Genomic DNA, 72,089 nt, shown 5'->3' on the forward strand with positions numbered 1-72,089 from the left:
TCTTGGTTATGAATGTAAATCAGAGAAAAAGGAAGGGAGGAGAGGGAGAGAAAAAGAGAATGATAGAGATCAAAAGATGGGAAGAGAGAGAAAGGAATATCATGCCTCTCCCTCCTTAGAGAAACACGTAACCCAACTCTTTTGAATCCAAACCCAGATCCACATGGCCGATAATAATAGAGGTGGCGACAGTGGTGCTCCACCAGACGAAGAGAAGAACAATGGAGCCAGTGGTGGTGGTGATGATGCGCCACCTGAGGAGGAGGAGAAGAAGAAGACGATTGTTGATCCAGACCTGTTGATCTGCTTGCTTCAGCCTTTTCCTGCCCATTCTGATCCTGAATACATCGAAATTTGTCACCTTCTCCTCTCACGCAAGGCCCAACCCTGCATTCATCGCCGCAGAGTACGCTTTTGTTTCTCCTTCTTCATTGAACACTTTACATAGATAAGCCACTAGTGGTGAGAGGGGTTGCCAACGGACGGTGCAACTGGGCTGGGTGGGTGGGTGGGTGGGTGGGGGAGGAGGAAGGGGGAGGGAGGGGGCTAGGTGAGGCCGGGCAGGGGAGGGGGTTGGCTTCTTTTTTTGTTTTTTGTTTTTTGTTTTTTGTTTTCAATTTTTTTCAATTTTATTATTTTATATAATTTTAAGGGTTTTGTAGATTTTTTTATTAATTTATGTACATGTGGCTATTTTTAAAAGACAAATCAATATTTAGTGGTGGGTCCACGTGTGCCACGTCAGCACCACGTAGGCAATTAACGGTCCTCCTAATGGTTAAAGTAACAGAGGTACTAAGTTAACGAGGTATTGAAGTTGATGTACCTGAAATGAAAGTTTTTGAACATGAGGTACCAAGTTGATAAGTGATGCATAGTTGAGGTATATATATGTAATTAACCCATGAAAAATACAATGATAATTTCAATCCACTTTCAAAAAGGGTGCCGCTATTTAGACTCGACTTTTTTATTTCCATTCCCAGCACTTTAATAAAAATATAATTTTTCAATTCTACCCTAATATAAATTGACCTTCAAAGACTTTAAAATTTAATTCAAATTAAATTAAATGAACTTAAACCTATATCCAACATCAATTCTCCACTCACATCGCATCTCAACTCTCTGGCAAAACTCTAAACACACTATAACACTCTTCATATTGATGCAAACAAGTTTAATATTGACAAATGAATGGTTAAATTGTGGTTTGGGAGTCTTTAAATGAAGCATGCTTATCATTCCTTTGAGTTTTATTAGACTAAATTTTTATTTTGCAAAAACTGAAATCGCAACATGTTTGGCACACTAGAGCCGAACATGTTATGAGTCATTTGGTAATAAAGTACCGAACATAGTATTGTCCATTCTGCCATAAACTACCGAACACCTCTAAAAAATTTAGAAAAAAAAGGTGTTCAGTGGTTGCCAACCGAACATCCTTTTAATCGTTCGGTTATGTGCCGCTGAACATCCTTCTACCCGCTTGGTTGTTCGTCGCCGAAAATCCTTATTTTCTTTCCGTTAATTAGTGCCGAACAAATTCCAAAAAAAAAAAAAAATCAAAACTCTCCCTTTTGTGTTCAAGTTCAACATTAAACAACTAGGATTCAAACTATTGCAGTCCAAAAATAAAAAATTTCATGTAGAGAGCAATGGGTGGTGGGTGGTGCGGTATTGGCATTGAGTGTTGGGGTGATGGTGATAGTGATGGTGTTGGGTGTGTTGTTGGGTAACACAGAGAATGCACATTAAGCTATTTATTTGTGTGGACACTTCATCTTTGGCTAACACAAAGCCTACACTTCTTCTCCTTTTATATTTTAAAATCTTCTGGTCTTTTTCAGTAGTCTTGGAGGCATGGAGCTTAGGACCAAATCCTTTCTTAACCACTCTCATTGAACACACAGCTTTATCTGCAGGAGGCTCATAATTAGTTTCAAAACTTAATATGGAATCGATCAGTTAGCGCAGCACCCATTGATGTTTCCCCCTCTGCTCCGTTGAAAAAATGCTCAATAACTCCTTCATGACTTTCCAGCACTCCTAAAACCTTATTTTCATCTTCTGATGACTCCTCAAGTTCCTTCTTTTCAGAATCAGTTGAGACCAAAGAAATTTCATTTTCTAGAATAACAGCCATGTTAGGATTGTTAAACTCTTCCCCAAAATTTAGAGTATCGATCCAAAGATCTATGATTAAAAATCATTTTATTCAACTCATTTGAACCTTCATCTACAAAAAAATTAATTCCCTCGATTCCCTCCAATTGTTCTGGACCCTTAGTCATGTCTGCATCTTCAATTACACGGGCTTTTCGAGTTTCCCCACAACTTTCTAGTTCCCAGTTAGCAACTTCCCCTTCTGCTCCTTCTTCTCTTTCGTTACAATCAAGATCTGTATCAGAAGCAAGAAGATTAGAGTTCTTAAGCTTCTCCAACACCAGTTCTCCTTGCTTGCACAACTGGGCTCCAAAATTCTCTGGTTTAAAAACAGTAAATTTGTCAACTAGATCTTTCCTGCCACCAAATCTTGAGAGGAAATTTGATTTAGCTAACTTTGGCCAAGTTACTTCAAATCCTTTCAACCCACTTCTAGAAGCTGATCCAGAATTAGAGGTCATTTCAAAAAGGGCTTCCACTTTATTAATAATAACTTCTTACTGGACTCTCATCTCTTTCAAAACTGACCTATTAGCTTTTCCTTAAAGAGTTGGGGCCAAATCCAATTTAGGCTCACTCACACCTCCAATTTACTTTTCCATAAAACCTACTTGCTCTTTAGGATTCTGCCTTAACTTTTCATTAATATCTCTCCCAACACCTTTCTAGGAAGTTATCTCCAGCTGCCTTTCCCATTGCAAGAGGCTAATTAATTTTTGAGAGCTACACCTCGTCTTCTATCAAAAGCCCCAATATTTCGTCTAGGAAATTGTCCCATAATAATTGCTTATGCGGTTCCTCTTTCCCAACTCCCCCACCACTCCGTGTCACAACAATTGATCCATCTTCTAGGAATGTTCGCTGGTAAGTAGTGGCCTTTTCACCTTTCAAGAGATCTTCAACAATATCATTAATATCCCCATGTTTTTCTCTATTATCAATGCTTACATTTGTCCCGCCTTCGTAAGACTGTTCAGTTCCCAAAGCTGTCTCTTTGCTTCAAAGACTATTCATCTTTTTCTGTCATTTCTTTCTACCACGTGTAAACCCCTGATTGTTTCTTTCAGACTGACGAGCCTTCTCACCTTCCCCCGCCTGACTCTTTACCGGATTAGCTTCTGTATGAATCTTCTGAAGATTCCGGCCGCCATCTACGGTGGTCTTCGTACAACTGAGACTAGTCGGATTTTGATGCTAAGAACTCCAAATTCTCCTGCCAGTTTAATGAATTCAGGCAAAAAATCATTATTAACCTCTTTCACTCTGATTCTTACTTCAAACAAGTTCTCAAAGTTCAACGTTATGCGATCAATCTGGATTAAGCCACCACATGTATTCCCAATTAACGTGAAAACATGCTCCGTCCACAGGTTTAGTGGTAACCCTTCCACTGCAATCCACCCTTCATAAATTACAACCTGTTATTGATAAATATAATTGCAATTCTGATTCCATTTTGAAAGAATCACACTCGTCTCACCTTCAAAGGAAATCTTCCCTAACTCTACTGTCTTTCTCACCTCCACTTCCGTATGGCAAGCAAATAACGCTCTATTAATTTGGAAATGATTAAGTCAAATTTGGAATTCCAACACCTCCGAGATAGATTTCTCAACCAAAGACCATGTTAGATGAACCTCATGTCTTTCGCATACGACCATACGCTCCCATGTAGTATTTTCTCTCTTGAGATACTCCGTTTCTTTCGACTTTCCTCTGTGGTTCCAATAACTGCCACCCATCACCTTGAAATCTATGTTCAGTGATTCTAAATTTCTTGATACCATCTCTTTGTAAGTAACCTGTGGATTTACCCTTGAAACAGCCTTTTCCAAAGACTTGCTAATTTGCAAAAATTCTGTCTTCTTTTGTTTCTAGTACATAAAAGACTATAAGCTTACCTCCAATTTTCTCCAGCCCACTACACCTTGGCCTTTTGGAAGAATAATACTTCTCACCACACCCTTCGCACCACACTCATAAAGCCTCAGGAAAGACCCATGTTTTTTGCTATACCTCTCCAACAACAGCTGATAATGAGGACCTCTATAAGTTTTGAAAAGCTCATTTTCCTGTTCCTTTCGAGCTTCCCTTACTTGATCGATAATCCACGCAGCACCCCCTAACCCAACACCAATTTGATAACTTTTTAACCGGTTTCTTTCTGTGATCAAAATGATCTCACCCCTTGAATTCATGTCAAACTCGATGAAAAAACTTTTGAATTCTATCCTAAAGGCTCTTGAGGCAAGTTTAAGACTCACCTCTCTCTGTTCTCTCTCTCTCTCTCTCTCTCTCTCTCTCTCTCTTAACTTCTCTCTTCTATCTCTTCTATCCTAAAACCTATAAGAGCATCTCCAGTCATTTTCCCAAATCTAACTTTTTTTCATAAACTATCTTCAAATTGAAGAAAAATATAAGGAAATGACTGGAAATGCTCTTATAGGTTTTGGACCTTGCCCAAAATCCTAAGCGATGTACGATTGATCGGTCCATAATATAAATTTTTGTAAAAGTTTTGTTTGACGGATTAATTGACATCCTTTTACTTATTATTCCACACCATTTAAACTACGCAATAGAATCGGACTCGATGTCATTGTCATTCAATGGCATGGTTATTATTAGAAAATGGTCGAATAAACACAACAACATTTTAAACTTTTTGTACGATCTTCCATCAACTTGATATATGAAACAAAATTTATAATAATAATTAAATATATACATTTTGTGCACATCGAATATGATGAGTGTATAGATTCACATCTTATCCACCAGTTGGATTGGCTCTCTTAGTCACACAAATATCTTATCTCTAAACAGTCCACGCAAGTTTGAAGGTGAACAAAAGAGAGTTAGACAAAACCTAAATGCTCGTTCAGTTATGAAATGCTTATTGAATGCCAAGAACACTATTATGACTACACCATATGGTCAGTCCTATTTATAGTGGCTTGGTCACTTTAATCCTTGTTGGAGTAGGGGTGGCTGACTGACCATGAGCGGAGCCCATTTAATTTTAGGCTCCAACTACATTTTAATTAAAATACAGTTGCCACCGTGGAAATTCATAGCAAAACTATAATTTGCAACAAATGTCATTCGTTACAACAAGGGTCGCATATACTAAGTCACAATTTTTTTATATGACGTGTCATGTTGTTAGTGGCAAACTTGCGATGAATTGTACAGCGCAACCCAATGCTAAGAATTTTGGCATTGTAATTTGTGTTATATATTTTGAAAAAATTGATTTTAACTAATTTTTAAACATTTGCATATTAATGCAACAATCAATTTGTTGCAAATTCATAAATTTAAATTATTAATTAATTTAAATTACTTAATATTCAAAAATTGGCATAATGATGAAATAATGAATTGGGTTCAAACTCATCTTAATCAATTTAATTCTTTTAATTAATCAAAGGGTGACCTTGTGCATTGGTTAGGATCAAATGGACGGTGCAGTGACCCGCCAATAGGCCCAAAAGGTTTTAGGCCTTTAGGTAAATTGTGAGCCTAATATATTTGGAATAGGGTTGGTCCGACCCATCCAACCCTTAGGGCTAAAGTGGCCCATGGTTGAGTAAGGCATGGGTCCTTATTTCCTAGGGTAGGATAATGCATAAATTTATACTCGAGTTATTAACTATCCAGACGAGATCTTATAGAAAAATCCTATATGTCAATCATATGCAATAAGTTTTTCATACGTAAAAGATTTTCGTATAAAATCTCGTCCTAATAAGCTTATTATATAAATTAAGATTCCCGTATAGGATCCCGTTAGGACAATATATAGATAGCTTTGGTATGGATGCGAGAATCCTTACCCCACGTGTAATGTAACCTGACAGGACGATTAAGAGTGCTCCATGTTCCTACCTCTAGACGGTAACACGTCACAAGTGCTTAACCGAGCGAGCACAAGTTCCCCTTTCCTTCTCCACAAAACCTCATCGTTTTGTTTCTCTTCCTTTTTCCTTCTTAAAAGCAAAATTTTCAGTTTTTTCGGTCCTTCTCTTTCCTAGGGTTTGGATTCGATGGCGAAGAAGAGAAAGTCGGACGCCACGCGCCTGGATGAGGTGGATCGGACCATGTACACCACTTTCTGTAGTGCCGCAAACTCTCTGTCGCAGCTTTATACCCAAGCCATGAACCACCAGCGCCTCTCTTTCCAATCCGGTGAACGTCACGCGCTGGTTCACCTCTCTCTCTCTCTCTCATATACTTCCTTTTCAAGCTTTTGGTTTCATCTGATCATTAATATATGTGTATTTATCTATTTGTATATGAATTATGAATACATGGTACGATCTGTTTGGTTGTTGGGGAGATGGAAAACAAAACCTCCAGATTGCACAAACAGTAAACTCACTTGAGTATTAGAATTTCTTATTTGATTCCAATACTTTCTCTTATGAATATGGCACATAATCAGCTCGATAGTTTGATACCCTCGAAAAGATTGTATTTACACTAATGTGATATGTCTTTCATAAAGAATTTTACTTAGTTTCACATGTAATCTTATAAAGAATGCTACTTTCCTAGGAACTGTGTGAGAAAAAAACCGGCTTTGTGAAATTTAGGATTTTCTTGAATAATCTGACTCATTTAGTATATTAATAGATTTTAATGGCCTTGGCCACCACTATCAGGCAACAAAACTAAGAGGTTAACTGCTTGACCCTTGGCTCAGGGGATTTAGAAATTTACTCTCTTACATAAATTAAGTCACTTGAGTATTTGAATTTCTTATTTGGGGCAGCGGTGGTGAAATTTTTTAAAAAGCTCTACACTGGCAAGGGTCAGACGAGCCCAGGAATACAAAGCTCGGATTGGATAAGTAGAGGTAGAGCTGCTTGGCTGGAAGGGCCCTTTGAGGAGGAAGAAGTGGAGCTGGTTGATATTTTTATTGCAACAAATAAGTTCCCCATGCTGGAAATTTTTTTCTTTTGCTGTGTTTAACACTGCTGGGATTATCTTGAGAGTTTTTGAGTTCTTTATGGGAGTGGTGAATGCAATAGAAATTGCAACATTTATCTGCTGAATCACCCGAAAGCTGGAATGTTTGAAGTTAAGCAATTGCCCACCCATCAGTTTGGTTTCTGCAGTCCCAAAAAAAAAAAAAAAAAAAACCATCAGTTTGGTTTCCAGTTTGTATAAGGTTTTATCAAAATTTCTCTCTCTTAGATTATGGAGGTTTTTGGTGATACAATTAGTTATTGTTAAGAGGCAGGAAAATTTTAAATGAGTGTTGACCGCTGGTGGCCAATGAGGTGATGGAGTATAAATTGTTTAGGAAAGAGGGGTTGGTCTTTATGATTGACCTTGAAAAGGCCTATGATCGAGTTTGAGTTGGGGGGTGGGGTGGGGTGGGGTGGGGTTTCTAGATTCTGTCTTGGTGCCAAAAGGGGATGGAGGACCTCGATGATGGGATGCTTGTCTCTGGTGAAGTTTTAGGTTACGATTAATGGAAAGCCAATGGTATGTCCATTTCCTAGCATTGCGAAGCGGGCATTTCCTAGGATAGTGTAACAGCCATTTTGTAGGATCTATTGTTTCATATGGTTTTTTTGGTGGGTTGTCACAGACTCAGCACCTTTGTAAGTTTTGTTTTTAATTATGTGGTGATGTTTGCCGTTCCGGTGTGTGTTGCTTAGGGTCTGTGGAGCTTGTTCTTTCAAGGAGTTATTCTTAGAGTGTGCAAATTTTAGATGCAGCGTTGGTGGTCAATGAGGTACTGGAGTGTAGATTGTTGAGGAAAAAAGGGTTGGTTTCATGATTGACTTTTAAAAGGCCTATGACCAATTGGGGTTTTAGGAGGTGAAAGAGTTTGGAGGAGGATTGAAGACCTGGATGAGAGAATGCTTGTCTTTAGTGAAATTTTCAGTTATGAATTATGATTAATTGAAAGCCAATGGTATGACCATTTCCTAGGATCTATTGTTTCATATGGTTGTTTGGTAGTTTGTCAGCACCTTAGCAAGTTCTGTTTTTTAGTTTTGTGGTGAGGTTTACTGTTCTGGTGGGTGTTGCATAGGGTCTATTGATCTTTGTTCGTTGTTGGGTTGCTGGTTGGGAGCTCTTTTGTAATGTTTCTTGTGCTGGCTTTGTTTAGGCTATCTTAGGCAGCCTTTTTGGAGATTTTAGTTTAGATACTGTTGACTCACTCTTCTATTTTAATTTTTATCATCATTTCTTGTAGGGAAATTAAAAATGCATTATCAAAATTAAAGGGATATCAAGTTAAGTCCCGTAAATTTGTATGCTAATTGAGCATTTAAAATGTCTCCATGTCCTCTGACTACATGCTTTCTGTTTTGTTTTTGTTTTCCCTTTGTTTCCTAGCACCTTTTGGTTTGGGAGGGATGGACAGAGGGTGAGAGGACGATTGATGGATTTATATCTCACTTTCAACATCATTAGCTAGAACTACTAAGATTTTTATTTATTTTTTTTATTTGGTACTTTGGTAGAATTTAAGAGCAATTATGATCTGGAAGTCGATCCGGGGCAAGTGTTTGGATCTATTATGACATAGCCGTGAGATGTTTAACGGACCCTTTGAATTGATGCAAATCTATTTATTGGGATTGTCTTTCATTCTAGGGATTAATGATTCCCATTTTGTAGCTCATTATTTGTTTATAGAGATCCTGGCATACACTCATATTCTAAAAGAATCACCTGCAGCTGTTGTTATAGAAAATCTTTGGCTTTTTTGTGCTCCTATTGTTATCTACTTATTGGAATAAAAGTTAGTTCCTGCTGTAATTTCTTGCTTTGGCAATATAGAGAAATGTATTTTCACCTCCAAAATTGTTGTAGTCTGCAAATTGTACGTTGCTGTTGGGATGGCGTCCCTGAGTATGGTAGTCCTGGGTTATTTTCCGTCATTCTTGGAATATTTGTTCTGAACTCTGAATTGAAATGAAGTGTAGAATGTACTTTCATATGACACTTCTGTAGCTGAAGAGTTGGTTTCGATTGTAACTCTGTTTTTTTTGTGTGTTTTCTGTATACTCCACCTTTTCTTAGTGTTAATTTGTACTTAAAAAAAAAAACATTTAAAGGAAGTATCATATGTCCTGACTGATTTGTCATGCCTGAGATGTGATTCTTCTCTTCATGCAATACTTCAAACAATTTATTTTGGATAGTTGCACAGACTTTTTTAGGTTGTTCTCATTCTCTGGGAGTTAATACTTTACGAATGTTCAATATAGATAGGATCTAAATGTTACTGATTTTCAATTCATCTGAAGTATTTATTTGGAACATTTTTCTTGTTGATGTTTCTATTGTGCTTCATTTTCTTTTCTTCCGTTTTAATTTTTCCCCCTTTCTGCAGGAGAAGCTTTATCAGTGGATTTTGAGACAGCAAGAGGAAGGGTCAAGGATGACAACAGTTGATATAGTTGCTTACTTGCAGGTTCTTTTTTTTTTTTTTTTTTTTTTTTTTTTTTTTCTACTTTTAAGTCACTTCGTTGATTATTTTAGTTATTGACAGTGGTGAGATCAACATTGCTTTGTTTTGGTTTAAGGAGTTTTGGAATTTTGCTACCGTAGTAGGTTTAGTGGTGGCGGGTTGAGACTGGAGAGGGAACTGTTGTTGAGTTGGGGTAGTGGGTTTGATGATGATATCAGTAATTAGTCTTAGCTTGGCTAGTTCAGCATATAGACAAAAAGTCGCATCACTGTTGTCCATCTGGCTTTATAGACAGCATCCAGGCTGAGGTTTACATTGACTCGGTTTTAAAAATCAGCCTAGTCGATTTAAACATTTAATATGCTCAATTGAATAAATTGGAAGTACTTGATGAAATTACAAAATTTTACGAGGTTTAAGGAGCAAGATAGTACTTTTAAGCCTAGAGAAAACCCCACCTCTGATGTCCTATGAAATGGTTTTCAGACAAAATGACTTGCATTTTTTAGCTCCTTTTACTAGGTAAGTTTGTATTTGTGAGCTCCATTATCCTGGGCTCTTCTGAACGCAGAGCATGGGGTATAAAATGATTCAGTTTTCATTGGAATATAAACTGACCTTTGATTGTTTCTCCATCTCTGTAGAATGAGCTTGAATATGGAACTGATGAGCCTCCAATGTCCCCGAGGCTCCCCTTTCAACATCAGCACTCGCAGGCTGCAGCGCACTCAGCTAATTTAGGACCTCCTATTTCTTCTAATCAGTTTATGCCGGGCACTATTGGGCAGGGAGTTCGCTCAGGGCATGTAGATCACCAGGTTAAGAACTCTGTCTTTTCAAATGCTCTCTCTAGCCCTGTTCGTCGGAGTCTTCAGTCCTATCAGTTAGCAGCACAGGGTGGTCAGCTTTCAAACAATTTCATGTCATCTGGAAATGGGGCTCGAAATAATGAGACCAGTTGTCCTCAAAATCAAAACAGGGATGCCAATTCCTCTCTCTCGAATGACTCCATGGACATGCATGCAGATAGTCCTGGCCATGAATATCCTTACTGAAAAACTTATCGAAGGAAAATGAAAGAGAGAGAGAGGGGAAGAATTTCCATTGATGGATTTTATGTGTGGGCAGAAATAAGAAGTGCTGAAATTTGTAGATAATCTGAACAAAGTTCATCTTTAGATTATTAATTATGTTTTGTGCTTCAACTATGCTTGTTAAGTTGGGGCCAAAATGAAAAGGAATTTAAAAAAAAAAAATGTAATTGTAAGACATGAATTCCAATTAAGTTTTATGGATGCTTCGTCTTTTTAAAAGAAATTAATACAGCTTATATCAAAAATACTTTTTCTTAATTGGACTATTTCTCAATCTCCCAGCTTGTCAAAGCTGCTCACTGTGTTTGTAATCGTACTTCTTGCCCCCTAGTAAATCTCAAAAGTTTGGGGTCTATATGTTATTCTTTCATGACATTGTTTTTACTTATGGTATTTATAGTATTTATAGTTGAAACAAGGGAGAAAATTTTTGAAATGCAATGAAGAGTTTAGTTTCACACAGTTCCTAAATAATCATATCTTTCACAAAGGCTTTTTGGCACATTTGCCCCTTGTAATTATAATTTTGTACTTGGATCTTAGTGTTTTAGAATGAAAATTCCATTTTGGCGTGCTCTTAAATATTTGAAAGTTCATTTGGTCTTAAATTGAAACAATTGTAGCCCCTTGTAATTATAATTTTGTACTTGGATCTTAGAAATATAAAAGCGAGTGTCTGCTCTAGAGAACTATATAAATATAGTTCTCTAGGGCACTTTAAAACTATAGAAAATTAGGACTAAATACTATCAATAGTTTTTCAGCAAAGCAGCAAGACACTAATTTTTATTTTTTTTTTAGTTTAGGTACTAACCTAGAGTAAAATATTTTGGATTATGTCACAAATCAGTTTGTTATACAGTTGTGACTGTTTCAAATTCATAAAAAATTCAAAATTTACAAGGGTTTAATGCTTTTGATTTAGGTTTGAGAGATGAAGTCCTATAACTCAAAGACTAAACATTAAAGTTTAAGCCTTGTAAATATTGAAAAAATAACAAATCAATAAAAAAGTTATGACTATTATACAGTCACAGCTCGATATAACCATGTTTTTTAAAGTTAGTTTCTAAAATGAAATTTAGTATCTAAAGTTTTGGTAGTTAAAATGAAAAAATATTGTAATTTGGTACCTAAAGTCAACAGACCTTTAAAACTAACTGGTTAACAAGTGAATATGAAGCTGCCAATGACGAGCACACAGTCTCCCTTACTTGGAGTAGTTCATAAGTTCAAATTTTATGAACGACAAATACAATTGATTAGTAAATAAAAGAATTAATACAAAGATAACCACTTTTTTTGGTCTACCATATAATTAATCTTATAATTTGAATCGTCTATTTTTTAGACTCTATATTAAAGATCATCATTATAAAAAATTAACCAAATTAAAAAAGTATTTAACTATAATTGTGAATAAATAAAATCATATAAATATAAATAGTTGTTATTATCAAATAGCTAATTAAATGTCTTTCAAAATTGGAGATTTTTTGTGTGTGTATATCTATGAAGGAAACTCGCATGCCAAAAGACTGTGCTACAAGAAAGCCCACGTGCCTGAAAGACTAGTTTAAACCTACCTCAAAGGTTGTAGAGGTTATATCCCACCACCCTTTTTTTTTCAAAATTTCTTAGTAAGTTTAACTAGTGCCTAATTTTAAACACCCTACTCACCAAAAAAATTTGTCTAAACCCTCACCCATCTATAAACTCTTTCAAAATCCCCTAAAACTTATAATCCTAAATTACCCTTCTGACACATGCTGACGCATGCTGACGTCACTGTAACTGTATTTTGGTGAAACTGTTTTTTTTTTTTTTTTTTTTTTGAATTGAAGTTTTTGCTAAAACTCAATATTTCACTAAAACTAAAATCAAACACTGAAATTGAATTTCATTACACTAAAACTGAATTTCAAAAATTCAGTTACACTGAAACTGAATTTCAAAAATTCAATTACACTGAAACTGAATTTCAGAAATTCAGTTACACTAAATTGAAGAATTCAGTTATGAATTCACTTACTGAAACTGAATTAAGTGATAAAACAATTACACCTCGACTAAAATGCAATTACACCTTAATTAAAAAACAATTACACCTTTACTAAAACAATTACACTTCACTAAAACAGTTACACCTTTACTGAATTCCGTTTCACTAAAATGAACACAGCAACCTTATCAAAAAAAAACCAACAATACAACAAGTCATTGAGATGAGAGGAGTAGCCAACAATACAACGTCGTCCGATCACCTCACGCGTGACGAGTACACGACAGTCGCCACTGCCTCGATCTGTTTCTACCTGCAAATTTGATTCATCATATTTCAGAACCATAATTTCATTCAAAGTTCATTTAAAACTCATGTTTCACGAACTGAAACTGTTTCAAGAACTGAAACTGTTTCACGAACTGAAATTGTTTAATAAATAAATTAAGTAAATTTGTATATACTTATAAATCAATTAAAAAACCCACATTTCTATCTGATTAACATAATTAAGCTAGAACTGAATTTGGGGTGAAACTGAATTTCACAAATTGATTTATAAGTATATACAAATTTACTTAATTTATTGATTAAACAGTTTCACGAACTGAAACTGTTTAATTTCAAGAATTTCACAAATTGATTCACAAAATCTATTTCGCAAACTGTACATTTCAAAAATGTTTGTGAATCAATTTCACAATCAGATTTCACAACATTTCACAAATAGTTTACAAACATACTTACAAATCAGTTCACAAATATACTTATAAATCAGATTCACAAGAATTTCAATCTCATTATCTAAATCAAAGAATTGATTTAACAAACATAAAGAACTCAGAGAGATGAGCATTTTCATACCAAAATCTTAACCATGGGTGGTCGGAGCCGCCGAATTCCGAGAGTGGCAGCAGCGGAGGTTGGGGTTTTCAAATTAGGGCTTTTGAAATTCGAGGCAATTGAACACAAATTTGTATACCAGTAGAGAAAGAATGTCGAGGGGAGAAGAATGGGACCGGAACCACTTCAATCCGCCGTCGGAATCGCCGGCAATGGCGGCGGTAAGTCTCGGACCTTCTCGGAGTCGATTCGCCGTCCACGGTGGTCAGTTGGAGAATCGGAGACCACCATCACACTCACCACGTCGAGAGAAAGCTTCTGGAAGTGAAGAGCAGCTGCGACGTCGCCGGAATCGCGAAGTCACCGCCGGAGATGACGATCGGACTTCGGGCTGCATTTGGTTTTCTGTGGATTTTATGGGAAAGAAAAGGCCATGAATAGATAGAAGAGGAAGAGGCGAGAAGAACCCAACCGGTCCGACACCTCGTCGCCGCCGGAATTGACGGATCGCCGGCGAGAGAGCTCAGATCTGCTTAGACCTGATCTGGCGTCGACGTTTAGTTTCACGGCACGTGGAGGGCATAGGGAGGAAGAGGAAGGAAAGGCGAGTGTGATGAGACCGGTCTCGCCGGCAACCGTCGCCAGACGGCGGCGCACGCGCCGGCGACAGCAGCGGGGAGAGAGAGACGCAGAGGGGAGAGAGCAACAGATAGGAGAGACCGAGAGAGAGAGAGAGAGAGAGAGAGAGAGAGTATTAGTTGGCTGAAAATGAAAATAAAACAAAAGGGGTAAAACTGGAAAATTAAAATATGGGGAGTCAAAGTTGACTGGGTATTAGTTGACTAGGGGGTTTAGGAAAATATTAAGTGTAAGGTTGGGGGTTATAAGAGAGTTAGATTTTGGGTGAAGGTTATGAGAGATTTTATCACTAACTATGCGGTTTATAATTATTAACATTAAGTTTAACTGATAGCTCATCCCCACCCTATCCAATCCTCCCCTAGTCGACCCCTAGGCCCTAGCCCTCACCCTCTCCCACCCAAGCTAGCCAGCCTACAAGGCTAGGCCATCCCTGGTCTTACGTAACTTTGAATTCATACACCCTGACTATATATACACCTGACAAAGATGGTGCACTAAAAAATTAAGTTCGTTTTGCATAAAAGGAATATTCATACTTGGTTCATTAATTGTGTCGGATGTGAGACTGCTTTTCACGTTGTTTAACCTTTTTTTTTTTTTTTTTTTTGCTTTTTCTTTTTTGAATAAGAGCAAAGACAATATCAGTTATTCTTTTTCCTTGTCAGCACTCAGCGATCAGTAGCATAAATAATATAAATGAACTTTGATCTAAAACAAATACATAAAATAAATAAACCCCTCGTCTAATGTATAAGCTTTTGATAAATAAAAATAAATAAATAAAGTGCTGTTCACCCTTATGTAGAGCAAGTACATTAGAAAGAGAAAATAACAAAAGACATAATTTCATAGTATGATTATATATATTTTTTTTTCCCTAATATGAATGTTAATAATAGGACACAAGAATATCTCATTCTTAATAAAAATAAAAAAGCAAAAAAAGAAGAATCAGAAGAAAGAATACCACCACCACCACACTACTATAATTATGGGTCACATTATGATAATTCATAAAGCCACAAAGTGCATAAAATTTCAAAAGTCGATTGCAAATTGTAAAGGAACTCTCTTACTTTAGAGTCACCTAAAGATGCTACATATATAATAGAAAAAGAAAAGGGAATAGCGTGATATGAGATAACAATGTCTAAAATAATGAAGCCCCTAGATCTGATTTGTGGCACTAAATGGCACGTAGAGACAGGTTGTGTTTCTAATAAGCAAGTTTAAAGAAAAAGGGTTTCTTAAACCAAAAACAAAGGGATCAGTCAATTAGTCAATATTGGAGAGTAGAAAGAATGAGATGAAGTTGAAAATCATTTTGAAGAGCTAGAGTCAATGAAATTGTCATTTATTAGGCAAAATCCCAATTTCCCATTTGAAAAAGAGGACATAATGAGGCACCAATTAATGGACCCAAAGAAAAGAATCTTTCATAATACACATATTATGCCAAAACAATGTGGAAAGTTCCAATGGCCAAAAAAAAAAAGTGGAAAGTTCAACTTGGACATCATAATGCAAAATTGGAGCTTTCGCCAAACCCGTTTTTATCGCCACATGAACAATAGTGAAAGGAACATGAAAAGGACCTTTTTGGCGCAAACATAGAAAGAAAATGACACTCATGTGCACCATCATAAACACATCGAAAACCTATGGGTTTCCAAGTAATCAAATACACAATGATTGAATTAGGATTAAATTCGAACCCCACAATATTCGATCATATAATTTGATAGAAGAGTGTTAACGGCAACAATGATCGAATTAGGATTAAATTCGAACCCCACAATATTCATATAATTTGATAGAAGAGTGTTAATGGTCCTTATGTTAATTCCAAATTTTAAGATCTAATAAATGTGACAATATCTCATATATTTTCAGTAATACTATCCATCCCACAAGTAAAAATATTCAAATATATTCTTTTTCTGAGTAATACTATTTGTACACACTTATCTGATTACATTAGGTGACTACCTTATGTGGTAGCTGATTTGATCATGTCATGTCAATTAATAAAATGAGTTGATATGAATTTTAAGTTTTAATTATTTGCATATATACTTATATATGTCATTAATTACATAGTATCACCACATCAATTGCCACATAAGGTGGTTAAATAAGTGTGTACAAATAGCATTACTTTTTTATATAAAAAAAAAATTTATAAATAGTGATCTAAATTAAAATTTATAGCTAATATTCAAACAAAAATGATTATATCTTCACCATAGAGTAATGCTATTTGTACATACTTAGAACCATAGTGATCTAAAAAGTAATGAAAATTCAGCTGACAATAGAACTATGTATTCAATGATTGGAATCGTCCATTTTTTAGAGCCCTTATTAAGAATTGTCTCTGTAAAAAAATTAGCCAAATTTGTATTTGTTTGATCATCTAAATTGTGTAGACAAATAATAAAATTGAAACGATGTTGACAGTAATACACTGGCTAAACAATTTTCAATTTGACTAATTTTTTGTAAAAATAATCTTTAAATAATGCCTTAAATATGGACCGTTATAATCATTAGAATTCAATTATGGGTAAATAGATGAGCGGGTAAACATTATTGAATATTTAAATTAACAAAAAATTTATAGTTAATATTTAAGTTTACTTGTGAGCATTCGAACGCCTTTATTATAAGCATTTGAACACACTTATAATTGTTAGGCAGAAGCAATTATATTAGTGAATGACAATTATAATCATTTTTTTTTACACTTTTTATTTTTTATATAAGTATAAATTGTAATCGACTAAAAGTTACAAGGCCAATGTTCGTACTCTCGAGTGTGAAGTGAGGGAATGCTATGCTTGACGCAAACTCTTAAAAGTTGATCGTTTTCGATTATTTTTAGCAGGTAGTCTATCTATAGATTTTTTTTATTAATTCACTATCATCTTTAAATCATTAAATTTACCTGATAAGATTACAGGAATTAAAAACCTACCTAAAATCTTGTACACATAAAATAATAAATAAATAAATAACAGAGTGTATGAGATTTCTTTGTTACCCAAAACGATGCCATTAATATTCCCTTTCTCCTCAGATCACGGAATGTGCACAAAACAAAGCACTCTTCCCTACTGGCTACTACTCTAAAGACTAAAGTCTAAACCCAATTAAAAAACAATTAAAAAATAAGAAAAACGTAGAGGTAGGGAGAGTTGGGGTTCACTTTCTCACAGTCTACGTCTCAGTCTCTGTCTTTAATGGCGAGGAGGACGGCCTTCTTCAATCTCACAAACGCCATTGAATCCTTGGCCTTCTCTCAAACTCCTCTTCTTAACTGCGCGATTCCCGAGGCCTTCTCCAAACCTCCTTCCTCCCTCAGGTTCGTGCTTTCAGCTTTCAGCTTCGCACTTCTTCTTTTCCATTTCTGCGGAAAACGTTTTCCCGGGAAATTTAACTCACAAAAGAACGAAGATGAATTCTCTGAAACTTGTTTCCCGGAAATTCTACTCCGTCGAAACAATTGGATTGCTGCTTGACTTCCATTGACTGTCATCGGTTTTTTTTTTTTTCAAATTTTTGTATTTTATTTTTTTCTGAAACCTTCGATCGATCTGTTTGGGGGTAGTGATAATGCTGCTTCAATTGTGAAATTTCTTCTCCCTTTTGCTTTTGTGTTGTACTGTAGTTCTTGTATTCTCTTTGTTTGTAGTGGAATTCATGGATTTGAAAATCTATGTTTCATTTTTTTGAATTATCTTAGAGTAGAAATTCAAATCAGGGATCAATTAGGCAGTTTTAGTGGCTGTGTGGTTAATTTGAATTACTTAAATGGGAAACTGCTGATTTAAGTTTGTTGTTTGTCAAGAGATGCTGAAAAGTTTTGATGGGTTTCCTTCAAATCTGACCATGTGGGTGGGAGATTTGTTAAGAGTTTGTCCCACAGATTTGTCATTTTTCATTTAATTTGTTACCTGTTCAATATACATTGGTAAATAAGCTAGTTATAATCTTGTATAGTATTTCTAAGAGAGCAGTGTCTGTTCTGGGATTTATTTACATGCAAAGAGAATGCTTCATATTGATTTCTTTTGTTTTGTGCATAATTAACATATTGTCTTTTACAGATAGAACTATTGGTATATGATATTCGTGCATATTGCTTTATGAAGAGTGAGCAGTGAAGAATCTGGGGATCAATTAGAAGCTATTGGTTAAAAATGTCTTCAGCAGGCAAAGCTGATAGGAAGGCGACTCTTGATGCTGCCTCATGGCTGTTCAATGTTGTCACATCTGTCGGAATAATCATTGTCAATAAATCATTGATGGCCACATATGGTTTCAGTTTCGGTGTGTTTCTGTTGACATATTTTATCCACTGAATTAAATTCTTAATTTGCATTTCCTATCTAATAAGTTCCGTGATTATTTTCTTCCCCTTGCTTTATTTTTATAAGATCTATCAATTTTCTAGGATTGTATTCCTTAGAATCATATTTAAATGGGGTAAACAAAGTATTTATTTTATAATAATATTTGAAATGTTCTCAATTTATCACCTGAGTTAGTTAAATCTAAGAATGTCAAATAAATATTTGAGTAGCAGTTTGTAGACATAGCTTATGAAATGCACTAAAAAAATGGAGGTTTGAATTGTTGGACCACATCGCGAGTTGGGCCCTAACAATACGATCCCTTACTTTTCTCAGAAAGAGGGATCCCTCTCAAGAAGTGGACTATATCTGTATTTATCTTAGTAATGGAAACATGAATTTTGAAAGAGTTCATTGCATAACTCGAATTGAAACTAAACTCGCATAATCAATCTTAGTAAGGATCTATTAACCCTTAAATATCTTTGAATATATTCTTAAACATAAATATGTTCTCAATGTACCACGGACACCACACAACTGACACAGTGAAAGGACAAATCTAAAAATGGAGGACATAAACATGGCATGGGCAGGACAATATGTAATTATATATTTTTATAAGATATCTGTAGAATTTTAATTCTACCTGATGATTTAGGTTCAAATAGTTATCTCTCTCTAATGGAGATCTTCCAATTCATTGTACACTTGTGGTCTTTGCCTTGTAATGGAGATCTTACTCCAATTTGTTGTAATCTCTAGATCCCCTTGTTCCTCCCAATAGCAAGATCAAAATGTAGGGATGATGAGCAAACAATTCAGCTTTCTAAATAAGATAGATTGCTGACAACAATATTATAAGATTTGGACTATTCTAATTTAAATTTATTAATAGTGTGAAAAGTTTTCTCTAAGTGGGGAGTTATGAGATGTGAAGAGTTGCGCTATTACTTAAGTTTCTGAATATGTAATTACGATCAAACCATTTTATTTTAAGTTTCATTATATTATAGTTGTAAGGGCCAAAACAATGGCCTGTCTTTATCATAGTAGCTATTTTGTGTACTTGTTCCCAAATTAGAAAAAAGCTTTGAATCATACTTTGGGAATATTTTTTCTTTTTGGTTGAAGGAAAAATTACCAAGTCTGCAATAATTCTGGATGGAAATAAAATATTATATAATGTGGACACTTGTCCGAGGTGTATTGTTGATGTGTAATAGACATGGCCACATTCTAGAAGTGTCTGTGCTTCATAGTGTAATATAGTGCTGCTTCAAAAGAAACAGAAAATTTCATTTTGTAGAAAATGTTCCTGAAGATGTTCATCCACCTTGACATTTTGCTCTATATAATGCAGCTACAACATTAACGGGTCTGCATTTTGCCACAACAACCTTACTGACAGTTATCCTTAAGTGGCTGGGATATATCCAGCCCTCTCAGCTTCCATTTTCTGAGCTTTTGAAGTTTGTTTTATTTGCAAATTTCTCCATAGTTGGAATGAATGTGAGTTTAATGTGGAACTCTGTGGGATTCTATCAGGTAAGTGTTCGCAAACTAGTGAATGCTTACTCTCTTTTGGTGATATAGTTTTCATAAATTAAACATTCTTTTGCTTTCAAATTTTATTGTCAGATTGCAAAGCTGACTATGATCCCAGTATCATGTTTTCTAGAAGTTGTCTTGGACAAAGTGCGATACTCAAGGGACACAAAGCTTAGCATATCGTTGGTTCTCCTTGGTGTTGCAGTTTGTACTGTTACTGATGTGAGTGTCAATGCCAAGGGTTTTATAGCTGCGTTAGTGGCAGTTTGGAGCACTGCCCTACAACAGTATGTAAGTAAATCTTAACTGAATTGACGATCTTCTATAGATAGCACCAGGATGAAATGGGTTAGGGGCAGCTAAGTGAGTCCTGGCCTCCTGGGCCTGGATGGATCCAGTTTCAACATCATTGGTGTTTCCATTATTTTTATCTGTTATATTGATATGTATGCAGTTAATAAATGTTCAAATTGTTTAACCAACCATAATATAATAGCCATCCTTTCTAAATGGGCTGGGCTGGGAGATATTGATTATCAGGATCAGTTTGTGTTTATGTAATCTCCTAATGAAAGATTGGATTGGCTCATTTTGGTTCACTCCAAGCCCCACCTTCTCATTTCTGATTTTATTTATCCCTTGTGTTGCCTGACATTGTTCAATATCTATGTATATGCAGTATGTACACTTTCTTCAACGGAAGTATTCACTTGGATCTTTCAACTTATTGGGGCATACTGCACCAGTACAAGCTGCATCTTTGCTGATAGTGGGCCCCTTTCTGGACTACTGGTTGACAAATAAAACAGTTTACGCTTATGACTATCATTGGATGTCTGTGGTAAGTTTTGTATGATAATTGTATTATTCATAGATGGTTTGGTATGGTTTATTTTTCTATTGAGCAAGCATGCCTTCACATCGGGTCCATTACTTCACGATTCGTTTAGCCTTTACATGTGCATGTGATATGTGAATCATATCCTTCCCATTTTCATGCTTAGTTGCATGTGCTCCTAAACTTACACCAATGTTTTTTTTTTTTTTGTGACTGCATCTCTTGATATGTTCTCAATTGTCAATATCATAGTTAACACCACCCCTTGAAAATAGTGTTGTTCTTATCAGGTTGGCCATTAGCTTTTTGATATTCCATGACAAGTTTGCACCTCCAGGATATTTAAATGATTCTATCTTGCTAGATGCTTGATTGCTTAAATTCATGATGTTGCCTTTTGATGGTATCAAGCACTAAATGCATTTGATAGTAACTTCATGATAGTTTCTCTTCTATTCAATCAGAGTAGCCCTAGTCTGGTGAACCTGAAATTTTTCTTGACAGATTCCATTAGAAATTTATGGTGTCAAATCAATTAGTTTTGGCAATATAATTATTATTTGTTAGGAAAAGAAACAATCTTTCCGTCGCAATATTGTGTCACCTAGAAAGGGAGCCAATATCGGTGCACAAAACTCTTCACCACTTCAAGCCACCGATAGTGCATAAATCATTTATTGGTTTTGTTTCACAATCTTGATCAAAACCTTTTGATGCTTAAACTTCAACAATAGGAGTTTGTTTCTCCTATGCAATAACAATGTGCAGTGTGCAACATCTCTCATTTCTCTGTTGTTCATGTTGTCTTCATCGTTTGGTGAATGTGATCAGTGGCACGCAGCGATCCACGATATCCTGCAATTGAATTGCTATAAATAGATCTCTCTCACTCGCAAACTGCCACACACACACACACACATCCATACAGTCATACCAGCACTCATGAATGTGGTATTTTTCTACAAACAAAATTGATACACAAACACTTCATTTAGCCTGATACTTCTTAAGTATAAATTGATCGACTTTCATGTAAGTTCATCACAATTTCTTCATGATAACCTTCATAAGTGCCCAGGTGATTTTTTTTTATTTTTTTTTCTAAGAGCCTATTTTTGATCACTCCGACAGCCTGATTGACATGGCCTTGTGCCGCAGATTGAATGTGCTAAAAATGGATGGGAGCTACACACTCCCATGGTCCCCTATATTATCTATTCACTTTTATGGATGTTGGTTGTACACATTTTAGACTAAGGCAAATGCTTAAAAGTCAAGGTGCTTGTATTTTAACAATCATGCCTCCCACAAAATAGTCCTGGATTGTTAAGCAAACTTTACAAAGAGTGTTATGCCATAGCTCTTTTCTGACATATAAAAATGGGATAAGTTTGATTTTAGTTGTGTTTGTGTGCATGTGTGTGTGTGTGTGGATCATGTTGGGAAAGTCAACCTTTAGAGGCTGGAATCGTGTATGTAGCATGCATGCTTATACATTTGCTTACAGCTAATTATGACTTGTGACTACAGTTGGTGATTTGGCTGCCATTTGTTTTCTGCAGTCATTAATTGTCCTGTCTTGCACCATTGCGGTAGGAACCAACCTCAGCCAGTTCATCTGCATTGGTAGATTTACTGCTGTGTCGTTTCAAGTCCTTGGCCATATGAAGACAATTCTAGTCTTGATCTTAGGATTCATATTCTTTGGGAAAGAGGGTCTCAATCATCAAGTAATTTTAGGTATGTTCATTGCGATAATGGGAATGATCTGGTATGGCAATGCCTCATCCAAGCCAGGAGGCAAGGAGCGTCGTAGCTATTCCATTCCAAGCAGCAAATCCCAAAAGAACGGCGGTTTATCAGAATCATCTGAAGTGGATGAGAAGGTATAGAATTCAGTGAAATGTTGTGAAAACAATGTGGGAAAAATGGAAAGAATAGAGAGGCATATTAGGTCAGCTGATTCAAGGAGTCTCTTCAAATCTGGAAGGCAGATCCCTCAATTCTTATACTTTTTTTCTTTTCACCATAGCTCATATATTTGTGTTGTTGAATTTACTCAAGTCAAAGTTCCCTTGTACAACAATCATTTTTTTTTAATAGTAATTTGTTTGTTAAATCAATTTCAGACCATCTAATTCCTCCACCCCCACCCTGTTCTTGTAGATTGCTCTCCTTATGCGGTAAACTTTATTTTGACAGAATAAGAAATCCTATTCCTATATCTTCCTTGGATGCAGTTTTGGCATGAACTAATGAATTTTCTGTACACGTGAGACATGCAATGAATTCGAATTTATCAGATCTTGGATTTCAATAAGTTGTACTGCATATCACCAGCATTTGAAAGAGCTTATTCAAAGCCTGATATATGTTAGGTGGGTATACCGGTATACCATGGGAGAGAATCCAGAGTAATTGAAGCTCCACAAGAGCTTCTCACAGCTTCATTCACGGTGGTCCCAATACACCCAGATCTGCCCATTTAACACAAACACTATTCACAGCAATAAAACATGGTTTTGGAGGCATGGGGAATGATGCAATTCGTACATGAAAGTAAATTGTTGGATACTGCAAGACTAAAAATATGGTATGTGATAGCTGCTCTGTGTCACCTGGTTCTGTATCACGGGCTTTCTTTGAAGTTGTAGCATGTGTGGGGAAAAACACTTCCTTTCTCTTTGGTCAAAGTTGATGCATGTTTTTTAGTATATATCATAACAGCATGGAATTATTATTGTTGCCTCTTCACCCACTTCACTGTGGGAGTGCAAATGCTTGGCTATGCAATGTGCTTCTGCTATTTGCACTCTGTCTCTTGTAAGAAATTTTTACAAAAACCGTTGTCTATAGGCTCCACCTCCACCTCACTAAACTGGTCTTGGATGTGACCGAAATATGATAGTTTGAATGTGAGGGGGTGGTTGAAAGCAAGACTTTTTGTGATGTGAGGGCAGGACTGAATTTGGGAAACGGAATAGGCTACCACTTCTCCTAATTTTGTTGATCTAATCATGACCGTGATACAAATCACAGTTGTTGGATAGTTCAGTTGAAAGGGTTGCTAAATTATCTATTTTGCGCCCAAGTTTGATCCTCTTTCTCCCCAACTAAAAAAAAAAAAAAGACTAATCAATCATCAACTGCATAGTTATTATTCATTATATTCTGGGTAGCACGCCCTTCTACAAAAAGTGCCAACAGCCCAAAGCCCTAACAAAGTAAATAAAAATGAGCATGGCATATACAGTTTTACCACCAAATCATACTTAGTAAATCCCCAAAGGCCCAATGTAATGAATGCCGAGGTTGATCATCAAATTATGATGGAGAAATTCTACACAAAATTCAGATGCAGATGAAAATTTGGTTCATATACAGCTGCTTTGGTCCCACAATTTGTACCTTTGAGCTAGTGATAGTATGACCTTGGCTTGATCTGGCCTAACATTTTGATTTTCAAGCACATCAAACTACATTTCAAAGTTTCAAAACTACTTTTTCTTTAAATGGAAGGTGGAAAATCTCTACCATCCATTCTCTTTTTCTAATACAAGACTTTAAATTAAATCTTAAATATGTTATTACTCGCAAACACGTGTTAAACAAATTTAGATATTTTACATTTGTGAAAGTTTAATAATTATGAGATATTCAAATTTACAATTCATCTCTCGCTGACTCTTTACCACATGTGCGAATTAACAAATTAAGTTTCAAACTACACCAAGTCTAAATGTAAGCAGATGAACCTAAATTAAGATTTCTTTGTGGAAGCATGTGGCAACAAAGTTGTGCGGAAATAGACAAGAAATTGATGGTTTCATCACAATGTCTAAGTTGATGAGGATACTGTTTTGCTACAGGCAATATTTGATTATGATTAAGACTCGTTTTGAATTATTTATTTTGAAAGAAGACACAAATGACAAAACTCATAAAGTCGTGAGAAAACAAATTGGAAGCCATTAGCTGTATATCCTTTGGGCTAGCTGGGTTTGCTTAGTTACTTCACTGTAATTGAAGGGTTGGCCAATCTCTCTCTCTCTCTCTCTCTCTCCAAATAATTTTGTGGGGGTGGGGAGACATGACCCCTCTTTTAGTGATCTCTCTCGTGTGCCATTAGTTTTCATTCTCACTTCCCATTTGTACTTCGTGTTTGATAGAAAGACAAAGAAGGAAGTGAGACCCACTGCCTTGAGGACCTATCACCTTCCTCTTTTCTCCTACCAAACATAAAGCACAAATTAATCATATAATCTTCATTAACAACACTTAACCAACAATAATATATTAGAAACCAGCCCAAAAAAACATAACACCGAAAAATAGACAGTTTTTTTTTTTTTTTTTCAAATTATGATTGCAATAGAGAGACGGTATTTGTAACCCTAGTAGAGTGATGAAAAATGTATACCCTAATAGTTAAAATAAGAGCAAATTACAATTTAGTATCTAAACTTTACATGTTGTTTCAACTTAGTACCCCAACTTTGAAAACTTTCAAAAAAGTACCTCAACTTTCATTTTGTGTGAAAATAGTACCTCCGTTAGTTTTTCTGTCAAATAAATCATTATCTGCTGACGTGGCAGAAGTATTTTCGTCTTTTTCTTCAAATTTAAAAAATAATAATATTTTTAAAAACTTTTGAATAAATTAAAAAAAAAAAAACAAATTGGGGGGGGGGGGGGAGTTGGGCAGGGGGACGGTCGGGGGTTTAGGTAAGGGGTCAGGGGGCTGGGTTGGGGTTAGGGTTGGGTAAGGTAGGGAAAAGGGCGACGAGACTGGGGGTGGGTCGGGCAGGGAGAGAGGGGATGATGGCTAGGGTGAGCTGGGATGGCTGTGGGAAGGCTGGGTGGGGGCGGGGAGGGGAGGGGAGGGGCTGGGGGGATGGGTGTGCGACGGAGCTAGGGCTGGGGGGAGGAGGTGCAACGGGGGCTGGGGGTTGGGGGTGCGACGGCGCTGGGGCTGGGGGGAGGGGGTGCGACGAGGTTAGAGCTAGGGGAGGGGGTGGGTCGGGCAGGGAGAAGGGGAGGGGGAAGGGGAATGGGAAAGGGTGGGGCTGGGGGGAGGGGGAGCGACGGGGTTGGGGCTGAGGGAGGGGGTGGGTCTGGGAGGGGGAGGGGGAGGGGGAGGGGTGGGAGGGGGGATGGGTCGGGTAGGGGGGCGAGGAGGGGCTGAGGGAAGGGGTTGGGGAAGGGGGATGGGAAAAAAAGTTTAAGCAATTTTGTTAAGAAATTTTAAAAAATATTCAGAAATTTAAGAAATTTTTTCTCAAAAGTTTTTTAAAATATTATTATTTTTTAAATTTAAAGAAAAATATGAAAATACCCCTGCCACGTCAGCAGATAACGGTTTATTTAACAGAAAAACTAACGGAGGCACTATTTTGACACAAAATGAAAGTTAAGGTATTTTTTTGCAAGTTTTCAAAGTTGGGGTACTGAATTGAAACAACATGTAAAGACGAAAATACTTCTGCCAAGTTAGCAGATAACGGTTTATTTGACAGAAAAACTAACGGAGGTACTATTTTGACACAAAATGAAAGTTGAGGTATTAAATTGTAATTTGTTCTTAAAATAAGTTAAACTCATCAATATTCAAGAATTAAAATACATGCATACTATACGATTGCATCGTAGACTTTTCGTACATAAATTTTAGAATGGAGAAAACTTTATCATACGAATGAGTGAATAAGCATGTGATATTTATACAAACATATTTTTAAAGCTTGAATCTTGAGGAGTTAAATCCTCCTACAAACAGAGGTAAATTCTCCTACCGTCTTAAAATGGACTCATCAAATAAGAAGAAACAAAACACCCACATGTGGTACTACTATTTGGTCAATTACATTTTTGGACATGGATCATTCATTCATGCTCCTTTTATTTTCGCATTTAATGAGAAGTGTAGCAAAGGCCCGAGTAATACACAGAGTGGGACCCGCAATACCAGCAATAATTGTTTTCGTGTTTGCACACGTGTGGGGTTCTTGTTCTTCTTCTCTTCTTTCATTCATTCATATTCCCTTCTTTTATTTTTCTGTCGTGTACTCGTGCTAACGAAAACCCTGTGCGCACGTTAGCAATAAAATCGTTAATGAACGTTATACTCAAAAAACAGTAAATATTGGGTTGGAAATAGTAAATCCTCTCTCTCTCTCTCACTCTCTCTCAAGTCTCAAAGCTAGGGTAACAGTGACAGGCTGGCCAAGCTGTCGGTGAGGTTGGGGTCAAACCCATCCTGTCTGATTGGTCCACGTCCGCACTGTGGACATGGGCACGTGTTGATTGCAGCTTCTGGGTCCCTTCCTCCAAATCAACACATCATCATATTTTATCTCTGTATCTCTCTCTCTCTCTCTCCCTCTCCAAGTCCCAACTCCAACCCATCTCCCCATTTTCAGTGCCCATTTATGCAAATTGGACGAGAGGCTCAGCAACCTTGGCCCATCTTGGGCCCACCTGGACCCACTTGGAAAAAATGACGTATGTGTGGGCCCTGTATTACATAGAGAGAGAAAGAGAATTGGGGTGAGATGGTGACAGACTCATAATCATATCAACCCCATCAAGGAAGAATTTGTTCGAGTGACATCAACGATCAACCCAATTATGAACAATTTGTTAAGTAAAATAATACAAACACTCCAAATCAAGGAACGACACGTCGTATAAATTTTTCATCCTTGACAGTTGTCGTTAAAGTTTGGGCGAGTATTCGTATTTGTGTGTATTCGTACAAACACTCCAGATGTCGTTAGCGAAGTTTCATCTTTTTCCTTTGCCGATAAAAGATCCAAATAACTGTAAAAACTGATTACTATCTATTTCTGAGAATTACTATTTTCAACTTCACTTTTTTGCTTCGGTCACGCTACCTTATCTGTTTGCTACTTTGCTTCACTAGATAAAGAGAAAAGCAAAAGGAAAGTTTAATTAGCAACCATAAATATAAAATAGAGTAATTTGCGTATTTACCACTCAAATTATGGGAGATGTATGCATTAACCATCAAAACAAAAAAAATTTTACTATTTTTCATCTAGATTTTACACCGTGTAACAATGTCACATTTTCTGTTAAATTAGACAAATTTTTCTCCAAACTCCCTATTTTATCCTTGTATAAAATTAGAAAGCTTCAAATTTTTTTTTTCCACTAATTTTTATTTAATAAAAATATTTTTTATTGCTTAACTAGCTAAAACAATTAGAAAAGAATAAACCACCCAATACCCCTCCCCCCACTTCACCACCACCCAACCTTCCTCTTTGATCACCACCGTCACCTCCTCTTTTCTCTTATTTTTTCTATCTTCTTCTCTCTTTTTTAGTATTTCTTTCTCTCTTCCTCTTTCTCTTAATGCAGATCTCGAAACCAAAACTCTCATCACGCAAGTCACCACTGTCATCGTCAGCAACACGATTGCCGGCGAGTATGTGAGCTCACCGCATATCATTGACTATATTACCCTTGCTTTAGATGTTCAGAAGTAGTGCAAGAAGGGTCGAAATTGGCCCAAATGGTCACACAAAGAGAAATAAAAAGAGGGAGAGAGGAGAAAGAAAGAGAGAGAAGAGAGAAAAAAAAAGAGGAGATGAGAGGGGAGGGAAGAGGTATGGTGTAGATTACCGGTGTGTCACCAAGAGTCGGAAAGAGGGGAGGGGCCGGGTGGTGTTAATTTTAAAAATTTTGGTTTTTCTTAATTTACTTTAGTTATAAATAAATATTTTGTGAGAAATTAAAAAAAAAACCCTTTTATGTGATTTTACGAAAATATCCTTATGATTTAACAGAAGAATGGAAGGAATATGACAGAAGTGCCACATTGCTACATGGCGCAAAATTTGGATGGCAAATAGTATACTTTTTTTGTTTGGGTGGTAAATGCACACACCCCTATAGTCTGGGTGGTAAATGTGCAAATCTCTCTATAAAAAATGATAGAAATATCCAATGAAATAACAAATTTTACTTTTGGTTTATGTAGTTTGAGTCAAGTTTTACTTTGGTTCATGTAATTTCAACTTTTCTTATTTTGGTTATGTAGTTTCAATTGTTCCGATTTTAATTCTATAGTTTATAAATCTTGGCAATTAATTTAAGGATACGTTAACATTTCTGTTCATTAAATTGTCAACTTCATTGCACTTTTGGTCATGTACCTCACAAACCATTGCGATTTTGGTCATAAATTTTACATATCATTAGTCTTTCAATGACATTTTTCACAAGTTGGCTAAATTGCACCTATAGTCCTTGTAGTTTTTGCGATTTTTTATTTTAGTTCCCATAGTTTCAATTTTGACAATAAGAAAAGACTCATAAAATAATGGAGAAGAATAAGGAGAAGTTTTCTCCTTTAATCTCTATGTGCTTTGTTCTTTCATGAAAAATTGGATTTGAAGCAATATGCAGAGCAGCTTGGTTGTCACAATATAGTTTGACAGGATGTGAATGGTTTATTCTCAAGTCTTGCAATATGTACTTTAACCAAGTAATTTCAGAACAAATAGTAGCTATGGAGCGGTACTCTGCCTCTGCACTGGTCCGTGACACGTACTGTGGTTTGTTTATTGGTTTTCCAAGAAACTAAGGACCGTCCGAGAAATATGCAGTATCCAGTGACAGATCTTCTGGTATCTGGGCATTTAGCCCAATCTGCATCACAAAAGGTATTTAGTTGTATCTGACTTGCGGCAAAAAGGAAAATACCTTAGCCATGTGTGTTCTTGGGCAGCTTCTAGGTGTGGGACGCGTGGCTTGTCCATGAACTGGTTCAAAATATGAACTAGATATACGAGATCCGGACGTGTCATTGTTAAATAAATGACTCGTCCTACGAGTTGGTGGTATGAGGAAGGATCATTGATGTAGTCACCATCAGATCAACTAATTAAGAGAAAGATTTTGTTCCATTGGAAATGAGGCTGGTTTGGCGAGAGATAACCTGCATCTTCAAGGATCTCAAGAGCATATTTTCTTTGTAAGAGAAAAATTCCCTTATTAGATCGAGCGACCTCAATCCCTTATAAGAAATACTTCAATGGACCAAGATATTTCAATTTGAATTGTTGCTTTAAGAATGATTTGGTTGCCTCTATATCTTGCAAATTGTTACTTGCCAAAATAACGTCATTCGCATAGACAAGAACAAATATAAATTTACCATCTCGGGATCAGACGAATAAGAAATAATCAGCTTTGGATTGTTGAAATCCTGCTTGTTTGAGCGCTCAGGAGAGCTTGAGAAACCATTGTTGGGATGCTTGTTTGAGCCCATACAATGATTTATGAAGCTTGGAAACCCGAGTCTCCCCTTTTCTTCCTAAACTAGGTGGTAGAGTCATGTAGACATCTTCAGCAAGGTCACCATAGAGGAAGACATTATTGACATCAAGCTGGTGAAGATGCCAGTTCTGTGTAGCATCCATGGCAAGGAGAAGGCAAATGGTGACATGCTTGGCAACCAGGGCAAAAGTTTCCCGATAATCTAATCCTTCAATTTGATTGTAGCCCTTAGCAACAAGGCAGGCTTTATAAAGTTCAACGGACTCATCCGGTTTGAGTTTAAGCTTATAAACCCACTTGCAATAAATGGCTTTCTTCCCAGAGGTAAGGATTGGAGTGACTAAGTGCCACTGGCTTCAAGAGCAGCAAGTTCTTACTACATGGCAAGGCGCCATTTGAGATCCTTAACAGCCTGTGAAAAAAAAACGAGGTTCTGTCTCGACAGAAAGAGTTATAGTGAAAGCACGATGTTGGGGGGATAAACGATTATAGGAAAAAACATGAGAAATGAGATATAGAGTACCTATAGTTTGAACCACGACCGAGTTGGATGACGGGGAGAAACATGAAGGAAGATTAATATCAACATGATACTCACAGAGATAACTTGGCGCTTGTGTGGCATGTGTGGGCCAAGTAGCTACGAGAGCTGCAGGCGAAGAAGATGGAGGAATAGGTATGGTAGCAGTGGTAAGTGAAAGAGGAGTAGGTGTGCGAAGGATGCTGGTATCGCTTTAAAGCAGTATATGAAACAATTTTTGTTTTATTGAATAAAAAGTCTCATTTGTTACCTAATCCATATTTCCACTATTTCTTAATCATATATATGAGACATGGGTAAGAAAGTAATAGTAGGATAGATCTTAAACTTTACGAGTTAATTGCAACATTGGTCCACAAATTTTTACGCAATTTTTAATTTGGTCTATAAAATAAATTTTGTATCAAAATGATCCACGAAATGTTAATTAGTCGTGAAAAACCAAATGGAGTTGATGATCTGGACTAAGTAGGACATGATTGATATTTTGTGAATCATTTTGGTACAAAATATAATTCATAGACCAAACTGAGAATGACACAAAAATTTGTGGATGTTTCTTGCAATTAAGCCTAAACTTTAATTAGAAGGAAAAGAATAAAGCTTAATTACAAGGAAAAACAGTAGGGGTGTTTTTTTTTGTTGGGAAAACAATTAATAGGCTGTTGAAAGAGTTTGACTGTATATATTATAATTGACAAGATCGCTTAAATAAAAGACCCAATGGATTAATTGGCCAAAAAAAAAAAAGACCCAATAGATTAATAGATGGAATCTTCATTAATTGACAGTGATGGATCTATCTTTTGATCTCATCTCAGTTCTCACGTACGCAGAATTGCAGAAAGCCATAAAGCTAGAGAGACAAGGAGATAATAGTTTTAGGGGAGGGAGAGAGAGAGAGAATAATTTTGCAATTAATTAAGAAATTGATCCATTCCTATTTCCTAAACAGCCAAACTAAACTTCACGTACTTTGAAGCCTCCGTGGTCTGCTATTTAGAGAGACAAAGAAACAATTTGTATAAAAGAAAAAAGAAAAAGAAAAACTGAGAGTTAAAACTTAAAACTTAAAAGAAAGAATGATTGATAATGAATGAAGAAGAAGAAGCAGATTTAAAAGGTGATTTTTAAAGAAAAAGTAGAGAGAGAAAGTGTAATTCAGACAAAGAGCGAGAGAGAGAGTGTCACATGGCATGTGAGCAGGGCAGCCGCTGTTTCACTCCTCCACTCCACTTGATAAATACCCTTCTTACCGTCCTTACTCGGCCCTTTGACTCTCTCTCTCTCTCTCTCTCTCTCTCTCTCTCTCTCTCTAAACCAGCAGGTATAGCTTAGCTTCTGAGCTCTCTCTAATGGCAGACCTCAGAGCCTAAACCAAACCCACTCTTTTAGCACCTCAAAAGTGAAAGATAAACAAAAAAAATGAAACCCCACAAACCCATTTCTTCACACCACTCCCACTTCTTCTTTCCCTTCCTTCTTCTCTTCCTGCTCTCTCTCAAACCCTTCTCTGCAACACTCTCTTCTTCTTCTTACAAAGACACCCAGCAGCTCCTCAACTTCAAAGCCTCTCTTCCCAAGCCAACCGTCCTCTCCAACTGGCTCCCAAACCAAGACCCATGTGCCTTCACTGGTATTGTCTGCAAGCAAACCAGGGTTTCCTCCATAGACCTCAGCGTCGTCACCTTGTCCACCAATCTCACCCTTGTCTCCACTTTCTTGATGACCCTTGATTCCTTGGAATCTCTTACTCTCAAATCAACGGGTCTCAATGGCTCCATTTCCTTCCCTGCTAAATCCAAGTGTAGCCCTCTGCTCACCACCATAGATCTAGCTCAGAACAGCTTGTCCGGCCCTCTCTCTGATATTGCCAACTTGGGTTCTTGCTCCAACTTGAAGACTCTCAATCTCTCATCCAACCTTCTTGATTTCTCGGCCAGAGACTCCACCGCGGCGTTCAGGCTCAGCCTCCAGGTGCTTGATCTTTCGTTCAACAAGATTTCAGGCCCCAACGTGGTGCAATGGATCATATCCGGTGGCTGCAGTGAGCTGAAGCAATTGGTTTTGAAGGGAAACAAGATCACAGGCGACATGGGCGTTTCTAACTGCAAGAAATTGGAGCACTTGGACTTGTCCTCCAACAATTTCTCTATGAGTATTCCCTCTTTCGGCGATTGTGAGGCTTTGGACCACCTCGACATCTCCGGGAACAAGTTCTCCGGCGACATTGGCCGCGCTCTCTCTGCCTGCAAGCAGCTCACGTTCTTGAACCTCTCCAGCAACCACTTTTTTGGTCCAATTCCAGCCATGCCAACCAAGAACCTGCGCTTTCTTTCACTTGGAGGCAATCGTTTTCAGGGTGAGTTTCCTCTGAGCTTATTGGATTCGTGTTCAGCTCTCGTAGAGCTCGATCTTTCCTCGAATAAGCTTTCGGGTACGTTCCCGGATGCATTGAGCTCTTGTACTTTGTTGGTGTCCTTGGACATATCCAGCAACAGCTTCTCTGGTGAGTTGCCAATTGAGACTTTGATGAAGCTCAGCAACTTGAAGGCTGTGAGTCTTTCCTTTAACAATTTTAATGGTACTTTGCCGGATTCTCTGTCCAAGCTCAGCAGTTTGGAGAGTTTGGATCTCAGTTCCAACAATTTCTCTGGGTCTATTCCTGTCGGGCTCTGTGAGGATACCAGGAACAGCTGGAAGGAGTTGTACCTTCAGAACAATCAGTTTACTGGGACTATTCCTCCGACTCTGAGCAACTGTTCTCAGCTTGTTTCGCTGGATTTGAGCTTCAACTACCTCACTGGTACCATCCCTTCAAGCTTGGGGTCTTTGTCAAACCTTCGCGATTTGATCATTTGGTTGAATCAGCTTCAGGGGGAAATCCCACAAGAGCTAAAGAACCTTGGGGCACTTGAGAATCTTATTCTCGACTTCAACAATCTGACCGGGTGGATTCCTTTCGGGCTAAGCAACTGCACGAATTTGAATTGGATTTCATTGGCAAATAACAAGTTGAGTGGTGAGATTCCTGGGTGGATTGGAAAGCTTCCAAAACTTGCAATACTCAAGCTCAGTAACAACTCATTCTATGGGAGTATTCCCCCGGAGCTTGGTGACTGCAAGAGTTTGATATGGTTGGATCTCAATACCAACTTGTTGAATGGCACAATCCCTCCTGCGCTTTTCAAACAATCTGGCAACATTGCAGTGAATTTTATTGCTTCCAAGAGGTATGCGTATATCAAGAATGATGGAAGTAAAGAGTGCCATGGAGCAGGGAATTTGCTCGAGTTTGCGGGGATTAGGCAGGGGCAGTTGGACAGGATTTCAACAAGAAACCCCTGCAACTTCACTAGGGTGTATGGAGGTTTTATCCAACCAACATTTAACCATAATGGGTCTATGATTTTTCTTGATCTTTCGCATAATAAGTTATCCGGCAGCCTTCCGAAAGAGATTGGGAGAATGTACTATCTCTATATTTTGAATTTGGGCCATAACAATATATCTGGAGCAATCCCACAAGAGCTTGGAAAATTGACAAGCCTTAACATTCTTGATCTCTCTAGCAATAGCCTTGAGGGGTCTATTCCACAAGCTCTTACTGGCCTTTCCTTGCTCATGGAGATTGATCTGTCAAACAATCGTCTGTCTGGAATGATTCCAGAGACGGGCCAGTTTGAGACGTTCCCTGCCTACAGATTCGTAAACAATTCAGGCCTCTGTGGCTACCCTTTACCTTTATGTGGGGGAGCTTCTGGGCCAAGTGCAAATGCGCATCTGAAGTCTCATCGGAGACAAGCGTCCCTGGCAGGTAGTGTGGCAATGGGGTTACTGTTCTCCCTTTTCTGCATCATTGGCTTGCTTATTGTTGCTATTGAAACCAAGAAAAGGCGAAAAAAGAAGGATCCAGGCCTTGATGTTTACGTCGACAGTCGTAACCACTCAGGCACTGCATGGAAGCTAACCGGTGCCCGGGAAGCTTTAAGCATCAACCTTGCCACATTTGAGAAGCCCCTTCAGAAGCTCACTTTTGCGGATCTTCTTGAGGCTACCAATGGTTTCCACAATGACAGCCTTATAGGGTCTGGTGGTTTTGGTGATGTATACAGGGCCCAATTGAAAGATGGCAGCGTTGTAGCCATCAAGAAACTAATACATATCAGTGGACAGGGTGATCGTGAATTCACTGCTGAAATGGAAACAATAGGGAAGATCAAGCATCGGAACCTTGTTCCCCTCCTGGGATACTGCAAAGTAGGAGAAGAACGGCTTTTGGTTTATGAGTACATGAAGTATGGAAGCTTAGACGATGTTTTACATGACCCGAAGAAAGCTGGCATCAAGCTGAATTGGTCTGCAAGGAGGAAGATTGCCATTGGGGCTGCGAGAGGACTGGCCTTTCTTCACCACAATTGCATCCCACACATTATTCACAGGGACATGAAATCGAGCAATGTCCTGCTCGATGAAAACTTGGAAGCCAGGGTGTCCGATTTTGGGATGGCCAGGCTTATGAGTGCAATGGACACCCATTTGAGTGTGAGCACTCTAGCAGGCACACCTGGTTATGTCCCTCCTGAATACTACCAGAGCTTTAGATGCTCTACAAAAGGTGATGTTTATAGTTATGGTGTAGTGTTGCTTGAGCTGCTAACAGGAAAACGTCCTACAGATTCAGCTGATTTTGGTGACAACAATCTTGTGGGTTGGGTAAAACAACATGCTAAACTGAAAATAAGTGATGTTTTTGATCCGGAGCTCATGAAAGAGGACGCCACCCTTGAGATTGAGCTTTTGCAGCACTTAAAGGTAGCTTGTGCTTGTTTGGATGATAGGCATTGGCGGCGCCCCACAATGATTCAAGTCATGGCAATGTTCAAGGAAATTCAAGCAGGGTCTGGGATGGACTCCCAATCAACCATAGCCACCGAAGATGGAGGTTTTGGTGGAGTCGAAATGGTAGAGATGAGCATACAAGAAGTCCCTGAACCAGGCAAGCAGTAGCCTGACATGTTAAACCAATTTTCAAGTGAATTCTTTGGAAGAAACAAGAAACAAGACGGTGGAGATGATATTTTCAGCTCCCCGAATTTTCGCCCACTTTACCACTTCAAATGCTGTGGAGCTGCACTGTTCCTCTACCATTTTAATGTATGTAATCTTGTTATTTATACATAGAAGGTTATTTAACTTGTTATAAATGTGTATATAAACAGCTTCAGTTGTTATGCTGCTTAAATTTGGTTCTCAGTTTTCCTTTACTTTATAAGAGAGCATTGGATTCAGATCAAATCCTCAAAAAGGAAGCTGTTGCATCTGTGACCTCATTGATGATGACTAAGTGGAGGGCTCTTTTGGCCCTTTCTTCACAGTTCAGTTCAGGCTACCTGATTTGTTTTCATTTGAACTTTTGCTCAATTTTATTGATGTACCATATCAAACCATGTGCCTATAATTTCATGCCAGAACACAAATACATCCCTTTTTTTTTTTTTTTTTGAAAGGAGAAACAAATACATTAATTAAAAGCAGAACCAAGTGCACCGAAACCTGAAGGACTAAAGGAGCTACTTACCGAAAAACGGGTTTTCTCTTTTCAAATTAAGCACCATGTTTATGAAAAGCACACTTTATTATTGTTGTTTTTTCTGTAATTTGTTGAAGAGTTGGTTATTCATGTTAGACAATCACTTCGCCAGTACCAGCCTCAATCTGCACATGGAGAGTACACAACCATTGTGTTGTTAAAGCTTAAGCTACCAAGAGACGAGCCAACAATGTATATCAAGTTAATAATTTAAAATTTTAAAAAAATATATAAAAAAAAAAAATGATGAGACTAAACATGTGGCACATATTTAATGAAAATGAATCTACCAGCCTACCACAGGGCAGAGCCAAATACACAGACTATTATGAATGCCAAACATCCTCAGTTACATAGCATTGGACCATTTCACTTAATTTGAAACACTTGTTTGCAGAAGTTCTTTCACCATTCACATTTGTAGTGTGTGGTCCATACGTAGACAAGTCACAATCCCATAATTGGAAACCGTAGGAGCAAAATTGGCATGCTCATAAGTGTCAACACTTGGATTCAACGTTTTCTTCCCTCCCAAACAAATTAACATAAACAATTAAAATTTGTCTCTTTTTCATCGACAATGTGCAATGGTGCACCACACGTGCTCTCGGTCCAGAAGATTATAATTTCTCTTCCAGCTAGGAAAATGTGCGACTCTATTTCAAGCACATAGAAAACTCCCCCACCTCCAAAAACGCATAAAATAATTGTTGCCAAGATGAACATTATCAACTTGTTGTGTGAGATCTTGACTTGGAACACAACCCAATATCTTTATCAGCAGGTCGGGACTAAAATTTCATTTTTGTTGTAAATATAGCTACTTATGCGAGGTTTTGTATAGGGTTTCATCATAAACTCTAGTTTTGAAATGCTAAATCTTTTTCAAAATGCTAAAAACCTTTCTATGGTCTTTTTTTTATTATTACTTTAAGGGTAAAATTCCCTTAAAATCATACCGAAAATCAATTTGCATCGAGCGTACGAATGTTATTTATTTTTTTCTTGTGTAATTGCACCGCAGTCACAATTAATATAGTGACACTAAAAGATTCAGTTACAATAATTTTTGGAGTTACTAAAAATTATTTGGGTATATAATAGTATATTTTAGGACATTTATGAATTTTTAATGTACAATTTATAGTTTTATTAGGATTACATAAGTGTAACTGCATCGCAAAAATATACAAACTTTTGTATGAGCATTCAACTGCCTAAAGAGAATCATCCCTCATGACTGAAAACGTCGACATGTTAGATTTTGGGTCTCTTAAAATTCTCTTAGCCCCTTATTAGTCAAAAACCTTAATCTAAATAGAGTCATTTTCTATATGAAAAAAATAAATAGAATTATAGTTAATTGAACACGACTTCTTTAATTTTTATTTTTTGATTAATCAACTATTGTCCATGAGATTCAATCTCAAGACCTATTCTGATAGTTAAAAGCTTATTGACTTAGTTAAACTTATGACATCATTCCAGCAGGAATAGGCGGTCAATATGGGCCCCACAAGATAGTTAAAGACCCATAAGGGGTTCCTACCCCAGCCACATCACATGTGTTTATAAACAACTAGGTCACAAGGAAAATTTAACCCCCATGTCTGAAGCCATTAAATAGTCAAGTGACTTCCGTTGTTCATAATGATGGAAGGCCTATAAAAGAATATTTCCTTACTTTACAAGTTTAATATTAATGAGGGATTCATTTTTTAATTTAGTCTCATCATACGAGAAAATAAACCCTTTTATTTCCATGCGCAACTTCTTTGCTTTGTTGAAACAATGGGTCGACTTGGTGTAAAGTCCATCAAGTCTCACTTAATCAATTATTAAATCATATGTAATATATTTTGGGTCTAAACCATAACATTTCCTATTTGGGCTAACCTTTGTTTTAAACTCTTTAAACAATTAGGCCCAATCCACCAATTGTTCTTGTTTATTTAATTAATTCTTTAAATAAATTATTTTTGGGAGTTTGATTTCAAAAATAACAGCCGAAAATATCTATTTAACTGTAATCATATTATCCAATTAATTAAATAATAACAAAATAGATAATGGCATAGAAATAGGGATTGGATAAAACCATATCCAAAAATCAAGGAATTGATAAATAATGGTCAACCCAAAAACAAGGAGTGAGATTAGGAGTCCAATTCCCAGCCCCCACGCCCCCTTGCTGCTCCCCATGACCAGCAGCCACGTCCCCATGTTGCCGCCGTGCGTGGTGGTGGCAGCCACCGGCCGGCCAGCCCAAAAGCCCTCCCTCCATTCACCTTTGCACGCACCGTTTTAGCATTTTGACATCTTTTCGAGTGCCGTAAAATTCTAGAAAAATTCTCATAAAATTTACACACATTCTACATCATATTGACATTCAAAATATGCAGAAAAATAAACAAGGGAAGTTGCAGAATTTTCTGGAGAATTCGGCAAGCCCATAGAGGTCCGAAATTGCCATTTTTCATCTTCCTTGTATGATTAAACCCAAATGCCCATCACTTTAATTTCCTTTCTATTATTTTTTAGGCCCAATAAATTAACTCATTAATTAATTCTGTCCAAGCCCATTTCTAATATCATCTTACACCTATTGACATATGATTTCTTAGGTTCTAATTGAATCCAGCAGTGGATTGAGACACGTTCCCAAAATAACCTAATCCGGATAAAATTATCATTTTATCCTTAGGTTTCCACAAGTCAAGATAAGAGTGTCATGATGACCCGGATTAACCGGAAAAGAGAAGAACATATTCCGTCTTCGACCGCAATATAATACGAGCTCTCTTTCATCCTATGTTCCTGAATTATGGTTAGGTATGAAATTTCGTCAACCCTAGCATAATCCTTGAGGCTTAACACTTATGTATAGATTCTATTCGACCATGAAACCTTGTTTCCATGATCTAGTACTTTGGCCAAAAATTTCTGAATCTAAATATATGTTGCCTCTTGAAACATCTCCCCTATTACCAGGAGTGATAGTAATAGGGTGATAGATTCTATATTGAACGTACACACAATCAGCATCTTTGACTAAACTCTAGGAGTCTAGCTTTATGATACAGTTAAAGCATAGCGATCGAGCTCACATGAAAACTGTGGCGTCTCAAGTCTAAGGACCAGTCGTATTATCAAGACTTAACGAGTTCCTACTGACAGGTGTGTAATACTCCATAACAGGTATTCGTTATGTCAGTCATGTTCAATGAACTATATACAGGCACCTATGATCTTCTCCTACTGTTTCTACACCGATAATTTGAAACCGATTATCCTAGACGTTAAGAGAGATAGATCATGTTGGTCTTACCAGATTGATAATGTCCAGTTATCAATTATGTAACCAGGAACTGTTTAGACTGCAAATACTAAGGGATATAAGTCTCACTGTCTTAACTTCTTTAAAACATTATTCCCTTAACATGAAATCATGGACCTTTTTTATGTATACACACATATATAAGGATATAATATGTATATGAAGGATGAAACATAAATACAAGTTTACCCATTGATATTAGAAATATACATAATACGTTTATTAAAACGATTTGCATAAGTGCATATTCCAACAGAATCAGTAGTAGGTACAATATGAGCAATGGCTTTACTAGAAGCCGGAGAAGAGCCATCAACATACTTCAAGAGTACATGGCCAATACAAATAAGCTAATAAGTATCGGTAAGCTAGCTTCAAGAAAGAAGCAACATTAGGGCCGGAGAAAGAGGAAGCGATGCATCATACATATATATATATATATAGTACATCAATAGTCTTTGCCCTATACAAGTAGGAAACTTAAGGAATAAGTTACAAATTATACAAGAATACTTAATTGATTAGAAAACCAAACCAATTATTGAATTATTGATTTATCTTTAGGCTTTATTACAAGTCACTCACCTAGATTTGACCTCGTTTGCGCTTCACAACTCAAATTAAAAATTGAATCAATATGCCACCTGAATTTTAAAAAAAAATTTGCAATGTCACACTTTCATCCAATGCCCCATTTTTCAGGGATTTTTTTGTCATTCCAAGCCTAATTCCCATCTTTACCAATTACCACCACCGCCAATCTCCAGCCACCCCAAACTCACCACCTGCCTCTACCACACCGACTTCGCCCTCTTCTCCCTCACCTGGTCTTGCTCCTTCCACCACTAATTCTCTCTCTCTCTCTCTCTCTCTCTCTCTCTCTCTCTCTCTCTCTCTCTCTCTCTCTCTCTCTCTCTCTCCCCCTCCTCCTCCTTTTTACCTCCACATCAAACCCTTCCTTTTTTGGAAACGCCATGGATCCAAGAACTTTCCTCCAACATTCTTATCTTCTGGGACCTCAGTAGATCCTAATTTCAAGTCCAGATTTGAAACCCAATCTGGGTTCTACATTGTCGTCATCGTAGATTCTGAGGTGACCCATCTCATTAAGCGATTGAAGTGGAATTTGAAAAGGAATGAAAGAATCGAAGTCGATGGGGTTTCGCTGCAAATCTCATGGGACGTTTACAATTGGCTCTTCGAGAATGACATCAACGACGACGGGTACACGGTGTTCATGTTCAAATTCGAAGACGAGGAAGATGGTGACAAACACATCAACCAAGTGGGTCATCATTTTTGTGACAAAAACGACAGTCTTTCGTTGGCGCAAAAGCATTTTTGGAATTTTGGGATGAATGGGATTGAGTGGAGGAAGATGGGGAAAAGCTTGTCCTCTCAGAGTTGGCGGAGTGTGGCGGTGGTCCGTGGTTTTGCTAGTTCAATGGGGGATTAGGTTTGGAATGACAAAAAAACCCCTGAAAAATGAGGCAAGTGCATCGCGCGTGGTATTTTTTGACAGAAAAGCTCATATAATTAGATGGATGCATGATATTGAAATTTTTTTTAAAATTGAGGTGACATATTGATTAAATTTTTAATTTGAGAAGTGAAGTAATACAGGTGAATGACATGTAAAAAATTTTATCTTTAACATTTAACATAATTTGCATTTGAAAAATGGTAAGAGTCACAACTTTTTTTTCTAACATTTTTTTTTTCAACATTTGTTTTTCATTTTATTTGTCATCAGTTTACTTTATTTTTCAGTATATAATATATAAATTTCATGTAAGTCCGGATCCTACACTATTTTTTACATTCACTTGAAAACTGAGGGTAAGACTAAGACGTCCTCGAAATCAGGGTTTGAAGTTGCGGGTCACGAGGGACCACGTGGTGGTCTCCGGTGGCTGAGGCTCGGGGTGTGCATTGAAAATTCAAAGGAAGGAAGCTGCTTTACGAGGTGGGCCCAGCTTTTAACGTATTTTCCTAATAAGTTACGAGCTACGAATCAAATCCATGTTGCTGTTTTGGAAGTATTGAGTGAACAAAAATGTTAATATTAAATTCATGCAGCATTAAGTATGTGAGATAAGTAAGGTTAACGTCCAAGTAACAAGTTAGTAGGCCTCACGTGCTTGTGTTTATGTGTCTTCCTTCCTTTGAAAATGTTTTAATCAGCTTTGTCTTGTAATAGTTGTCATGGATGAGTAGCAAGTGTCGCAATAACAAAAGAATGGATCAACAACGTGGGATTTTTCTTTTAATTTTCTTTACTTTTCTATTTCAATGAACGTGGGGCATGCAATTGGGGAAGGTGGCAAAGGAAACATGGGTGAGTATTTTAACGGAGGAGCAATGCTATTTGTTTCATTTAATTAATTACCTCAATGTTTTTGTGTACGTAACAAGTCATTCTACATGCTATAAATTCATCGAAAAACAAATAAAAGTGACACTGATCGCAGCAAGAAGTAATTGGCAGTTTAGAAAAACAATGTCGAGGACTAAAAATTGGCAAAAAATAATATGTGGTCATTTGCTCTAGAGGGACTATAATAAATTCCCCAGCTCGACTTTGCATTTTTTCTAAAAAGAAATTAATTTTGGAACAAAAAAAATTATCTTCCCTCCCCTCTTTCCCCTCTCATGTCTTAAACTAGCTAGTCCCTAGCATATATGCATCGATCATGTTTGCGAAGGTGTATAGCCAAGACAATCTAAAATGATATAAAACGATTTCTTCTTGGGGTGAAGATATAATACGATTTGAACATACACGAGTGGATTTGTCATCTATAATTAAACTTTGGATTTTTCTATGTTCATTGCTAGTTAGTAGTTCCCCGAGCATGTGATCCTAAAAAGCAGTGTATCATATATATATATGATACATATAAAATTAAACCCAATCCTCCATGACCTTCATCAATCCAATCCAGTCCAAGTTTACTTGGACTAACTTTTCCAGGGCAGGTCTCTTCATGGCCTCCCAAGTCCCAACGACCACAGGCTTCTTCTGGGGTCGGATTATATATCCCAAATGATCGAAACTATTTTTTTTCTTCATTAAATTGTTACCATTAAATATGAGTTACTGTCTTTAATTGTAAACATTTTGTTAAATGATGAATAAAAACTGTTTGATGAAATTCCTTGAAGAGTTCTATTCATCATATACTTCTATAAAGACAGGTTTATAGCTTTGTCATTATTCAGAGTTTTATTCTTAAAATTTTAAAATAATTTTTAAATACGTGTAATTAATTACCTACCAATCACACACAACACAAGATGAATTCATTCTTCACAATATTCTTCTTAGCGCCAAATTCCTAAATGGATTGATGTGTACCCTTTAAATATAAAAAAACCAAACGTGTGGTCATTACTAATTAATTGGCCCCTTATAATCAATTAGCATATGCTCTCTTTTGTACTGTCATATTTTTTTTGGAATTAATAATATTGTTTTATTGTTCTAAAAAATAGTACTGTTTTAATGAGATATATATAATAAGAGAATACAAAACGTACATGGTACCATCATATAAACATGTACGTACGCATACAAAATTCTAAGAATAAGATGCTCTCATAATTTGTATTTTATTTGTGAATTGCGCACTTTGAGAGTCTCATGCATACTCGCACCGATATATTTTTATTTAATTAATACCATCAACAAAACTAGAAGAAATTATTAATTAATTAAAGCCACCCTTGATTTGTGCTCGTGGACTGAATTAATTTCAATTGCCAGCTGCATGTGCCAATGCCATTAACAATAAAAATTATAATTTTTTTTAAATTTTTTTTTGGTCAAATGCTGATAGTTAACTCCTTCGAATCTTCGATAGATGGGTCCAATTCCAAGTATATCGAGTTGGCAAAACAAATAAATCTATTTTCTTTTATGCCACTTGAATGTATGTATTGTGCCATCGGGTGCAAATAACAAAATGGCATGACACCGCATGCATTCCCAATTATTCCCACTGAAAAACAACAAAACCAAAAATTCAAAAAACATGGTTTTTATTTTTATTTTTTTTTATTCTAGTACAAATAACGTTTTATAGTGAAATTGAAAGCCAGTTGTAACATGGAGAAGGTTAGTACTTAGTACCCATACATCTAGCTTTACTCAAATTTTAAACGAGTCAGAACACATTCACTTGCATATATTGGTGAATGGTGAGTTCTATTTTTATTAGAAAATTAATAACAATGTGGTATAAAAAAAATGTGGTTCATCTAACATATATTACTCTTTAAATATTAGTTAAAAATTTCAAACTAAGTAATTTCAAACAAAGAAAAAAGAGTTTTCAACTCGAATAATTACATTAGTATACTTCTTTGCTTGGCTTTTCTCTCTTGCCTTTTATTATTCGGTAATTTTTTAGTCTTTATTTTTAATTGCTTTTACTAATATTGTGTTAATGTTTAAAATTAGTCAGTTGAAGTCTACATTTAGTTATCTTTATAATATAAACCCTAAACAATTAAATCCTGAATTTTAAACGTTTAACACCAAACCTTAAAAGCATCGTCATTCTAGTTTTTTCTTTTTTGGGTTACATCATAATAGTTATATATACGGTATAATAATGAAAAATATAAGTAAAGAATCATGTTCATTTTACAATATTATATCACAGTTATACACAATGTTCCGTAACATTTGGTAAATTCTCAATGAGGAAAGTTCTCAATTTTTCATTGCAGTTTTTTTTTTTTTTTTTGTCTTTTTCTTGGTCAGTCATGATCATTTTGGTTTGTCTTATACATCATTGAGGAAAAGTCCAACTTGGAAAACATGATGGCCTCCAAGATGTGTACGAACAGTTCATTGGATTGACCAGTACTGTTGAGAGAAAATGGAAACTGGAAATGTGTAATAATGCACTCCAATCTGAATAAAATCAGTGAGATTTTGCAGGCATACCAAAATTATGGTACGGTGGAATATAATTGAATCATGGCTTCTGTAAGATACAATGGGAAAGAAAGCTCCTCCTCATGATTGCAATCTATTGCACCTCATTCTCATTCAGGTTTTCAAACATGACCATTAGGCCTTTTACTACAATGAGACATCATTTTTTGAGACCCCAAATTTACTACAATGAGACTTTATTTTTTGAGACCCAAAACTCATTTTGGGTCTCAACACAAGATCTTCAACTTTGCTAGATCTATTTTGGGTCTCAGTTTTTAATACTTATTTAAAACATGTGTAATGTGGATTAAATGATGTTTAATTTATAGAAAATTAGGATTAAATATCAAATCTCAATAATTTTTTGGTATAGCATGAAAACCATATAATATTTCAATTGAACTACCAAATTTAAATGTAGTTTTTTAGATTATGTCACAAATATGTTAGCTCATTTGATTTGAGCCTTTTCCATTTGACATTTTTATCTTTTAGCCCACATATGATGAGTGTTAGTTAAAATTTATAAAGTTTTGACACAATTGTCCTTGATACTTTTATATTATCCTGAAAACTCGCTAATGTAGTCTCAACTTCACACTTAGTTGTGACTGTACGACACTCACAACTTCAAATTTAGTTGTGACTGAACGACAGTCACATCTAAATTGTGAGACAGTCATAGTTAAGTTGTAACTTAATTAAATTTTTTTAAAGAAATTATACTACAATATAGTATAAATAGAGGTCAAAATAATATTTTTACTCAAAATAATATATAGTATAGTGGTGTGAGTTGTCTCTTTCAATTTACCAAGATAGTCACAGTTAGGTTGTAACTGTATTGATTTTTTTTTTTTAATACAATATAGTATAAATTAATGTAATATTTGTGATGTAATATTTTTTATATTTTTTTATTGTAGTGGCATGTGATGTAATATTTGTAAATTCTAATACCTTTTATTTTATTAATTTGTTTGACTTTTTAACTAGTACCTAATCTAAAATGCTATTTAATTTTGGTACCTAAACTAAAAAATTATTGAAATTTAGTAGTTAAAATCAATGGACCTTTTAATTTATAACTTAAATATTTATAAAATTATACAATTGGTTTTATTTTAATGAAAATTTTAAAATAAGGTCTATATTGAATATATTTGGATTTATAATTTTATTACCTAAATTATAATTTCTATATTTTCTCTCCACCAACGGTCTTTTAAGTTATTTGGTATATTGAATATTTAAAATGCATAAAAATGGTAAACACAACACAATTCATTTTATCATCATGATACAAACGACGACAAACATATAAAAAAAATCACACTAAAACAACAAAAAACTAGAACGAGTACATAAAATTAATAATAACACCCAACAACAAAGAAACGATGATACATTTTATTTTGTTGGTGGAATGCATCCACGACATTCTTCAGTGGATCCCATGGGTGGCCTCAGGCGAATCATGGACGTTCACGTAAACATTCTTATAATTATAGCAATATGAGATATTCGATTTGGCTTCACAATTGGCACATGGTTGAATGCCTTTCCTGCAAGTGCATGAAACTGGATCTAGGTCTTTGGGTATTGGGAGGTGTAGGTCCTGCTTTAAACAATAGTGGCACAATGGTCTATTTCCCTTACGATCACACATACAATATTGCAAAGCAGGGTTGTTTAGACCAGGCCGTACAAACCTCTCAATTTGGATTATAATCATTGGGACCTTTGCACTTACATCTCGAATCACCCATCAGGTCATGACCGGGTCGCCTGGAGCTCTCATCGAATCCTTGGTCCGCTTTGAATGATTTCTTCTTGGTGGCCTTGGCCACGAGGGACCTATTGGTTGAAATGATAGTGGGTCTTCGTCTTTTGTGAATGCTATAGTGGGACCGACATTGTCATTCTCGGGAGTTTCGAACTCGCCGGTGTTGGGCGTCTCTTGTTCATTCAACCAGGCCGGAGTATTCACCGCAGTGTACTTTGCACTTTTTTTTAATTGGTCCCAAACATGTAAAAATACAAACTTTTTTTCATTCTTATTCTCAAAAAATCCAAGTGCGGTCGCGAACTACAAACATAAAAATTAAATAAATATACTTGATAAATAAACAACCGTAAAACGATCATAAAATTAAATAAACAACCGAAAATAAATAAATATGCTTGGAATGAATATTAAATATGCAAATTAAATAAATATGATTAATAAATAAACAATCATAAAATTAAATAAATATGCTTGATAAATAAACAATCATAAAATTAAATAAATATGCTTGATATGCTCACAATTAAATACCAATAAATAAATAAAAACTTACATCGTTGGATTCATTTGCACCGCTTGGGTGCATTCGCCTGGCCTCCATCAAACAACCATAAAGTGCAATCTCGCACAATATCTTTCCATCGTGATTTAGCGCTACCAATCGCACGCACGGTTTCACTCCCCAAGTTACGCTTGAAAATTGTTTAAATTTGATCCCAAAGCAGGATATTTCTTTGATTTGCACCAAGAAAACCATCGGGACTTCTCTCTAGCCAAGCCTTCACTAGGGCCTGATCTTCACTAACGCCCACGCATTTCCTCTTGGAGCCATGATATTAATTACAATACTTTTTTGTCTAAATTTGGTATCAAAGATTGATGTTTGTGAAGAAAAACCATGGAGGAAGCATGATATATATAGGATTTTGGAGAATATGGCCGTTGGGGGATTTTTTAAAATTGTTTGGAAATTTTTTCAGGTATTTTTTTTGTATTATTTTAAAAAAATATATACATGGAGCGATATGGGCTGTTGATACCCAATGGTCCACTCATCTAGGCCACCCAATTCAAAATCTGGTCACAAAAAAAAACCAACGGTCCTTTAATCAGAACCACACATCCACCAACGGTCCTTTAATCAAGGCCGTTGGTGGTGTGCCTACGCGCTAGGAGTGCCTCACAACACCAGCAGCCGATAGGAGGGCCCACGCTGGTGCATGCGTCAGTTGTGCCGGTCCCTTCTCTCTCTTCCCTACTTTGTCACATGGGTGGGCATGTAAGTTTAGGGTTTGGGTCTCAATGTGACCCAATTGTTGGTCACGCTTTTAGTCTCATGCGGAAATATATGGGTCACAAAATCCGGCCCATAGTGAGGGAGTGAGACCCATTTTGTGACCCAAAATAGGTTTTGGGTTTGGGTTTGGGTTTTCGGCACCATAGTGCAAGGCCTAACAAGGTGATTTACATTTGTCGGAAAAAAAAAAAAAAAAAACTATTTGTACCATCTTAGCTGCCCGTAATATATGCCGTTTTTTTTTTTTGTAGAGATGGAGCCCATATAAATGATTCAAATCTCTAATAAATAAATATAATACAAAAAATGATTAGTTGACTTGAGATAGTATATAAAACAGCACTATTGAAAAGACAAAGATAGAATCAATTTACTTTTCTGTATATTGTGCCTAGGTTCAAGACCTGAGCATCCTGTTCAGGAAGTAGGATTTAGTAGGATTTGGGCCTTTAGGCTTGGATCACATTTCCGGAGAAAGAAAAGAAAAAGAGCGCCCTGTATCTTCAATCCTCACTTGAGGGTTGAGGCTGTAATACCAATGCCCATCATGCACAGTTAGTTTTCTCCTTGATATTATTTCTGGAAAAACAAGTGTAATACCCAAATTTGAATTAAATAAGTACGTCTTGCATGTGCATCCAAATTTAATTTTGTTTTAAGCTAGCTCTTTGGGTTTATTTGTTAGTGATTTATGTTGAAGTTGGGCTCAGATGCGTAAAACTTGAGTTGGGCTACGATTTAGTTAAGAATAAAGAATAAAAGATTAGGCCCAAGTCTGAGAAAAACCTAGAAGTAAGCATGAAAACAATTGAAAGCCCGATTTTTGTTGTTTGTTTTAACTCGATTCCAAAGCTAATTCTGGATAAATATACTAATTTCAATTAAATGCAATAATTAAAAGATCAAGCATGCTTTGAGGGCAAGAAGAAATTAATTTGGCTTGTATGAATGCCCGAAAACATGAATTTTACAATGCAGGTCATCTTTGTACAACGGTTCATTATCTACAAGAGATTGAAATTTAACCTAAAGATGCAAAAATATCAAGACTTGGAGTGAAGCATGGGTGGTCACCTGGCCATTGTATGGACACCTCAAATTTTATTTAGTTTTATACAATCTTTTCCCTTGTCCAAAAAAAAAAAAAAGGAAAAAGAAAAAATGAAAATAAAAAAGAATAAAAGAAAACTCGTTGGTGCTTGTTTGTTTGAAAGACAAAGGCTCCATCCTATTTTCATCGTTTTGCAAATAACTTTCCATTGGCCATGAGATATATATATATATATATATATATTATATGAGTTACAATTGGGGCTGCTATACTTGGGTGTGGAAACCGAAAAATAGAGAAAGGTTTCCTAATTTCTAGAATATATATTTAGTATAAAAGCTACCACCCTGGTGGCTTTCCTAAGTGTAAGTGATCTAACATTACGTGGCTTATGTACCCTTTGTTTATTACGTGGTTACGTGTGTAAGAGAAAAATTTACCTATGATAGATATAGAGGTTGATTTGACATCCTATGAGATAAATTTTATTTTGAAATCCTTGTCATTTTGTCATATATTCATGTCTTCTAGAAAAAAGTACCAAATTATCATTTAAGGCAAACGACCATTTTTGGTCCCTGTAATTTGGTGATTGTTTCAATCAAGTCTTTGTAGTTTCAAAATTGTTTCAATCAAGTTCAAAATTATATTTCCATGAAATTTTTAGATGGTAGCACCATTAAGATCTGAATATGATGGTCCAAGAACAAAAAGATTATATATTACTGTCAGCTTTTGATTGAAACATTTATAACTTTACTTTAATAGTTCGACTTTCTAAAAACTTAACATAAATCTGATTTTGGAATTAATTGAAACAATTTCAAAACTTTGGGGACTTTATTGAAACAACAATGATGAAATTGAAATAACCACAAACTACAGGGACAAAAATGGTTGTTTGCCCTATCATTTAATTTGTTTATTCTATTTCAAAATTTCCTTTAGAGCTTGTAAAAATGACAACAAATAAGTACTAAAACATATAAATTGTGGAATATTTAATTAAAATTGGTGAAAGATGATGGAACTTTTGAGAGTTTTTGAAACATGGAAAATGAATCAGACCCATACTAATTCCTAATCCCCCAATCCCGAAAAACGTACAAATGCTATCCAAAACTTTAAGCTATTGAGAAAAGATAAAATCCATGATTTGATTTTAGAAAAAAGCAATATTAATTAGATGGCCCAACAAAAAAGGGGAGTAAAATCCATGGTGAAAGCTCTGCAAAAGTGGGAGTAAAATTACAAAGTTTTATTTATTAATTAGGCATATAACACAGTAACAGCAGGTGGAGGAGGCCCAACAAAAAAGGGCACTGAAGCATGCACATTTATGTTTATTATCCAAAGTACATGTTTAACAGTAGAGTCAAAGACACAGCAGCAACACTAGGCATGCATATATATATATATATGTATGCATACACAATCACCACACTAACACGTACTAGCTGGTGCATATTTATAGTTTATATATGTAATGAAGCGTACAGCAGTACATGCATGTACTTAGGGAATTTTATTCAGGTGGAGACCGTTCGCACCAAACGTCTCACACCGAACGCTCGGTGTGTAGGCCAAGCGTTTGGTGTGAGACGTTCACACGGTGTGAAAGTCCACACCTGATTGAGCCTGTGTACTTAGGTCTACCAGAAAAAGTTATTTAGGTGAGATGGAGGAGGTTGTGAATCTTCGAGATCATGAGATGGAGAATGTGCGTGTCTGCCTTCGTATGTTGTAATCACCATCCTCGGGTCCTCTGCTAATCGCTCCACACGTTTCTTTACGCGGCAGTTGTCCATCGTACAACGATAATAACTCCTGCATGCAATAATATTAATATATGCACCAAAACTAATTAACATATCATTCATGAATTAGCAGCATCCCAATTATATATAAGGGAAAATTACAATACTGACTCATATATATATAATTCACATAGAGAGAGAGAGAGAGAGAGAGAGAGAGAGAGAGAGAGAGGTCCATATATGAATGACAGCTACTATATTATGGAAATGCAGAGCAATCCTAGGAACAAATATTTGATTGCATATTTAGTAAAAAAAAAAAAATGGCCAAAAAAAAGAAGGTAAAAACCACGGTAATAAAGAATATGTACACAATAACAGTGCCAGAGTTTATCTGCAAACAAACACAAGTAAAATTTCGATTGGCCTAGCTAGTAGAATGTTAGCTAGGTTTAAAACAATCAGAGATTGCCTAAAATTACAAAACATTTTAAGGCATGAAGTTAATCATATGACGCACCCCACAGCACGAATTAGAAGATTAATTGTGGAACCAAATTAACCTCCAAATTCCATGCCAAAATACAATTTTATGCTTTACTTTAGCAAATTATTATATAGGCTTTCCTTTAATTGAACACAAGCTAGAAGCACTCACCTAAAGTTGCACATGTTGTCTCATAATTTTAATTTGTTGACTAGCCGATACTACTTGACTAATAACTTTTACTATTGTTGACTTACTGTTGTAGCTGCAAAATGTCTAACATCCCCGCTAACTAATATCATGCAAAATGACTAACATTTTAATATAATCATGTGGGGATTTCAATCATTAAATAATCACAAATCTTCAAAGTTGTAAGTAATTAATTAAGAAATAAGTCAACAATATATATTAAATTAACACTCATCTTTATGTGTAGTCTCGATCTCACTCTACACGTAGAGAGACAAATAAATAAAAATAATTTAGATGGAGCTCTATTCCTCTTTAATTACAATTAGTTAACATGATATGATGGACGGAGGTTTTGAATCCATACTAGACAACCATAACACATTAACACTTAAATGTTTAGAAAATGAATTATCAATGTATACAAGCTAACATCATCAGTACCATGCAATAATTTCTATTAAGAGTGCAGCCCTACTTTTGACTTTGTATATAGTTACGTTTGAACACCATAATTATCAATTATTGGAGAACGCATGACACTGTAAAATTCAACAAATGAGGCATATGATTATGCAGGATATACATATATAATTATATATACATAGATATTCAATCATTTCTGTAGAATTTTTGTGGACTAAATTTGAACTCATATGGTGTTGAATGTCCATATTAATGAAAAAATAAGATGGCACTACTTCAGAGGTGTGACACAGTCGCAGCACATAATATATAACATCTGTGGAAAGCTCGAGACACAAATATTCGGCTTTTCGTTTTATTTTTTCTGTACTTTGGCCTTTACGTCTATGCTATTATTAAGAGAATCGACTTTTTTCTTTTGATTACCAAGAGAATCGACTTAAATAAGTAAGAAAAAGACAAATATACATCTAAATTTTTAAAATAATTTTATTAAATAGAAATGATTGTGTAGCAAAAATTAAAAATCAACTTTGAAGTTTACTTTGACAAAAGAATCCACCTATGTGTTTAATGTTAAAAAAATTCACCTGTAGGATGTTACATTGGCCCACGTTATAAAATCAAGGCTGAGCGCTCGGTTTCTTGGCAAGCAGAATTCACAAAATTTGGGTGAATGTAATTCCAATTGTACTTTTGATTTTTGCGTTGGTTTATTAATTTTTTAAATATTTATATATGTAATAAAAAGACAAAAGACATTTGGTAAAAATATTAGTAATTTTTATATGCTTAATTTTAAGATTGAAACGGTTGGACAGTTTCTAGCTAGGGATATATAGTTGTATTGAAGCTGTTGAACAATTTCTATGTTTTTATAAAGAAAAAAAGGCACTTCGATCGCTCAGCTCAATAAAAAGTGAGCCGAGTTGTATTAGCAACCTCCGTGTGGACCTTTTTGTACAGACAAACCTTCATTTAACCTTTAAAAACCCCCAAGAAAACCTTCAATTTCTTTCTGCCATATATATAATCACTTCTTTAGCTTCAATTAATGTTTTTAAAACAATAAAAAATTATAAAAAAAACTTCCCTAGGTTAAATCAATTTATGTAATTCTTTCTCTTACACACGCATTTATGTAAACTTTCAAAGGACTATTGGAAATTAAGTTTAGCAACAACCAACAAGTACCTTGGCCAAAAGAAAAATGTTTAGCAACAAGTACTTACCCAGGCCAGGCATTCCCTTCAATAAGCCATGCACAGATGAGAATCGAGAGAATTTTTCCATGGAAGTACTCATCTATATTTAGAATTAAGATATTCATTTTCTTAAATCAATCCATTTGTTCTGATGATCTCATGATTAAACATAGTCACTAAAGTGGCTATGAACCTCCATATGAGTAGTGCTTCCCCTATTAATATTGTGATGATTCGCGTTCTACTTTCTACTAATTTCGTGTATGCATATATGGAATTTCATCTTTTAGAATGTATAATATTAATTCAATTCAAGAAAATAAAGTGTCTCAAAAGCCCGTTCCCGACATTATCATGCAACCTAATTATTTGGCATCTGTATGATTAAGTAATTCCTTGTTTCCTTTGTATAGATAAATTAAGCATTAATTTTAACCGATTAATCTTTTCACAATATTGGCCATCTTTTATATTAACTGTGAACTTTATGTTTCAAAAGTACTAATAATTAGTTCTTTTTGGCAATGGCAATGGCTCTAAAATATTGTCTTCTTTTTTCTTTTTCTTTTTTCTTTTGGTAAATTATTGACATACATATATATCAACCCGTCAAATCTCCAGCACCAAGCCTGTAAAAGCCTAATGATGGTAATGATAACAATGACAATAATGTGTGTGTGTGTGTGTGTGTGTGAGAGAGAGAGAGAGAGAGAGAGAGAGAGAGAGAGAGAGAGAGAGAGAGGAACACATCATGTGTGTATGGGGTACAACTAGGTAGAGGTAGCTAAAATCCAATGTGACAATTGAACTTTTCTCGAAGAAGTGATTAAAGCAAAAGAAAGAAAGATCAAATTGAAAAGAGTAAACTATATATATGTATGTGAAAATTAATTGGGAACTTAATATATATATATATATAATTAATTAATTAATTACCTGGGATGCTGTGTGTTCTTTACAACTTTCTGTCCGTACTTCCTCCACTTGTAACCATCATCAAGCACATCCACATCGCTCATGGTCTTGAAGCAAAACCTAGGCTCCCTCACCTTCCTCCTGGTCTTTATCTTCTTCATCTTCATTGCAGAAACCCCTAATAAGCTGTGATTCTGATTGTGATGATCATCTGCACCGCTTGATCTCCTGCTGCTGATCAGACACTGATCACTCACCTCTCCCCATGCCCTAGAAGATGATCGATCATCATCAATAATATATTATTATATCAATTAATTGCACCATAGTTAAAAGATTTTTTTTTCTTTTTCATTAATTTATATGATTCATTAATATATTGCATGTAAGATTTTAAAAAGGAGATTAAGAGAAATGTATATTTGATCACTAGATGTAGAAATAATTGAATTATTTACCAGAGATTTGCAGTGGATCTTTGCAAAGAAAGGAGTTGGGGTCCTCCAAAATCATCAGCACTGCAGATATCTTGATCTCTATGCTTTAGAGGAGTTAGTGATGGGAGGTTTAGGGTTTCAGAGAGATTATTAGTAGTTGAAGGTGCACCAGATGCAAGTGAAGAAGGCATGGCACTCAAGGGTTTGAGAGATTGGTGACTATATCCCAATGAATTAGAAAAGCTCAAGTTTGGTACTGGGAAATTAGAAAAGAAACCCATCTGTGTAGGAGCCTCTTGATTCTCAAACAACCCCTGGTTCAGCATGGCCTGCTGGGACGTAGATGCCATCTGTGTGTGTGTGTCTCTCTCTCTCTCTCTCTCTCTCTCTCTCTCTCTCAATGATCTTGATGCTTGATTCTTTTTATGAAAATTATATCCAAGGATATCTATCTAGGAATTGAGTCTCTCGATCGCTAGATTCAAAGCATATATACTAAGAGTTCTAAGAGTGCCTCTCTCAAACTTCAAGGCTATATACATAGAAAAAGGAAATTACCATGATTTTGAAAGTAACAAAATACCTATAAATATGACTACCACTTTCCCTTGTTTCCCCTCTGGCCACTTTTTTGTGTCTGTAAAATATCTTTTACAATTTAAAGGTGAAATTCAAAATCCACTGTAAGTACAACAATAAAGAAGAAAAAAAATGACAGATTCATATATAAAATTGTAAAAAGGAAGAAAAGTGTGATGTATATAGTACTAACACAAAGACTTCTAACGTTCAACTGATCAAGCTGGTGCTTTGGATTTTGAAGAAAATATATGTACAGAGAGAGAGAGAGAGTGCAACACATGTTTCCATTTGACCTCAAAAGCATGGAATATCCATGTCTCCCAAGTGTGTTAGTGGAATTTTACTATTTTGGTTGAGGTCAACAATAGAGGACAAGTAAATATTGTGAGATATATATAGCTGGTTTATTTGCCTGCTTAATAACTTTAAAATTTGTTCGTTTATGTTGGTTGCATGAAAAGTCTGTGCAACCACCTGTTGCCCTAGGAGGCTCAAGTATAAAAGTGAGCATATATAGATTTTATTTTTGGTCATGTGAAAGTGAGCATAGATGAGTGCACAATAATAGAACATAAAATTTGAAAATTATGTGTGCATATACAACTAGCTAGCTACAAAGTGAAAATAATTATCATTCACTCACAGAAAAAAAAGTTTTCAAAAAGAGAGAGAGTGATCAGAGGGTCATAATTCATATATCTGTCTATCAATTTCTAGGGTTTCTTTTGCATCATTTTTCTAGGGTTTCTTTTGGGGCACCAAAAAGAAATATATTAGAGCGCAATGATGATGAATCTTGGGTGCAAATCTACCCCTCTGCACCGGCGGTGAAGATATCATTATGATTTGTGAAAGAGGCCCTATTTGACTTTTGGCAGAGAAAAAGCTTCTCACCTTTCTAATCTCCCTTTTACTGTTAATCCTTCTTTTTTGCTTCACCCAACCCCACACATATCTACCCCCATCTCTCAAATTCCAAACCAACCGTATGATATTGTTATCATCTCTTCAATTAGGCATATAGTAATCTTTGGTAACCTTTTTGTTATAAATTCTTTGTGGGCCTTGTTAATTGATATATTGGCATAATACTAGCAATCTGCAGATTAATTATTTTCCTAGCTATAATTTAAGAATAATGTGGCTTTTGTACTTCATCCGTTTGTTGAACTCTGATAAAAAATGATGAACTTATAACTTCATTTGGTGAATACAAATTCATCATTAAAGAAAATGTAAAGATATATAAGTGATTGTGAGTCTATTTATGGCACACCACAACATGGGTAGAAATGATTTATCATTCAAACAACCAAAGCTTACATTTCGGGAACTTGCAATGATGTATTATGTAGCATGCAAGATAAGATTATGGTTACATAATTGCTTATTTGAAATTCCTAAAAGAATTAAAACTAATTGTTTGATATAAAATTATAAGCTTTTGACTTTAAATTAATGCTTTGATCATAATAATTGAAGTTTCTAAATAATCACTTAACTAATATATATCATGCTTAATGATCCATAGTCCATTTCTTTTAACTTTTATAATTAATCCACCTATTTTTTTTGTTAAATATGTCCATGTTTTAATTGTTTAAACCTCGATCTCTCAACGTGTTCCTTTTTTTTTTTTTTTTTTTTTTCTTTCTTTCTACTTCCTTCTTGATTTGATCTCCTACCCAATAGAGTGGTGTACTGTATGGTGTAGATTTGTCATTTTTTAACTTAGGATTCATGGTTTAGCTTAGAGGAACAAAATTTTTAAAGTTTTTCTTAGTAGATCGACTGGTATACCTTTGCCAACTAATTTTGACAATAGAATAAGATTTATTGTAACTATCACACAATAACGTAGTATGTTGTAATTGTCGATCTCTCTCAATTATATATTGTAACTGAGTAATAGTAAATCACAAAATTAGGATGAATATATGTGATACCATATGCTTGTACTTTTTTTGTGTGTTTGTCTATTAATTTTTCACATGTATATGATGCATCTCTAAACGTATTATTTTTATGATAATTGAGTAACAGTTATTAGGGGTTGTAATTGACAAACAGTTACAATATTTTATAAAAAAGAGTAGTCGATGGATTGGTAGTGGTGTCCATCAATTAAGTGGACCGGCCTGCCCTTTATTTGTGTTATTTTTTTTTTTTTATCAATGCATCTCCTAGAATTTTTTTTCGATTTGACCTTATAAAAAAACTTTTATTAGTAACCCTTTTATTTGGAATAAATTAATTTACCATGTTTTGTTTTACAGTTAATGTTAAAAAAATTCATCGTAGACTTTTCAATGTAAAAAAGTCATTTTTAAAATCTATATTAATATGGTCCACTTTTTATGGAGCATTCGAACAATCATCACAATGAGTATTTAAACACTTTTGTTCAAGCCTTCGAGCACTCTTGTAATTGTCAGTAACATTTGCTGAGTGACAATTACAATCATATAAATGACTATTATTTTAATGTAATTTTGAGGTGTATTTGAGCAAAAATTACAATTTAAGCATTCGAACACTGTTATTGAGCGTTCAAATTAATGTTTGACGACAACGTTTGAACACTCTGTCAATGTTCGAATGCTCAATGCAAATCCATCCTAGCCAATTAAAATTGAAATATGCATGCAACAAAAATTGTTCAAATTTTTTATTTTATCCTTATTTATTATATATATAAATTAATAAAAATTTGAATTAAATACCAAATGTAAAAATAATAATAATAATAATAAACCTAAACAGTAAGTAAGAGTGTTTTTCTTTGTTATTTGAGATACCTAAATAATTAGACACAATTCGTTAGGGACACAAATCTGGTCATAGATGAAATTCATTTACTAGCAGTTCGTACACTGGCCCAGCATTTGAATGCTAATATATTTTTTATTTTATTATAGTTGTAACTACTCAACAATCACATATTTCTTTTCTTTGATTGTCATGCAGTCACATAACCATTATGAAAATTTAAGATTTTTAACGATTTAGAACTTAGGATTTAGGCCTAAAGTCTACTTATGAGACTGTAAACCTTAAATGAAATTCAAATATTAACACACACCAAATAATTAAACTGTTATTGTTAAACCCACCTTTTATAAAAAAAAAAAAAAAAAAAGGCACTCAAATTGACAAAAAAAAAAAAAAAGGCTCTAAGTGCACATGTGGCGTTGTACAGTCACTACTACAAAAATGCTTATTCTTGGCGGACAATGCTGGCAGACTGGCAGATTAGAGTTGTCCGCCACAAATGCTTAAGAATTTCTGGCGGAAGATAAGTGAGAGAAAAACTCCCGCGCCTCACTCAATCTGCGCCTCACTAGTGCCAATAACCATTGTTTAACTGTAACTCTGCAGCGATAATTTTTTTCCAATAATAACTTTGCAATAACAAACATGACAAGGGTTGATGTGACTCCATAAATATGATTTTTTGTGTTTTATGTTGATTTTAAGAATTTTTGACATTTTTTGTAAAAAAAAAACCTACAAGTATCATGTTTATACTTGTTTTAAAGTTGTTTTGCACAATAGATTAGCCATTGTTCAATTATAGTCATTGTTTAATAGCGCCCACTGCCCATGTTGTAAAGCACGAAGAAAAAAAAAACGTGATGTGCACTGGGTTGTTTCGTGCCTAGCGCATTTTTTCATTTATGTGGGCTGACCGGCTGGGTTATCATTGGTTATTTAAAGCTGGGTTGGGTTATCATTGTATTTTTCAATTTGGGCTTTAAAGTTTTTTTTTTTTTTAAAGGTAAGTTTGTTTATTATTAGATGAACCTTTCAAACATTTGGAAACATTAGGTGAGTTGATTTAATATTGAAGGGTGTAAAAGATATATATATATATATGTGGTATATATGGTATACGAGAGAGCTTCCGTTAAAGAAATCTATCTCTCAAATAAATTTTATTTAAGGGAGTTTTCGTGGGGTCTACTCTATATTTTATTTCCACTATTCTAGTCATCTATTTTTTAAGGTTTGTTTGAAAAGATGATCTTTGTAAAACATTACACAAATTGAAAACCATTAAAATATTTAATTTTGATCAAATAAATAGACGAACATGATATTTTCGACAAACACTTGCAATGATAATCATTATTCAAACGATTAAATGATTCTCAATTTATCTTACTTTTTCTAAGGACGATCATTAAATGGGGACATAAATAATAGACAATTTGGATCATTGAAATAAAACCTTCAATGAATCCGTACGTTTAAAAAACTTATTTAAGCAATCCCGTGTATTCCTTTTATCTCTCAAATGGAAAAAGATAAAAAAAAAAAAATAGTCTATACCTATAAATTTACTAGCAGTCTCATTCAAGTAAGTATGTCTTTACTTTAAGAAAAGTAAGAACATTTTCTCTGCGTATCACCCGATTGTTCAATTTTATAATTGGAACTGGTCTTGTTTTAGATCCTTCCTTAAGGGTCATCTATGTAAAAAAAATATCCAAATAAGTAAATATTTGATCATCTAAACTGTGCAGACAAATACAGTTCGCTAGATAAAATTGAAATAATATGTTAGTTGTAAATTTGTAATAAACAAGCTAAACAGTTTTTGATTTGGCTAATTTTTTGTATGAGTGATCTTTGAATGATGTTCTGAAATAAGAACGGTTCCGATGATTAAATTGTAGGTCCAAATTATTTTTAAAGTAAAAACATCCTTAGGCTCCTTTTATTGAGGTATATATCAACTTATTTATATATTGGTATACCCTATTAGGGCCCACAAGAGTCGTTTTATGTCGATCTAAACTGTTAATTTTTTACATTTCCATCGATAGATCATCTTTGCAAAAAATTAGCAAAATCGGAAATCATTTGCATATCTAACTTTGATCTAATAAATAGACGAACCAAATATTTTCGATAAAATCGTCTATTTGTTTTATCAAAGTTAGATAGACAAATGATTTCCGATTTGACTAATTTTTTGCAAGGATGATCTATCAATAAAGATGATTTTTTTGAACGGTTTGGATCGACACAAAACGACTCGTGTGGGCCCCAACAAGTCATACCTCAATAGAAGGAGTTTGAAGACATCCTTATTTGAAAATTTCGAAATTTATCTGAAGAAAATCTTCCTATGTACACATCTTTCTCTTAATTTTCATGAAAAGAAAAAAACATCGGAGAATGGGAATGAATTAAGGAAGAGTCGAAGAGATAATTTTTCATGTTTGTGTGTGAGCTAGCGAGATAATTTTTCATGTTGTTAATAGTGGTTGCTTGGATTAGCTTGGTTGATTGCTGGCGTGGAGCTAACGTAGGTATGATGTCAGAATGATACGTAGAAAGGGAATAATATCTAGGTAGGGAGGGAAATAGGGAATAATGGGGTGGCAAACAGACATCATTTCTTTTTGTCTGTGTTTATAGGTAGTCATTATTCCACTCAGATTAGATTACACCCTCCTCCTATTTCTCTATATATTCAATCTTATTCTAAAGTATATTCAATTAATCATCATCGACTTCTTTCTAGCTCTTTAATTCGCTCCAAAAGGTAATAGAATTAGAGCATCCAACCCAAAACCAATTGGCAATGGGTGGAGAGGCCCAAGACTTATAAGCACATATGCTAAGCCTTAGTTTTCCGATGTGGGACATTGCTCCACATTACTCTCAACACGCCCCCGCACGTGTGGCGATATTTTGAGCCTTACACGTGAACAAATTATATTGGGTGTCGTGGGAGCACGTGTGACCGTTTGGCCTTACACGCGGATAACCAAGCTCTGATACCATAACAGAAACAGAGAAAAAAGAAAATATATTGTTCTTGTATTGCTCCACATTACTCTCAACAAAAGGGAAAGGGAAATCGATAGAAAGTGGTAGGGACTGGACACAGCCATTTTTTGGCTCCGCTTGGACACACATTGTCCACTCCGTACCCAACTTTTAGAATATATATGATAGTGTTATAACTTATAATGCCAGTAACATTCTCATTTTTATTCTCTCTTTCTTCATTTTTTTCTTCTATTTTGCAGTACAATCTCATAATTATAATTATTCATTTTTCTAAATTACTTTATAAAAATTATTTTTACCAAAAAATTAACCAAATTAAAAATTATTTGATCAATATATAATTGTTATTAAATGAATACACAATATGAATCTAACTATTATTAAAATCATATATTTTTTTTATAATAGTTACATAAACTAACATAAGAGAAAAGGTTAAAAGGAGAAGTTAAAAAAAAATATAACTGGCATTTCTGAGTTAAAGATAGTTATGTGCATGTCCTCAACCATTGTTTTGTGTGCCACTAGCTCTCCAAAACATTTAAATTCTTCTAATAGAATAAACATTTTAAATTATTACATCTTTTACCACCAGTTACTATTTAAAATTTGGGCTCCAATCAAATGATGGCATATATATGCATTATGATGACTGGTGACCAAAGAACATACAACTTAAATTGATTGCAGAAACGAAGGTGAGACTATAATTTTTGTTGCATGCATATTAAGTTAGCCTTTACTCTTTAGTAGTTTAGTGTGATAATAACCTGAAAATAGGGATCAATAGCATCCCGTCTAATCTTTTACTAAATTCTACGTCAATTTGGATGACAGATTCAGAGTCAACATATTTCAATCCTTGAACATTTCGATCCTCTTTTATATAAATTTGAACAGTAATTATGGTTTTCTAAATATATATACACTTTCTAATTGTATTTATTGTCTGAAAGAGCTGAATTTGGTTTTACTTTACAATAGAATTTGAATCTGAGAGCTACTTTTTGTATCCCATTTATTTTTCTTTTTAAATTGCAAAGAGGTTTAAAATTAGAATTTCAATACCCTCAACTCACCATCTCATGCTACTTGAGATAAGCTAATCGACACAAAACGACTCGTGTGGACCTTAATAGAGTATACCTCAATATAAATAAGTTGAGGTATACCTCAATATAAATAAGTTGAGATATACCTCAATAGAAGGAGCCTATATATATATATCTCTCTCATTTAACAAGATTTCCCAACTAATGTGACATACTTATTCAATAATGTAAGGTAAAATAATAACTGGACTTTATAATCAGATGTAGTTATTAGCTATAGTTAGCATCCATTTTTAATGGAAATTAAATTGGCTTTCCATAGTGCACAACCAAACAAGTACTTTTACCCGTTTAGTAAAATGGAGATTGCATTAATTTAGTAGCCAGTGTCAACGCATAACTGTGAGATGAAGCTAACTCATGGTTCGAGAATCGATCACAAACAACAAACCGCATGCACCCACAAAAAACAAAAGAAAAAGGAAACAAAAAAGAGAAAAGTGTGGGATATGCATGGCTATGGCTATGGCTATGTATGTAATAAATTAGAAGGTGGGTAGGTCCATGTCGATAAGGCAGGTAGGTAGATGAGTAGATGTATGGAGAGCATATGAGAAAAGCAGCTTTACACATTGAAACTGCATTGCTTCTCTCCACGCCCTGCTGCTGCTGCTGCTGCTGCCTGCTAACCAGTTCAGGTGAAACAAGCGTGGGACTAACGTACCTACACTACTGACTACACACTACATGTACAGTACTACTTCATCATAATACTCTGGTCCAATTTTAGATTTCTTTATTTACGTACATTCAAACTTCAAACTCATATCGCAACTAGTTTCTTTAAGTACATGCACCACTCATTGACCCAAAAAACAAAAAACAAAAGTACATGCACCACTCTGTACATGGACATGCACACATATATTAATTTCCTTTAGAACTTAAAGCATCTTACACAAAGCTGTTCAAATGAGTTTGATAATGTATAATTACTTTGGACTGAATTTATAAGTGTTAAGTGTTAAATGATAAATTTATTAATTTATTTTATTAAATCTAATTAGTGATATTATAAAGGTTTACTTAGGCCTCACCAAAAAGCCCAAGGCCCGAAGCCCACCCGAAGCCCGCCCGGCCCATTAGGCCCAAAGCCCGATTTGGCCCGAAAATTGGGCCGGCCCGGCCCGGCCCGAAAGTCTCTTGGGTTGGGCTTGGGCCATCCCCTTGAAGCCCATGGGCCGCCCGAAGCCCGGCCCGTTTAGGCCCGCCCAAAGCCCGACCCAAAGCCCAATTTGGAAATCATAACATATTTAATAGGTTTTTTATTTGTTTACTATAATAAATTATTAATATGCTTATTAAGTTATTATATAATACTATAATGTTAGTAAATAGTAATAGTGTAAATTATGTAATACCATAAATAATAAAGTAATAAACTTTTAAAATTATATACAACATTACAAGTATAATAAAATATAAATGTATATGTGTATATACAACTTTTATAATACAAATATAATTAAAGTTATTAAACCACAATCGTCATTTCATTAATTCAACGATCTGAACCGTTCATTTTATATTTTCATAGTCAAAGATCATCCTTACAAAAAATCGGCTAAATCGGAATTCATCTACCCATTCGATTATCATTAGAAAAACCACGATCGTTCATTAATTCGACCACCGTTACATTTAGAAAAATCACTTTTACATCTTCGATTAAGCTAATTTTTTGCAAGAATTCTCTTTGAGTGGAGAACTAAAACTTGAACGGTTCGGATTGTTGAAAACAAGATTGATATGTGAGCTTCTACATATAAATACACTTGAAGAGTATAGTTCTAATAACTTTCCCGTTGAAACCTTATTGTTTCCATAATTATGAAGACCACAACGTGATTTCAACAATCTGACATGTTCATTTTCTATGTTCATAGTCAAAGATCATCCGTACAAAAAATCGGCTAAATCGAAATTCATCTACCTATTCGATGATCATTAGAAAAACCACGATCGTTCATTAATTTGACCACCATTATGTCACTTTTACATCTCCGATTGAGTTAATTTTTTGCACAAATTATCTTTGAGTGAGGAACTAAAATTTGAACGGTTTGGATCGTTGACAACACAATTGCATCGTTTGTTTATAAAAATATGTAATAAAATATATAATAATACATATGTACATTTATGTTTTATTATAGTTGTAATGTTGTATATAATTTTAAAAGTTTATTATTTATGGTATTACACTATTACTAACATAATAGTATTATATAATAACTTAATAAGCATATTAATAATTTATTGAAGTAAATAAACGAAAGAGCTATTAAATATGTTATGATTCACAAACTTGACAAATAAACTAGTCAGCTCAGTTAGTTGAGAGTTGAAGCTTGTTATGTGAGGTCTCATGTTCAAATCACAATATAGCCAAAATCCTTTTTTTTTTTTTGAAGATATATATGTGTGGCTTTGGGCCTATTTTGGGCCGCCCGTTCGGGCCTAGCCCGGCCCGGCCCTCCAAGCCCGCAAGCCAAAGCCCGATGGGCGGGCCTTGGGCTTGTGTGTTAAAGCCCAAGCCCGGCCCGGCCCGGCCCGAAAGCCCTATTGGGCTTCTATAATTCAAGCCCGAGCCCGGCCCGGCCCATTGCCGACCCCTAGGTTTACTAATATTCACCAACTATTGGGTGTATTTCAACTAGGCCTCACCAAAAAGCCCAAGGCCCGAAGCCCACCTGAAGTCCGCCCGGCCCATTAGGCCTGAAGCCCGATTTGGCCCGAAATTTGGGCCGGCCCGGCCCGAAAGTCTTTTGGCTTGGGCTTGGGCCATCCCCTTGAAGCCCATGAGCCGCCTGAAGCCCGGCCCGTTTAGGCCCGCCCAAAGCCCAATTTGGGAATCATAACATATTTAATAGGTTTTTCGTGTGTTTACTCTAATAAATTATTAATATACTTATTATGTTATTATATAATACTATAATGTTAGTAAATAGTAATAGTGTAAACTATGTAATACCATAAATAATAAAGTAATAAACTTTTAAAATTATATACAACATTACAACTATAATAAAACATAAATGTATATGTGTATATACAACTTTTATAATACAACTATAATTAAAGTTATTAAACCACGATCGTCAATTCATTAATTCAACGATCTGAACCGTTCATTTTCTATTTTCATAGTCAAAAATCATCCTTACAAAAAATTGGCTAAATCAGAATTCATCTACCCATTCGATTATCATTAGAAAAACCACGATCGTTCATTAATTCGACCACCGTTACGTCACTTTTACATCTCCGATTAAGCTAATTTTTTGCAAGAATTCTCTTTGAGTGGGGAACTAAAACTTGAAAGGTTCGGATCGTTGAAAACGCGATCGATATGTGAGCTTCTACATATAAATACAATTGAAGAGTATAATTCTAATAACTTTCCCGTTGAAATCTTGTTGTTTTCATAATTATGAAGACCACAACGTGATTTCAACAATCTAACCCGTTCATTTTCTATATTCATAGTCAAAGATCATCCGTACAAAAAATCGGCTAAATCGAAATTCATCTACCCATTCGATCATCATTAGAAAAACCACGATCGTTCATTAATTCGACCACCATTATGTCACTTTTACATCTCCGATTGAGCTAATGTTTTGCACGAATTATCTTTGAGTGAGGAACTAAAATTTGAACGGTTTGGATCGTTGACAACACAATTGTATCGTTTGTTTATAAAAATATATAATAAAATATATAATAAAACATATGTACATTTATGTTTTATTATTTATGGTATTACACCATTACTAACATAATAGTATTATATAATAACTTAATAAGCATATTAATAATTTATTCAAGTAAACAAACGAAAGAGCTATTAAATATATTATGATTCACAAACTTGACAAATAAACTAGTCAGCTCATTTAGTTGAGAGTTGAAGTTTGTTATGTGAGGTCTCATGCATGTTCAAATCACAACATAGCGAAAATCCTATATTTTTTTTGAAGATATATATGTGTCTAAACAGGCTTTGGGCCCATTTGGGCCGTCCATTCGAGCCTAGCCTGGCCCGGCCCTCCAAGCCTACAAGCCAAAGCCCGATGGGCAGGCCTTGGGCTTGTGTATTAAAGCCCAAGCCCGGCCCGGCCCGAAAGCCCTATTGGGCTTTTATAATTCAAGCCCGAACTCGAAAAATTTGGGCCGGGCCAGCCCATTGCCGTCCCCTAGTTTCAACTTAGTCCAAGTAATAGTTTATTAAATCTAATTTACTAATAAGTTAATAACCAAGTTGATATAGATTTTTTTTTTAGGCCGGGATACATATTCATAAATGTATCATAATTAAATTCAGGGTCGTTTATTATGTCTATGAAAATGACTGTTCAATGAGGTGGCTTTAAGATCCCTTGTAGGTATGTCAGTGAACTTCAGAAGCTGACATGCGTGCACCAACCTCACCACATTGTCGGTCTGTAATTAGTGGGGCGTGGGCTTAGACTGTTGTACTGTACCAAACCCTTGAACTGTTGCTGCTGGAAATAAATTCTATATGACCATACATCATGTACACTAAACTAATGTAGAATCCTTAGTGCACATTATGCAGAATCTACAACTAAGGCCTTATACTACAATGAGACAAATAGTACTGAGACTCATTTTGATTCCAATGGTGGTGATGTAAGATTCTTATGGACTTAGGCATTGTTCTACTCGTTAGCAACTAAGTGCTATACCTGAGGAGCAAGTAATAAGAGTTCTATACCAAATCAATTCAGAACAAGTTCACATTCAGTCAGTATCCTAAACTAATATGGACTAGGATTATTTAGATGTTATGCTATATGCTAACAGCTGTACATAATCATAAGTAAGTCTTTATATGAGAGTCTAACTAAGATTGATAAGAGTTAGCTTAGTAGGAGGACACTCGAATTCAAGACCCTATATATAGCATAGGTCCCTGACCACATAAGTTGATATGAGCAATAAGTTCACTGCCCCTCTCGTGTGAAGCTCTTTAGGAAATGTGTTGGTTGGAAGACTAGTGCTCTCAGACTTTTTGGCAAACACTTGGTGTGCATCTTGATTTCTAACAATCACCTGCAATCATCATGGCTTTATCAGGTCAGTAATTTTTATCTGTTATGCAGCATGTTTATTTGTAGATACCAAACAATCAATGATATATATATATATATATATATTTATGGCTGTGTGTGTGTGTGCTGTTAGATGTACAAAGAATAACTTATAGTGGATACCCAAAATGGGTCTCAGTTTTTTATACTTATTTAAAATATGCCTAGTATTGATTAAGTGATGTTTTTTTTTAACTTAAATATTTATACAAAGTATACCATTGATTTTTATTTTAATGTGATCTTTAAAATAAGGTCAATATTGAATGTAATTATAATTTATAATTTATATATTTTCTCTTCACCAACGGTCTTTCTAGTTGTTTGGTAAATCGAATTGAAAACTGAAGTTTACCAAAAATTACCAAACCGAAAAATACCAAAATCGAAAAATATTGAAATTTTTTATTTTGTTTTGTTAAGCCCCAATACCTAACCGAACCGACCGATGGACAGCCCTAATACCAACCCACGTATTAGTATAATCAAAATGTACTAACCCACATATTGGTACGATTAAAAATATGTCAACCCACGTACTAGTACAATTGAACTATACAAGCAAATACTTTTAAGTGATAAACTAGGTATATGTTTAGGGTTAAGGATATAGGTTTTGGGTTTAGGTTATATATTAGGGAAAATTTTAGCAAAATGACTATAACTATACCCCCATTTTCAATTGAGGATCCCGTTTTCACTTTACTTTAATTAAGAACTATTATTTTTTAAGTGTTTCAATCAAGGATATTTCGTCACTTCCGTAAATAATTCTGTTAAAATTGATCACGTGAGGGTCACATGACCAATTTATAAGGACAAAAGTAATTTATCCTAAAAAAATAAAAAATAAACTAATGAATTTTAAAAAGTAAAAAAAAAAAAAATATCTCCCACCTTCGCCATCCCCTGCAACATGTTGACCCGGTCCTCCCCCTTCCCCTTCCCAGCCCCGCCCCTCCTCCACCACCTAGCCTGACTCTGTCTAGATCGGAGAAAGAGAAAGCGAGAGAGAGAGAGAGAGAGAGAGAGAGAGAGAGAGAGAGAGAGAGAGAGGCAGCAGATGGATGGGGCGGGGGCAGGGTCGAGGCTGGGTGCGACGAGGCCGGGGCTGGGTGGGGGGGGGGCGTGACGAGGATGGGTTAGGGGAAGGGGAATGGCCAGGAGAGAGATCGAGGAGAGGGGCGGAAAGAGATGAGAGAGGGTCAGGCTAGGTGGTGGGGGGAGGGGCGAGGCTGGGTGGGGGAAGGGGGAGGGCTAGGTTAGCATGGTCCAAGGGTTGGGTGCAAGAAAGAGAAGAGAGGCAGAGAGAGATGAGAGAGAAAGAGAGGAGATGCAGAGAGAGAAATAGAGGAGATGTAGAGAGAGAAAGAGAGAAAGTGAGTCTGAGAGAGAGGAAATGGGCGAGCTTGGGCTGATGGGGAAAAAGGATGACCAGTGGTGGGGGGAGTCGTCGGTGGAGGGGAGTCACCGGTGGTGGAGGGGGAGTCGACAGTGGTGGCTGGGGAATGAGGGTACATGGGTCGGTGGTGGCTGGGGGTGAGGTTGGTGTGGCTGGGTTTTAAATATTTTTTTTTTGTTTTCATATTTTATAATTATTTTAGTTTAGTTTTTTATAATTATTTTTTAAATTCACAAAAAAGACATAAATGCCCCTGCAAACTGGTCACGTGATCAGTTTTTAACGGAAAATTTGATGGAGTTGATGAAATATCTTTGATTGAAACACTTAAAAAATAATAAACCTTAATTGAAGTAAAGTGAAAACGAGATCCTTAACTAAAAATAGGAGTATAATTATAGTCATTTTGCTAAAATTTTTCCAAAATATTATAGGTTTAGGGTTTAAAGTATATGTACATTTAAAATCTACCAACTCCCGTGTTAATAGAATTGAAATGTACCAACTCATACCTTTTCTCATAGTCCTTTGATTATTTTTCTTTTCGTGGACAGATGTATTCTTGCAGGTAAACAAATCTCATTTTCCTCAGATTTGTACAATTTCTTTTTGGCCAGAAAGATTTCTACATTTTAAATCTCATCAATTGTAGGATAATATTAGGGGCAATTTTAGAATAAAAAACGCTAATTAACGTGGTAATTGGAAAATATTTTTGGACCTCAATAAATTCTTATAGAATACTAGATATTAATATATACATGTTCAATAAAATGAACTGGACTATTGGAACTAATATTCCTAGGACAACAATGTGGGAGCAAGTTGTTCATACACTTGTGCAGAGTAATCTTAATGCACAAGAATAGCACGTGTAAGCTAGTCAAACACATATGCGGATCCAAGCTCCCTCGAAACATATATAGGCAGAGCAGGAGTAAGCTGGTCATACACATGCAAAGTAATCTCATTGCATATGCAGAGCAATAAACTCTCACACAAGCACACTGACTAACTATAACTATTGAACTAAAGGGAAAATATTCATATGGTTGTATGAATCATCGCTAATTTATTGGATGCATATGCAGAATTAGCAATGTATGAATGTAATTTATTGGCAATATTCATACATGCTAATTTATATGCATATGCAGAATTCTTTTCCTAAACGCTTCTAAAATAAATTAATGTATTCAATGTGGAGTTTTGAGGAATTTAAAAGACTTTTATGGAATTTAAAAGTTTAGGTGTATTCAATATAGACTTTAAGAGAGTCCATAAAGGTCTGGTGAGTGGTGGTCCAATTATGATTTTTAAAGACTTTTAAGAAGTCCATGAAAGTCATGTATTCTTCAGTCTAAGACTTTTAAAAAGTCTATAAAAGAATTGTGGTATTCAAAAAGCTATTGACTTTTGCAGACTTTATCAATCGGTGAAGTTTCATAGATTTTGGAGAGTGAAGTATATATACCAAAGTCCAATAATTCTCCACCATTCTACCCAAAGATTTCTATGGATTTCATACTAGAAAATTTTTTTTTTTCTCCCTTTGCCTCTTCTCCTTTTCTTAATTTCCTCTTATTCTACGTACTTAACCCTAAACCTATTTGTTGACGTAAAAAATCTGGGCTTTCATGACTTTGAAATTCAAGCACTTTACTGCCCTTAATTTCATAATCTGATTTTCTATTAGTTAGTGGCTTGATGTCTGTTTGTGAAGAACTACAAACACGAAGATAGTTGAATAGAGACATGAGTTAAATCAAAAGTAGTTATTAAGAATAAAGAGCCACATGTTCTTTTGAACAAATTAAAATAGATAGATAGCACCGGAAAAGAAAAATTGAAATAGAAAGATGAGGAAGAAACTCGAAAAAAGAGACATTAGTAGAGACCCACAAGAAACTTGCAATGGATCATAGATTAGTAATCGTGGAAGAAGCAGCATCAATAAAGGTCGATAGCTAGGGCTCACAAGAAAGAAAATGGGTTTTGCTTTTGAAGTTCAATCCTAGACGTCAATTTGATCTTACGGCCAATACATTTTTTTATGATCGAGGAAATTACAAATTTGGTCTATTTATTTTATATCTAATTCAATTTTGGTTCACGATCTTTTTTAAGTTATGATTTTAAATTCTTGTGGTTGTGTTTTCTTCAATTATAATTGAAGTATAAGTTATATTTCATCATTTATTTGTTATAGGAACCAATTTTAAGTATTAGAATTAAAGAGAATCAAAGTATAGTGAAGTTCGAAAAATTTGAAAATTTTCTAGAAAAAATTGGTAATTTCGAGTACCATACTTTGAGGCTAATTATCTTGAATTTTAGAACTCTAATTTGAATGATTTTATATGGTTGTAAAGAGGAGATGAATAACTTTAAAACAAGTATATGTTTGTTGAATTTAGCTGAGATTTGATAGGGTAAAAGGCGAGACAAATTTGAGAAAACAAATATAGACCTTTATTGAACAAGTGGAACAATTAGTAGACCAAAACAGAACTTAAAAAAATCATGTACCAAAATTGAACTAAGTATAAAATAAGTAGACCAAATCTGTAATTTCCTCTTTTTTTATAAACAATTTTTAATTATATAATTTTATTAAAAAAAGTCTGTCAAACTCTACAAGAGTATCTTTTTAACTCAATGGAACTTTATTTTCTCTTATAGAAATATATTAATAATTTTATGGAGTCTATAAAAGTGAACATAAATTTATAATAGTAAACTATTTAAAACCCCCAAGTTTGAGCTTGGTTATTTATAAACCTCCACCCTTAATAAAACTATTTCACAACCCCCTGTTAGTCACTTAATCTCTCCCAAAACCCCCTAGTCAACTAATACCCAACCAGGTTTGACCCTCAATTTTTCTAATATTCCAATTATATCCCCAGACAATTAATACCCAGCCATATCTCTCACTCTCTCACATTCGATCTTTATTTCTCCTCAGCATTCTCTCTCTCTCCTCGCGCGGCTGTGCCGACGCGTTCTTCGTCGTCCGGTGACGGTTGCCGGTGAGACCAGTCTCAGAACAACCTTCATTCCTCCTTCTTCCTCCTCCTGCCCTCCACATGCCGTGAAACCAAACTTCTATGCCGGATTGGGTCTAAGCAGACCCGAGTTCCATCACCGGCGATCCGCCGATTCCTGCGAGGACGAGCTGTCGAACTGCTAAGGATGGCTTCCTCTCGTCGTCCTGAGTGCGCTGGTGCCATCAGAACTCCAACCCAACCTGTATCGCCTCTGTTTCTAAGGAGAGAAGCCAGCGACAACCTCGCCGGAGATCTCTGTGTTCCGGCAACCATTTCCGTCGTGTCAGGTATCCATCTTTTTCTCCTCGTTGTGCTCGTCACTTATGTGTGTTTGGATTGGTCCAATTGTTGATGAATCAAAAAACCCCATTTTATTGCTTAGGATAAAATGAGCTATTTGCAGACGGTTCGGTTCGTTTGAATTTTTTTGTTTCCTTTGAATTGGTGAGCTATTTGCAGATGGTTTGGTTCAAAAGCCCTAATTTGAAATTGATTTGTGAATCTGTTTGTGAAATGTATAATTTGTGAATCTGTTTTAGTTGAATTTGTTGTTAATCGGATAGAAATGTGGGTTTTTTTAATTGATTTATAAGTATATACAAATTTACTTTATTTATTGATGAAACAGTTTCAGTTTCTTCGTGAAACAGTTTCAGTTCGTAAAACAGTTTCAGTTCGTAAAACATGAGTTTTAAATGAATTTTGAATGAAATTATGGTTCTGAAATATGATGAATCAAATTTGCAGGTAGAAACAGATTGAGGCAGTGGCGACTGTCGTGTATTTTTCGCGCGTGAGGTGATCGGAC

At 35.5% G+C, this 72,089-nt stretch overlaps 4 protein-coding genes across 4 annotated transcripts; 3 read left to right on the plus strand and 1 right to left on the minus strand.

Moving 5' to 3' along the window:
• The first annotated feature begins 6,065 nt into the window (after positions 1-6,065).
• On the plus strand, positions 6,066-10,959 carry LOC147283856 (nuclear receptor family 2 group C protein). The gene is made up of 3 exons (XM_086245349.1): positions 6,066-6,374; positions 9,530-9,610; positions 10,252-10,959. The coding sequence occupies exons 1-3, from the start codon at positions 6,216-6,218 to the stop codon at positions 10,660-10,662; spliced, it is 651 nt and encodes a 216-aa protein (XP_086101475.1). The 5' UTR covers positions 6,066-6,215; the 3' UTR covers positions 10,663-10,959.
• A 6,376-nt stretch (positions 10,960-17,335) lies between these two features.
• Positions 17,336-23,058, plus strand: NST-K1 (nucleotide sugar transporter-KT 1). Its single transcript, XM_086244552.1, has 6 exons — positions 17,336-17,552; positions 18,298-18,520; positions 19,907-20,091; positions 20,185-20,385; positions 20,774-20,935; positions 22,495-23,058. Exons 2-6 carry the CDS (start codon positions 18,391-18,393, stop codon positions 22,822-22,824), a joined length of 1,008 nt encoding a protein of 335 aa, XP_086100678.1. The 5' UTR covers positions 17,336-17,552; positions 18,298-18,390; the 3' UTR covers positions 22,825-23,058.
• An 8,865-nt stretch (positions 23,059-31,923) lies between these two features.
• On the plus strand, positions 31,924-36,161 carry BRI1 (Leucine-rich receptor-like protein kinase family protein). The gene has a single exon (XM_086244392.1). It carries the CDS (start codon positions 32,205-32,207, stop codon positions 35,787-35,789), a length of 3,585 nt encoding a protein of 1,194 aa, XP_086100518.1. The 5' UTR covers positions 31,924-32,204; the 3' UTR covers positions 35,790-36,161.
• Positions 36,162-50,381: 14,220 nt separating this feature from the next.
• Positions 50,382-54,604, minus strand: WRKY13 (WRKY DNA-binding protein 13). Its single transcript, XM_086244190.1, has 3 exons — positions 54,235-54,604; positions 53,798-54,046; positions 50,382-50,621 (listed from the first exon to the last, which is right to left on the minus strand). Exons 1-3 carry the CDS (start codon positions 54,561-54,563, stop codon positions 50,447-50,449), a joined length of 753 nt encoding a protein of 250 aa, XP_086100316.1. The 5' UTR covers positions 54,564-54,604; the 3' UTR covers positions 50,382-50,446.
• Positions 54,605-72,089: the final 17,485 nt, after the last annotated feature.

The sequence above is a fragment of the Dryas octopetala genome, chromosome 5 (genome assembly GCF_963921425.1).
Source record: "Dryas octopetala chromosome 5, drDryOcto1.1, whole genome shotgun sequence".
NCBI classification, from domain to species: Eukaryota; Viridiplantae; Streptophyta; class Magnoliopsida; order Rosales; family Rosaceae; genus Dryas; species Dryas octopetala.

Coding starts and splice junctions, on each gene's coding strand:
- LOC147283856 (XM_086245349.1), top strand. CDS start 6,216: ATGGCGAAGAAGAGAAAGTCGGACGCCACGCGCCTGGATGAGGTGGAT. Junction 6,375..9,529: donor CCGGTGAACGTCACGCGCTG/GTTCACCTCTCT, acceptor CCCTTTCTGCAG/GAGAAGCTTTATCAGTGGAT. Junction 9,611..10,251: donor ATATAGTTGCTTACTTGCAG/GTTCTTTTTTTT, acceptor CCATCTCTGTAG/AATGAGCTTGAATATGGAAC.
- NST-K1 (XM_086244552.1), top strand. CDS start 18,391: ATGTCTTCAGCAGGCAAAGCTGATAGGAAGGCGACTCTTGATGCTGCC. Junction 18,521..19,906: donor CACATATGGTTTCAGTTTCG/GTGTGTTTCTGT, acceptor TATATAATGCAG/CTACAACATTAACGGGTCTG. Junction 20,386..20,773: donor GCACTGCCCTACAACAGTAT/GTAAGTAAATCT, acceptor ATGTATATGCAG/TATGTACACTTTCTTCAACG.
- BRI1 (XM_086244392.1), top strand. CDS start 32,205: ATGAAACCCCACAAACCCATTTCTTCACACCACTCCCACTTCTTCTTT.
- WRKY13 (XM_086244190.1), bottom strand. CDS start 54,563: ATGGCATCTACGTCCCAGCAGGCCATGCTGAACCAGGGGTTGTTTGAG. Junction 54,047..54,234: donor AGATCCACTGCAAATCTCTG/GTAAATAATTCA, acceptor ATCATCTTCTAG/GGCATGGGGAGAGGTGAGTG. Junction 50,622..53,797: donor AAGAACACACAGCATCCCAG/GTAATTAATTAA, acceptor TATTGCATGCAG/GAGTTATTATCGTTGTACGA.